This window comes from Myotis myotis, unplaced genomic scaffold, assembly GCF_014108235.1.
Source record: "Myotis myotis isolate mMyoMyo1 unplaced genomic scaffold, mMyoMyo1.p scaffold_m19_p_1, whole genome shotgun sequence".
NCBI lineage: Eukaryota > Metazoa > Chordata > Mammalia > Chiroptera > Vespertilionidae > Myotis > Myotis myotis.
The window spans coordinates 205,387,070-205,456,808 of NW_023416313.1; the positions used below are offsets into that span (position 1 = coordinate 205,387,070).

Sequence of the window (69,739 nt, forward strand, 5' to 3'; positions counted from 1 at the left end):
ACAGTGCCAACACAGTGTCTACCTTTTATAAACACATCTCTATCTGTGTGCCCGCCATGTCCCTCTTTTACTAACTGTGCCTATTTGCATTTAAGAGAGCCCCTTGCCCCCACTGGAGGGTAGTCTTTGAAGGGCAGCTTATGAAGTTGCTTTGCCCTTCTCCAGCCAAAAGGGTGGGCCCAGGACCCAAGCTAAGTCAACCAGACTCTCCTCCGTGGGAACTTGATTCTAGCTTCAGTCTTGTAAGACTAGAAAATGAGCTGGAGCAGATTAATACCAATGTTGATGCCCTGAAACGCTGTGTGAGTTCCCAGAACATTAGTCTCAGTCCAGACTTGAAGATAACAACCGTGACAGGTGAGGAGCCAGGCATCATTAGCATCACCATCCCTGTCGTCATCAAAGTCACTTGTACCCAGCAGCTCTGACGTGCTAGCCCCTGAACTAGGTGCTTAAGTTGCCTAGCTTCCTGTGCATCATTTCTTCACCTGTATGTAAGATGGGAATTGACTTCTCCTAATTTCTTCCAGGGTTCTTGTGAAGACAGGCAATGATCATAAGAGCTCTGAGCCAACAAGGAGTTACCCAAGTATCTGTTAGAGGTGTTGTTCTGGGTATAAGGGTGGGAGAAGCATGGAAGAGTATGATGCAGGACCTAGTATCGGGACTCAGTTCACAAGCTTTGTGACCCCAGGCAAGATACTAGTCTTCTCTGGGTTTTTGGCATACATGAGATTGAGTTAGACACATCCCTTCCCAGTTTCACCTTGTGTGACACTTACCCACTCCCATTTCTATGAAGACGGCTTTCTAGCTTAGACCACGCTAGCCTTGTATGCAACTCATTTCCTCTTTCCCCAGCAAACTACCTGACCAGGGAGTTGCCCTGGGGAAGTACTCCCGTAGCTTCGTGTACTAAGTCTCTGTCAAAGCACTTTATTGGAATCATGTTTAACAATCTCCTCCACTAGCAGACCATAAGCCCTAGTACAGTGATGGTGAACCTATGACACGCGTGTCAGAGGTGACACGTGAACTCATTTTTTTGGTTGATTTTTCTTTGTTAAATGGCATTTAAATATATAAAATAAATATCAAAAATATAAGTCTTTGTTTTACTATGGTTGCAAATATAAAAAAATTCCTATATGTGACACGGCACCAGAGTTAAGTTAGGGTTTTTCAAAATGCTGACACGCCGAACTCAAAAGGTTCGCCATCACTCCTCTAGTAGGACAAAGACCATATCCCTCTTGTTCACCACTGTGTCCCCAGAGCCAGTACAGAGCCAGTGTCTGAAGAAGTTAAGACGTCAGTTCAAATGATTAGTTGTGTGATCTAGGGAGCATCACTCTCTGAGACCCAGTTTCCCCATCTATACAATCAGCATGTTGCAGTCAGTGGTCCCTAGTGATTTTTACACGCTTGGAGTCTTCTTGCCTCAATGAGCTTAAGAGGACGCCCTGCCTTGCCTGCTTGGTGTGGCCCAGGGGTTGAGTGTGGGCCTATGAACCGGGAGGTCACAGTTTGGTTCCTGGTCAGGGCACATGTCCAGGTTGTGGGCTCCACCCCCAGTAGGGGGCGTTCAGAAATTCTCTCTCATATCTGCTTAAGAGATAATGATGTTTCTATCTCTCTCTCCTTCTCCATTCCTAAAATCAATTTTTTAAAAATGTTTTTAAAAGAGGATCCCCCCTCAACTAGGTTTCTTGATGTCCTGTGACCCTTCACTGCTCACCCTGATTTCTGACCCTGGAGGCAGCAAGAGGTTGCTTCTGGAGCTCCCGGGACCTATGAAGTTCGAACACCAGGAACAACTTTAAGAAACAGATGGGGAACCACCGAGGACTCAGATTCTCCAAGGCCTTGCCTGTCCCAGCCCAAGTGTGGAAACTTCTGCTTATCAGAGGAGGGGGTGGTGAGAAATGCCACCACTGCGGACTGAGGAAGCTGAATCTGCCTGTGGGAGCCCAGGAGCCCCAGGAGCCTGTGATACACATTTACTCCTGGTGGGAGAGCAGGGAGGAGTTTGAAAGCAGTCTGGCTGCTTCAATTTAGTGAAGTGCCTGTGCCTTTTCTGAGTTACAGCTGTGAGGAGGGAGTGGGGGCATTGGGTCTCTGCATTCCTGAGCTCAATCAACAAATGGGCGCTACTTCACCTTTTTCTGGGTTCACCCCTAACCCTTCCCATGGGTTGCGGTCCCAGGACCCTAGGGCGCAGTTCGCTTCCTGCGGGGAGGGGGGGGGGGTGGAGTACCCAGAGCCCTGTCGAGGGAGGTGGGCTAAAGGCGAACCCTCGGGCACCACGTTGGGGGGGGGGGGAGGTCTTGGGGTGGAACAGTGACTTTAACCCTTTCGCTTCCCGAGAGTGACCCTCACCCCAGATATCCCCCACCTTTTAGGAACGCGCGCGCCAGTAGGGCTCCGCGCTCGCCCAGTGTGACGATCTCAGCTGACGGAGAAACTGAGGCCGCCAGAGGGGAGTGACCTGTTAGATGTCCCACAGGAAAACAGACGCTGAGTCCGGTCTAGAACCCCGGTCTTCGAGGCCATGCTCTGGCTTCTACACCAGGACTGAGGGTCCCCGCGCAGTGCTCCCCTTAGGAAATTCCCGACCGCGGACCTTCCGAGCCCGGAGTCGCCCGGGAGTGTGCATAGTTTGGCATATTGTAAACTTCCGCAGCTCCGCACCAGCTTCGCGGCGCCGGGAGAGGGGGTACGAGGGGAGCCACGCTCACCCCTGTCCTAGAGGCAACTTGGAGCGGGAGACACAGAACCCGCGGAGACACAGACGCACTGGCCCTTTAAGGGGGGGACAGGGCGCATGCGCGGCGCGGGCCGGAGCCCAGCCGGGTGGGCGGCGGGAGGGTGGGGGATGCGGCGGGCGACCGCTGGGCCCCGGGGCGGTGGGGACCACAGCGGGCCCGGCTTTGCCTTGTTGCTGAGCCGCGACCTGTGCACGCACCCCGCGCTCTGCGGACTGCTCTCCCGGGACTAGCGCAGCTCGCGCCCGCCCAGGCTTGGTCACTCGCGTCCAGCTCCACTCGCCGGCCGGGGCTGCGCGAGCCTGCGGACCTGCCCTCCCCGCCCCGCTGATCCTTTCTCCACCTCCTCAGCCGGGGCCGCAGGAGCCCGAGCGAGCGAACCGCCCCGAAGCATCCTTGGCCCGCCCTGGCCGCGCCACCGCCCATGCTGCAGCCAGTCCGGGGCGGCGACCCAGCAGCCGGAGCCTGCAGCGCGGTGACTTCAGCTTGGCCCCTGCGCGCCGCACGGGGCAAAGCCGCGGAACCCCGGGCCCCGGAGAGGGACCCGCGCCCCGCGATGGCTGGGCTGGCGCCGCGCCGCGCAGGGGGCCGGCTTGCCGCCTGCTGAGACGTGCCCGGCTGCGGATCCGCCGAGCCTCGGCGTGCCCCGCCCCGCCCTTCCCCCTCCTGGGGGCTCGGCTGCAGCGTCCGGGGAGTGAGGGGACAGGGCAGAGACAAAGCCCACTTTGTGCGGGGAGTTGGCTGCGGGCGTGGAATGTGCGCGTCGGCGCGTGCCCCCTCCCCGCACCCCGTCAGCTGCGAGTCTTGGCTCCCGAACTGATCACGGTGAAGAAATCGCGCCCCCCCGCCGCCCCGGGTCGGGGGTTTGGGGGTCCGGGCTCCGAGCTGATGCGGCCTGAAGTCGCCTCGGTACCGCCCAGCCCAGGAGCGCGCGCAGGTGTGAGCGTGCGATGATTTGCGGAGGACTTTGTTCTCTCCAAAACTAGCACCTGGGGGGCCCAGTCAGCGTGGGCATCCGTGCCTTGGCCCTCTCGGCGGCCGCAGGTCTGAACTGCCGGGCCTCAGTTTCCCCGGACTGTTCTCTCTGCAAGCCCAGACTGCTGCCAGTCATTGTTCTCGCTGTCAAATGGGGGTGCTTTCTGAAGGCTGCCAAGTTGGGGTGTTCCCTCTTTACCCCGTTTTTTCAAAGAGCACCAGGCCTCTAAGGATGACCCCGGACCACTAACCCTTCTGCCCCCCACTGCACGTTGAGGCACTGATTTTTTTTAATTTTCTTATTGAGTAGTATTTTATTGTACCGGAGCCACGCCCTGGTTTCTTAAAGGCGCCTGTACTCTGTTTGGCCATGTGTTATCTCTGCAGCTGGTGTGTGGGAGGCCTCCTGTGAGCCACCAGTTTTTCCCTGCCTTCTGAAACGTCCTTCCGGCCCCTGTCAAGGATTTGGGGATGCCAGGAGGGAGGAAGGTGATCGGGGGCGGTGCTGCCCCCGCCACTGCCTCCCCTGGGGCCAGGCGTTTGGAGACCAGCGAAGGGGCATCCGCCCAGAGAGACGATGAGCCAGAGGAGGAAGGGGAAGAGGACCTGCGAGATGGAGGTGTCCCCTTCTATGTCAACCGGGGTGGACTGCCTGTGGACGAGGCCACCTGGGAAAGGATGTGGAAGCACGTGGCCAAGATCCACCCCGATGGAGAAAAGGTGGCCCAGCGGATCCGTGGGGCCATGGACCTGCCCAAGGTGAGGGGTTTGTGTGTGTTGAGGGCAGGGTGGGGGATCCGGGTTTTCATGACCTTGAGGTTGAGAGAGCAAAGCCACACTTTCCTTGGTGGGGCAGGGGGCTGTCATGGTAAGATTAAAAATACAGGCAGGTTGTGCCTTGCAGAAGAACTTTCTCCCGGCTGCAGTTGAGGTGGTTCTGTGAGGCCCACAGCCCCATTTCCTGGAAAGCTCCTCTGTCTTTTTTTAAATGCCCATGCTTTATGGGCAAGGCAGCAGATTAACAAGTACACTAATGTGGACTGACATCTTATTTACTAATCCAGAGAACTGTGGGCAGAGAGAGAATGAATGACTAAGGAGGATACAGGGCTTCACATATTGAAAAAACGATTTCATGTGTTATCTCACTGAATTCCCCAACAGTCTTGTGAAGTAAGTGCAGATTGAGGCCCATTTTCCAGATGGGAAATATGAAAACTCAAGTCAGAACTCAGGGCCCCATAGCCAGTAAGTGGTAGAACTGGGCCTTCGGGTTCTAGGTGATCTACTCTGCTGGGCACTAGATGGGGACAGTTAGTCGTGCCCTGGCTGGTGTGGCTTGGTTGGATGTCGTCCCATGCACCAATAGGTTGCCATTTCGATTCCAAGTCAGGGCATATACTGGGGTCGTGGGCTTGATCCCTGGTGGGGGTTGTAAAGGAGGTGTCCGATTGATGTTTCACTCTCACGTCAATGTTTTTCTCCCTCTCCTTCTTCTCTCTATACAAAGCAATTTTAAAAAAATAAAAAATAAACAAAAAAAAGAACCAGCTGGAGTGGCTCAGTGGTTGAGTGTTGACCTATGAACCAGGAGGTCACAGTTCAATTCCCAGTCAGGGCACATGCCCAGTTGCTGGCTCAATCCCCAGTGGGGGCCAAGCAGGAGGCAGCCAATCAATGATTCTCTCTCATTATTGATGTTTCTATCTCTCTCCCTCTCCCTTCCTCTCTGAAAGCAGTAAAATATATATATACATATGTATATATATATTTTTCTTTTAAAGAGGGCCTATGGAGAGGAGTAAAGTTAAATAGAGTTTCTGTGCACGGCTGGAAGTCCTACATGACGGCTGCCTTCAGTTGTGTCACGCACGAAGGCTGAGGCTGTGTCTCATTCCTCTTTGTCTTTCCAAGGTTTCCTGTGTGCCTGGCACAGACAGGCATTTATGTGTTTGCTCAGTGAAAGGGTGCTTGAGACTTTGCGTGCTGTACAGTGGAAACACATGCCTGATTTTTCTCTCTGACATCTGTGGCCAAGTTAATTAAAGAAGCAGAGGCTTGAAATCCCCAAAGAAAAGCTCTTGGGACAGAGGTCTGAACCCAGAGGTTAGCCCTGATGGTTCAGGTGAGAAGGAAGGGGCTGGGCAGAGTGGCAGGTCAAGTGGATTAGACAGAGACAAGTGTCCTGTTTTGTTTTTACCAAGTTACTGGTAGAGCCGCGAGGAATTGCCTTCTGGGAAAAGGGAATTCAGAGGCCGGAGTTTGAGCAACTGCCTGACGTTTCCTGGGTAAATAAATTGTGGGTTGATTTTGAAGGGCTGCACAGTTGCCCTCTTACTAACTCAAGAGTTTATTTAGCTAATCCACTATGGATAGACATTTTGTCCTATAATATATTCTTAAAATGAACACTGGCAAGCAAACATTTTAAAATGTAAATTCGGGGGTCCATCTCTGGTTATCTCCTTGAGTTAAATTCCTAGACGAGAAAGTATTGAGTCAAAGGATATGACCGTTGGGTCCAGATGGCTCACCTCTCTATCTGACCTTAAGCAGGTCCCTTGGCCCTATCTGAGCCACAGTTTTCTCACCTGTCACCTGGGGTTGATTGTGGTGAAGATTAAATGAGAGGCTGTACTAAAACATCTGCCAAACTGAAGCCTCAAACCAGTACTGGTTATTGGGTGTTCATTTCCTTTTCCATGTCCTTCATCACTCAGAACATATGAGCTAATGAGGCCAGAGCCACCGCTTCTCCCACATGAACAAGTTGGTGTTTAGCAGACAGCTCTCCAGCCATCTTGCTTATGTCTAAGCCATGTTATAAAGAATGTGAATGGTTCTGGAGACTAAAAATAGAAGAAGAAAATCCATGAGTTTATCAGGGACTGGTCTTTAATGTCACCCTCAACCTGCATGTATCGGAAAGATACCAATGAGGGACTGAAGCTGTTGTCGGTGGAGGAGTGTGTGTCATGACCAATAGGAATATGGTAGTGTCGCGGGAATTTTGTGAGAAGATTGGGAAAATCCAAAACTTCCCCTCCTCAAACCACAGGAAAAAGTGTTGCAGGTAGAAAACCCACCCAAGTCTGTGTGGGGTTCCTCCTTGGCCTTGGCCCAGAGTAGAAAGCAGCCCCGGAGTCTGGGAGGCATCAGTGGTTGGATCCCGCAGTGCCAGCAGCCGAGTGGGCTGACCATTGGACTGTCCCCTCCTGACTGGTCATGTCCTTGGAGCTGGCATTCTCTGCAGAGGTCACGCCATGGTGGGCCCAAGGGATGTTTTGTTGGGACAGCACAATGTTTTAGAAGACCCTTGAGCTAAAATTTAAAATTGGGAGATTTCACATGAAGATCCAGATTTCGGGCATCATTTCAGAAGATCTGGGCACAGAGACTCTGCAGTCACAATGGCAGTGGCAGCTGGAGCTGAGGAGTGGTTTCCCCTCCCCCCATTGGCCACAGTCTACGCCACTCACTCCCAGCCTGCCTGCCCCATTTGTTACCCGCGTGGTCCCTGCGGGTTGTTGAGTCTGGGATTCCTGCCATCCCTGCCGTGTAGTGTGACCGAGAGAGAGAGCTCTCCCAGAGGCACCAGGTTAAAATCCTGGCTCTCCCACGATGCCTTCTGTGAGGAAGGTCTGCAGGCTCCTTGTGCCTCCGTTTTCCTAGCTATAAAATGGGGATAATAGAAATATCCATTTCCGAGGATGTCGGGAGGAGCTGATGAAGTAAAAGCATGTGAAACAGGTGAACACATCACTCATACCCAGCAAATGGAGCAAGGACTGAGGGTGCAGCCACCCTACAGGCGCTGCAGAGAAACATCCTTTACAAGGATGGTACCGGTATGTTAAAAGGCAGCGGTTTCTAAAAGGATCCCAGGTCCAGGGACAGTTTGTGCTCCTTCATAAGACTCTCACCTTGATGTTCTAGGCTGCCACCGCCTCTGAAAGCTCAGGGGCCACTCCTCCCCGAGCCAGCTGCTGGAGGCCTGCTGATGTGGCTCTGGCCACGGGGCTCCTACAGAATACAAGTTTGGACGTCAAGCCAGCATGTGCTGACCAGTGGTTGGCACACGCTGGAGTGACGGTGACCGTCAGCAGGAACTGAGCTTTGCTGTGTGCCTGAGCCTGTTCTAAGGCCTTGACATGAGCATCCCAATTTGGCGTCATGGTTCTATTATGGTGCCCATGGTTCTATTATGGTGCCCATGGTTCTATTATGGTGTCCATGGTTCTATTATGGTGCCCATGGTTCTATTATGGTGCCCATGGTTCTATTATGGTGCCCATGGTTCTATTATGGTGCCCCTTTCACAAAAGAGGCATCTGAGGCACAGACTCATTAGGGAGCTTGATGCCAGACAGTGAATGGCAGGGCTGGGATTAGACAGTGACAGTCCGGTTCTGGAACCACTCTGTCAACCTCTAGGCTTCTCCTGCTTCTGGCCCACACACTCAGCTGTCCTCCTCCCCGAGCCTCCCTATTACAGTGAGAAGCATTTCCTGGCTCCTGATTTGGGGGGGGGGGGGGGGGGGGGTATGGGGCAGATCCAGGCTACCAGTCCCAAAGTGGGCCTGGTCGATTGGACATACAGAAACGTGCTCACTTGCTTCTGAGCGGGTGAGTGTATGCTGGTGTGACCATTCGGAAGAAAGGTGTGGTGCTGTCTGCAGTGGTTGCCTGAGTCAGCCTGGGTCACGGAGCTGGCTGCAGCGAGCCTCAGTGGTGTGGCCTCCGAGGCCCTGCTGGGAGTCCAGGTCCTTTGCTCGTTCAGAGTCATTTCCTTCTCCCGGAGCAGCCAGTGCCTGGCGCTCTGTCTGGATGGCCCGGATGTCTTCCTGGGTGCTGCCACTCCTGGCCCAGGCCTGGGTGAGCCTGAGCACAGGACCCTGGGGCTGCAGCTCCCTCCTTGGTTGGAGTGTCTCAGGGGGGTGCACTTACAGTCTGCAGCCACAGCTCCTGGAAATCACGGGGTGCCCTCATTTGAGACGTGCCAGTGGCCTCTCAGGGACCTTCCACCTGAGGAGGCTGGGGTGCTATGCTGCATAGTAAAGTGCGAAGTGATTCCTCTCCCACCCGCACCCCATTTCCTGACCCAGGGGAGCATTGGCACAGGATGGTCAGGCAGGAAGAGAGAACCCCCCCCCACCCCACCCCGGCAACTGTAAGTGGTGGCGCAGGTTCAGGCAGCTGTGTGATGTGAAAGGGGGAACAGCTTCTTCCAGACAGAGGTGTCAGCCTGGGGGCTGCCCAGCCTGGGAGGAGGGGCCCAGGAGCTGGGGAGAGGAAGTTCATGCAGGGCTGTCACCGCCGGCCTTCCCTCCTGCATCCGGGCCCTTTGGAGTGAGCAGGTGTCCACCACAGGCTGTCCTGGGACCCCTGGCCATCTGGGGTGCAGTGACCATTGTGTGTCACTTCCCTATTTAAAAGGCTGTGCCCTGTGGGCTCAGCACCTCACTACAGGGAGAGCCTCCCCCACCCCAGCCCTGCCTCACCCCTCCCCTTCACACACCCCTGCCCGCCAGACTGACTCCCAACAGCCCAGCCCGCTGGCTCTATGAAGAGAAGCTGGTGGGGACCTGGGCCATGAGGGTGGGGCCACTCTATGTGAGGAAGCCGCAGGCCACCCCACACCTGGCAGTAGCCAAGGGGGAGCCCAGAGGAGTGGGACTTGCTCCTAGAAACCTGGTTCTTCTGCCCAAAGAAGTCTGTTCTGAGGCCTCAGAGGACCCAGCTGGGGCTCCTCAGCCTCCTCGGCCTCGGCCTCGGCCTCGCTGACTTGTTGCAGCCAAACTGCCAGGATTTGGGATCCAAGGATCCACACCCGTATGGTGGCCCCTTTCCCTGGAGACCACCTGGTTGCTGAGGGGACGGCCTCGGGGATCTGCAGCTCTGGCCTACCTCCTCGCAGCCCCAGCCTTGCAGTATCCAGCCATGAGGAGGCGCCTGCCAACGCCCCTGTCTCTCCCCTTCTGGGCTACGCACTGGAGAGTCCCTCCTGGTGGGAGGACTGCCTGGTGGCCTGGTCACCGTGCTGCTGCCAGGTGTGGAGCTGGCAGGAAGGGAGGTTTTGAAGGGGAACCAGGGCTCCTGTGCCTCCATGAAATTCCTCCAAAGTGGCTAGACCGTGGCAAGAAGAGCCACAGCAAGCCCCGTCGCCCCGTGTCCCTCCGCCTGCCACCACGGACTCAGTCCAGTCGCGGTAGCAGCTGGAGGCCTGGTCCATGTGCCGTGACAGGGGTGGGTAGCACCTTCTGCTGGTGCTTGGGGGTGTTCATCCCTTGCTGGAGGGTTCCCCCAGCCCAGGGCAGGCCCTGAGGGGATGGGACACCAGGTAAATCGGCTCTGATCCAGCACTTGAACCAGAACGAGCCCCACATCCAAATGAACTTCACCGCAATATTGACATTCTTGTTAAGCCTTAGAGTCGATGACTTTTTAAAATCCAAAACAGTCAGTCAGTCAACCTGTGTTTTTCTAAATTTATTAAAGAAAACAAAATCGGAGCATCAACAGAAGCTCCACATGAGGAATGCTAGTAAGTGCCGGAGGGAGAGGAACAGCCACGGGGGAGGTCTGGCCGGAGCCTCCATGAAGGGTTGCCAAGGAGAGAGGCTCGGGGTAGGAAGGAGGCGGGAGGCCCCCTCGGCATTGGCTTCTCCGGGGGACAGTCTGGGTTTCCGGGAGCTGGAAGCTTTGGGGAGCCTGCCTCTGTGACCAGGGCTCTTTCTCTGTCCCCAGATTCCCATACCGACTGTGCCTACGTTCCCGCCCTCCACGCCGGTCCCTGAGCGCCTGGAAGCCGTGCAGCGCTACATCAGGGAGCTGCAGTATCCTCCCAGTGCAGGGGCGACCGCCGTCCCGCTGGCCTGCTGGTCCAGAGGCTGAGCGGGGCTTGTTTGCAGACTGGGCTGGAGAGGTATCCGCAGAGCAGCGTCAGGCCATAGCCCAGGCCGCAGCTCACAGGGCATCTCAAGCCCCTGGAGTTGGGCAAGCCCAGCCCGTGTAAGCAAGCCCGGGGACTGTGGTGCGAGCCAGACCCACTCTGGCCACCCGCTTCCTTCTCTGTGTGATGGGGCAAATGTCTCCTGCACTACCTGCTGGCCGTGGCCCCGTCTAGGTCCACTAGCCCAGACCTCCCTCTGCTGTCCATCCAGCCCAGCAGAAGGAGGGAGGGGAACTTTAAAGACTAGTAGTTTTAATGGCAGTGGATCAGGGGTGGGGGGACAGGCAGAAGAGGAACAGGATTTTATGCTCCAGGAGGTGACATCCACATCTTGGCATGTTCTCCCAGTTCTTTGCCTCTTTCTTCCCTGGCAGGGGGCCAGTTGCCCAGCAATGAAGCGCTGGACCCCGAGCCCAGACCCCATGGGTTCCCTGCTCTGGGCCCCTCTTGCTCTCTGTCCTGTATGCCCTGGGTTCTCTCCCCCAGCGCCTCTGGCTGCAGGGAAGGCAGAAATGGAAGGGCCGGGCCCTAAGCAGGAGAAAGCCAGGCTGGTTACTGAGAATCGGATCCAGCTCTTCCTTTGTCAGTGGGGCTATTCCGGCCTTGAAACAGGAGGATGGCCCAGGAGCAGCACCCAGCAATGTAGCCACGCTGCCCCCCCCCGCCCCCCCCCCCCCGCCCCCACACACACACACCAGCTTTTTCCCGTAGGTTCATGCTGCTTCCCGGCTGTCTAAGCCCAGCCACTTTCCCAGCCCTGGCTGGCCTGGCTGCCTGCTCCACGGCTCCCTTCCCAGGAGGAGAGGCCGCGGGAGAGCAAGGTGGAAACCACAGAGGAGAGAGGACAGAGAGGGACCGTGTGGGGAAGGAGGGGCACATGTGCTGTGTCCTTCTCTCCCCTCCAGATGATCAACGCCCCCCCCCCCAGGTTCCTCTCAAGAAATACTTTATGGGGTCCTGACCCAGCCTGCACCCCTGGAAATGCTGGGCCCCAGGGTCTGACGGATGGGTGGGGAGGTGGGACATGCTTCTGCCAGACCAAGCTGGGAAGCCCTTAACCAGCGCCGCAGGTACAATCACACAGGGACCCAGTTCTTTGAAATCAAGAAGAGCAGACCCCTCACAGGGTAAGTGTGGGCGCGCGGACAGTGCTCCTCGGTGGGTTGCAGCGCCTCGGGGCCTTGGGTGGAAGCTTGTGAGGCAGGCAGGGCCTCTCCCAGGGAGCAGGCTCAGGGGTGTGTCCCCCTGCACCGCCCCATCTCCTTCACCGCACACCGCAAGGGTCCCAGGATGCCACGAAGAGGAACTGGGGCCGAGATGAACACCGGCTCCCATGCTGAGCTGGGGGTGATGGGCAGCCCCTCTGCTTGCCTTGGGAATGACAGAGGGTGGCCCCAGGTAGAAGCCTGTGTATAAGCCTTAATGTTTTCTTTTTAATGAGGTGAGCCTAGCAGGAGAGAGCTCCCCCCATTGCAGGGAACCTGTGGTCACCCCATTTGCCTCATTGGACTCTTCTGGTCATTTAGTACAAGGCCCCGTGTCTGAGCAGCAGGGACCCCTCCTCATCTCTCACTTCCTAACCCACCACCCAGCGTGTAGACCCCTGGCTGGCTTGGCCCTGTGGAAGCAAGCCCCAGGACAGAGGAGAGAGGAATGAGTGCCACTTCCTCACTGGGCCTGGGGGGCCTGGGAGCTCCACCCAAAGCTGTCCATGGGCTTAAAACCCTGTGTTTTAAAAATTAATGTGGATTTTACATCTTGTTCCACCCACAGCCTGTCCATGTTCGCTTTCCAGTGAAGAATGCTTTAAGTGGCTTATTAGCTAAATTCCTTAATGACCCCCTGGTGGAATCCAGCCTCCCTCACCCTAAAAGCTTTGCTCTTGTCCTGTGACTGCAGAGTGACGGGCCTAGCTCCAGCCTCAGTGGGTGGAGGAGTCCAGCACCGTCCTGGGTGAAAAGGCCAGCGGCCAGGCTGCATTTTTAGACCTGGAGGCAGCATTCAGGGCGGAAGGAGGAGCCAGGCCTCAGGAACAGGCTGTCTTAAATGGCCTGAATTCCAAGTTCAGGACAGGCTGGGGAGTCACCAGGCTACCCGCCTGAGATGCATGTCCAGGACCCGGGCAGCTGGCCAGCCGTGGGGGAGCAGTTGCCATCAATTACAAGCTCTTTGGAGACACCAGGGTTGGGTCCGGAGCGTCCACTGTGCTCCAGAAGGGACAGGATCAATGCCAAGGTTCCCAGCATCCATGGCACGCTTTCCCACCGGCCCCACACCCCACTGCAGAAAGCCTCCCCCACCCCCACCCCCACCCTCCAGTGGCTGTCAAAGAGCTGCCTGTGACTGCGTGCTCCATTCATGCTCCCGCCCCCAGAGGTCAGGAGCCTGGGGTGGGAGGAGGAAGTGAAAGGAGGGAAGGGAAGGGACCTCCTTCCTTATCTTAGTTGGCTGCCTCTTCTTATACCCTCTCTGGCTCAGGGTAGACCTGGGGGAGGGAAGGGAGGTTCTGGGCCTGAGCTGAGGCAGCTTGGATGGGAGAAGGTCTCTGTTCTAGCACTTCTGGTCCACCTGCCCCCTCCTGACACTCCCCCACGGGAAGGGCTAGAGGCTCTGTCCTCATGGCTCTGCCTCCCTGCCCCCAGGCTGATGGACCTGGCCAAGGAAATGACCAAAGAGGCTCTACCAATCAAATGCCTGGAAGCCGTGATCCTGGGAATGTATCCTTCCTCAGCCCTGGGAGGGGGCGGGCACACTCTGGAAGGGGAGGGCTGCATGGGCTCCAGACCCTCCCCGCTCGCTCGCCCAGCTGAACTGGGCTCCAAAGTGAAGGGCTTGAGGGGTCTCGGCCCCCCAGGCCTCAGCGGCTCACTTCCCAGGCTTCCTGGGAAGCTCTCTTTTGAGTCACGTGGGTACTGTGACCCTGTCCTCTGACCCCTAGATCAGGGCACATTGTCTCGCAGAGGCTACTGTGCCATTTCCAAGGACCAAACAGCCTGGGAAAGCAGGCTGAATGCCAGCATGCTGGCATTTCCAGGGTATGGTGATTTGTGAGGTTGACGGGTGGGATCTTTGGAACGGAGCTTCCTTCCTTTAAAAAGCAAAGCAAATAGGGGTTCTCAGTCATTCCTCCCAAAGGGCAGAGCTGGGACCTATGGCTGGGCCCCAAGGTGGGCAGATAAGCCTCCAGTTAGGGCAGGGTGGGGAGGCAGGTGCATATGGCCAGTTCTCTGACCTGATTGGTTCATGCAGGAACCTTGCCCCTTTTTTGTCGTTTTCTTTTATTATAGAAAAATTTAAGCTGGTGTGAACATAGAACAATATAATAAATCCCATGTGCCCAGACTCATTAGAGAACCCTGAGGTTTGGAGTGAAGGACTCGCTATTAGCTGTTATTCTTTGAAGGGTGCTTGACATCATAGCAGCAGCCACTAGTCACTGAGAGCCCTGCCCCTTAGAGATTCAGTTTAGTGAGCACCTACTGTATGCCAGGCGCAAGGCTGGACAACAGGATATGGTGGTGAGCAAGGCATGGTGTCAGGAAGGGGCTGGGGGGAGACTCACCCAGACCGCCCCTGGGGTGGAGGGCGTGCAGCCCCAGTCCTGCCCCCACGTGTTGGCCCTGCGCCTCACCGGGCCGGTTCCTTAGCTGAGCTGACATGGCCAGTTACCTCACCAACAGCATGCCCACCCTGGAACGCTTCCCCATCAGCTTCAAGAGCTACTTCTCAGGGAACTACTTCCGCCACATTGTGCTGGGGGTGAACTTCGGGGGCCGCTACGGGGCCCTGGGCATGAGTCGGCGCGAGGACCTGATGTACAAGCCCCCCGCCTTCCGCACGCTCAGCGACCTCGTGCTGGACTACGAGGCCGCCTACGGCCGCTGCTGGCACGTGCTGAAGAAGGTGAAGCTGGGCCAGTGCGTGTCCCACGACCCGCACAGCGTGGAGCAGATTGAGTGGAAGCACTCGGTGCTGGACGTGGACAGGCTGGGCCGCGAGGACTTGCGCAAGGAGCTGGAGCGGCACGCCCGCGACATGCGGCTCAAGGTCAGTGTGGCGCCGCCCTGCCCGCGCGCAAAAGGCCCTCTCCCCGGGGTGGAGATATAGGGGCCGCCTCTGCCTAGAGCAGTGGTTCCCAAACTTATTGGGCCTACCGCCCCCCTTCCAGAAAAAATATTACTCAGCGCCCCCTGGAAATTAATTTTTTAAAAATTTTAATAGCAATTAAACAAAGATATATGTATTCATGTTTCTACCTTTTTCGTAAAATATAGTAAAGAAAGGTGTAAATTAGAAACATTGAAGTTTGAAATTATGAAACTATTTATTGAACTCAGAATAGAAAGGTAATACAAAAAAAGTTAAAACAAATGCACCTGTGGCCCCCCAATCGCTGCAGCGCCCACCAGGGGGCGGTAGCGCCCACTTTGGGAATCACTGGCCTAGAGGGACACTCCTCCAAGGAATGCCATCACCCCTCACCCGCCCTGCTGCCACCCCAGCGGAGGTGGGAGGGGCTGGTGGGTGGGAAGTTTCAACAGTGTCTTCGCTCAGCTCAGAGGTCACTATTGTTGAGACAGGCCCTCAGGCGGGCAGGCCGGGGAAGGCTCCAGGAGGCAGGGGCAGTGAGCTGGGTTTGGGGAGAGGGCAGGCCTTGACACTTGGGGGGTGTGGGGTGCACTCCAGGAGGAGGATAAAGATCTCTGAGTAAAGATCCACTGGTGGGAAGTCAGGGCCTGTCTGGAGCGACTGGTGGGTTGGGTACAAGTGGCACCATCACCCCTGTGCATCCTCTTTTTTTTTCCTCCCCTACATTTTAAAAAATATATTTTTTTATTGATTTCAGAGAGGAATGGAGAGGGAGAGAGAAGTATCAATGATGAGAGAGAATCATTGATTAGCTGCCTCCTGCATGCTCCCTACTGGGGATTGAGCCCTCAACCCGGGCATGTGCCCTGACCGGGAATAGAACCGTGGCCTCCTGGTTCATAGGTCGACACTCAACCACCGAGCCATCCTGACTCTTGACCCCTCGCACACACCCGCCCTCCAGAAAAGGACTAGGAGGAAGTCAGAAAAAGAAGGAAGTCAGACCATGGGAAGATAATGAGATAGTAGTTCCTTCTGCTCTCCCAGCAGTGAGCAGGAGTGGGAGGGGCTGCTGCCCCCTGAGCAGGGGGGCTGAGCTGCTGCGGAGTTTGCCCCCAAGCTTGACAGTGGACAGAATCGTGGCCTCTCCCTCGGTCCCCCTGGACTGAGGGTGCCTTGCCTGGGGCCTGCCAGGCCCTTCCTGGGGTTCAGCCCCTCCCCATTGCTCAGTCACTGCTGTGCTGTGATCTGCCCCTCCCCGCAGCCTGGTGCCAAAACCATGACCTCAGTGCTTTCACATCCACAGATGCTCCCCACAGCCTGCCCTGCCAGCCCGAGGCCATGACCTTATGGGTGACAGACCTTCCCCCAGGGCAGGAGCAGGCGGCAGCCAGCCTGCGGCTTCCGCTGCCCTGAGCTGCCTCCCTCTGTAGCGCTGGTTGCCCAGTTCCCTGGCTCCTGCTGCTGGAGGTCTTCACACCTTCAAGGGAGCAGTAGAATCCCAGCCCAAAGCTCAGACATGGGCTGCTTCCCCAGCTGGCACGTCTGCCTGGCATGGGTAAATGGCCCTTTTCTCAGGGGTCTCTTACCACAAAAGCTCAGTGACATCCCCCCACATCCACACTATCTTAGGGGTAACTGGGATTGAGCAGCCTGCTGAGGACCCCCTGCCCTGGCAGCTTTAGTGCCCAGAGAACAGGTTTGGGGAGACTGGGCAGAGTGGTGGTTTGAGCTTCCTGGGTCCACCCAGTGCAGCCTCGGGGCATGTGGCTCCACAGAGCAGGCCAGGCCAGGCTCTGCGGCAGCCCTGGAACAAGTGTTGCTTCCTCCCCCCCAAGATCGGCAAAGGGACCGGCCCTCCCTCCCCGACCAAGGACCGGAAGAAGGACGTGTCGTCCCCACAGCGGGGCCAGTCCAGCCCCCTCCGCAGGAACAGCCGCAGTGAAAGGCGGTGAGTGACGGGGGCCGGGAAAAGGCTCTCTCCTTCCCTCTCATCTTCCGGATCCCACTTCTTTTCACCCCGCTTTTCTCATTCCCACTGTTCTCTTTGCCCCCGCTGAAGAGAGATGATTTGGGGTGGTGGGTGGGTGTGTTTATGTGTTGACACCTCCCAGCAGCGATGCATTCCCATTTCCCCAGAGAAAGCAGCACTCACTGGCCCACTGGTCACCCTGGCCCCTGGTGAGAGGTCTGAGGCCAGCGTCTGTGGGAGGGAGAAGAGGAGGGATGGGCCCTGCCAGACAGAGGTTCTCCCAGAATATTGCTGGGAAAGGTGTGAACACCAGACAGCAGCGGCTTTGGACGTAACCTTTGCCCCTGCGAGCCTGTGGTTTTTACCTCTCTCTAGATCAGTGATGGCGAACCTATGACACGCGTGTCAGAGGTGACACACGAACTTATTTTTTTTGGTTGATTTTTCCTTGTTAAATGGCATTTAAATATATAAAATAAATATCAAAAATATAAGCCTTTGTTTTCCTATGGTTGCAAATATCAAAAAATTTCTATATGTGACACGGCACCAGAGTTAAGTTAGGGTTTTTCAAAATGCTGACACGCCGAGCTCAAAAGATTCACCATCACTGCTCTAGATGGCAGAAATATCCCAGTAAAATGCCAGGCCACCACCTCTGATTTGTCTCCTACCTGTCAGACTGGTTCTTGCTTTCACTACCCTTGTCATTCAGGAGCCACCTGTCTGGTAGGATTTAGGGGCACCAAGCAGGCTTTTGATATCCAGCATCTTTCATTTCCATCTAAAGAACTGGGTCCCCTCACAGAGGTTTACACATGAAGCTTTTACAGCCAACTGTGGCCGGATTAGCTGACCTCCAGCAAAGGGCAGCCGCCTGTAAGGGATCTCAGGGACCACACTCTGGACAGCACCGGCCGCCCGGGATTCCAGAAGCAACTCCCACACGGACTCTGCTGCTGCATTCGGGCACCGTGAAGAATGGAGCAGGGAGGTCCCAGGGGCAGCCTCCACTTGCTCCCTCCTCCCCCACATCCCTGAGGGACCACTCACCCTTCTCCTTCTTCTGCTCTCTCCTCCCTGCAGGCCTTCGGGTGAGAAGAAGCCTTCTGAGCCCAAAGCCATGCCAGACCTCAATGGGTACCAGATCCGGGTGTGAAGTGGGTGGCAGCACCGGCCTTGTGCACTCCAGGGGACCAGGATCGCCTGCCAGAACCAGCCTGGCTCCTGGGGAAGGCAGGGCTGGTGATGGGGCAGGTGAGCAGCGGCAGGACGAGTGTGTTCCAGCTCAGCCACCCAGGCTGCTGCCCCTCCCACGGGGCCACGCTCCTAACTTTGGGCGAGAGGCAGTGTTCTATTTGGAGTTTTTAACTTGACAACTACAGCTTACGGTATTTGGGAAAAACTAAAAATGTGACGGACCTGCCACTGGCTGGCAGGCCTGTGCTTGGGAGAACTAACTGCCATGCGCCTGAGGGAGGGGGGTGGGGGTAGGGGTGCTGGCTCTGCTGGTTCCCCTGCCCCTGGCGACTCTGGGATGTGGGTCCATCCCACGTATGGGAAATCTCCAGCCCACAAGGCCTGTGGCAGGATGGCAGAGGGTGGAGGTGTTTCTCCACATCCGCCTGCCCTGGCAGCATCTTGACACAGGGAAAAGGAAGCAGGGTAGGAAGCATCCTGGGAGAGGTCTGTGGCCCATCTCAGGAGCTTGACACAGGTGACATCTCCCCAAGGGCGCGAGTCCACGGCCCAGGAGAGCCTTGGTGACCTTGCAGCCTAGACAGATGGTGCTCTGAGGACTGACACCACTGGCACGCCCCCTGCTGGGGGGCTGAGGGAGAGCCCAGGAGAGAACCACTGGGGGAAGAGTTCCCGAGCCCCTTCTTGCTCAGCCCAGATCTGCCTCTTGCTGAAGCTGGGCTCCCTGCAGAGGGCTGGGCTGTGCCAAGGGCCCAGATTTGCACTGGGCTCAGAGTGACTGTGGGGACTGAACAGAGCTGGCAGGCCCAGGAGCTGTGGCTGGGGACAGGGTGGTACACTCAGGCCTGGGTCTGTCCCTTTTCCTCCCCACTTCCATTACCTCAGCCCTTGTTGGGGAAATGAAGACCTGGTCAGAATGCTTGTGCCCAGGTCCACCTCCCCTCATCTAGCAGCCTGTTTAGGGTTGGGGGTCCCAGTGATGATCAGGCCTGTTGTCAGGGAAGAACCTGAACAGCCGATTTGCACAGCCCTCCCATCTGGCATGAGAGAACTGGCAGGCAGGTGAGAGGTAGTAGAAAGAGGCTGGTAGGGTTGGGGGAAGGTTCTAGAGTTTTAAGCAACCAGGAGGTGGAAGGCAAGGGTGCATTGTGGCCTGAGGAGGGGCAGAGTCTGAGAATTGGGCGGTGTAAGTGAGAAAAGGATTTGGGGAGAATTTAGAGTCAGGCTGCCTTGGGGAGCAGTGAGTTCGCTATTGCTGGAGGGATTTAGGCAATAACTAGATGGCTACTTGTCTGAAAGCGGTTGAGAGGATTCAGGTTATGGAAGGGTAGCTGGATGGGAGGACCATTAAGGTTACTTTTAACTGAGAGGCTCTGATTCAGCTGGAGGCAGCTATCATAAGGCTGCAGCGGGGCTGGGAGCCTGGAAAAGGGAGGACCAGAACTAGAGTTGTAAACTCAGATAACCTCACAGGGCCAGGCAGGTGATGAAAAGGAGGACTGCAGGGCTGGGTGGGGACTGTAGCAAACTAAAGAGGGCATAGGCCCCATTAAAGCAGCCACTGCTGCTCAGTTGTTCTCAGAGTGCAGGCCCTGCATTGCCAGATTTTCTGAGATTTTCAGAGGCCAGAACTCTGAATTTTCATGTGAAATATCCTGATTTTTAAATGTTGGCAATCAGTTCGGGGAATTTTAAAAACCAACATGAAAGAGAATGCCTAGTTGTAATCTCTGAAGTGGAGAGCTTGTGCTGGGAAGGAGTGCACGGACGTGCTTTGAGGAGGGAAATGTGAAAGTCCTAGGCTTCCCAGGACTGGCCAGGCCAGGGCAGGGGCCTCGCTGCTACGGCTCCGGAGTGGGCAGCGTCCCATGTTCCTCACTCTCCCTGCAGACCAGACAGACACTCACCAGAGACTCCATGGCTGCTGTGTCACCAGAGGGGGTGGAGGGGAGTAGCGGGAGTGCAGTTCTCAACCTGCTCCAGAAGCAAAGAAAGAAGAAGGGAGGGAGACAGGTCTTCTTTGCTAATGGGAGCGTCCATCAGGAGTGGCACCAGGGGCTGGCAGCTTTTCAAACCAGCAGCTCTTAGCCCAGAGCCAGGCCCAGCAGGGAGGCCAACTGGTCAGTCCCTGGGGTTCCACGTGGATCACTGGTCCCTGGCAAGGTACTTAACCTGCCCCCTGGTTACACCTCAGCCAGAGCAAGTCAAGGGCCACTGTGACCCCTGGCTCACTGTCCCATCCCAACTCTCAGGGAGTGGGGTGGTGGTCCTAATGTCGCCACGTTCACCTGAGACGGAGATGGCTCACTTGGGAGGCATGAGGCTGAAAACGAGGCCATTTCCGGGTCTGGGTGTGAGTGCCTCGTGCAGGCCGCTCAGCAGAGAAGTGGCCCCACCTGCCCCAGTGGACCACAGGGCTTGAGACACACGAGAGGGAGCTGGGAGCTGGAAGCTTGGGTCAGGAAAACAGGGAAGCTGCTTCCAGCACAGAAGCCTAGAAGGATGCTCCAACCCACAGGTTCCACCACAGAGCCCTCTGGGAAGAAGGAAGCAGAATGAAATCCCTACCCAACTGCTGTCTGATCATTCTAGCTGACAATCCCCAGCACTCCCCCTCCTGGCTGAGGCCTGGGGCCTGTGGAGACCACCAGGGATACAGGGGATGTGGATACAGTGGTGCTTTTAATTTATTTTTAACTTTCTCATATGTAGCAACCCCTCTGGGCATGTTTACACAGGCTCTGCTTCCTGGGGCTGGCCTGGCTGCAGTTTCTGGCTGCAGAGGCAGGGACTTTGAGGCCTTAGTCACCATCCTCAGTATCACCTCATCTCACTTCCTTGTGAGGACCAGCAGCCTGGCTCCCCCTGACTCAGGACTGCCTTCCAGCTCTCAGTGTGGGCTCCTCTGCCCCTGGGGTGTGGGCTGCTGGCTGAGGGGTCAAGGTGAGGTCAGAAAGAGCTGCTGGATGAAGGTGGGTCAGGTGGGGTGGGGGGTGATTGCTCCCCAAGCCTGGCTCCTTGTGTTTGGTGCCAGGAAACTGGGTTTAGAGAAGCCTGACCACCCCCCTAACTGCCAGTCCTCTCCCTCCCATGGCCTCAACACATAGTCACCCTCACCCATCACACCAGCCACCCCATCCTTCCCAGGCCTGGCTAAGTGGGGAGCGCAGTAGCCCCAGCCCCGGTACAGTGGTGAAGCCTAGGGCCAGGGGGCTGAGGAGCCGAGCCCAGAGGAGCCGTGTCTGCTTTCGGCCCTGTCATCTCACACCCCACCCCTCCCCGCTGGGACTGACTTCCTGGCTAGGGGATGGGTCTCATTCAGGTCAGTAGCCGTCCCAGAGGCCTGTGCGCGCCGGGGCCTCTCGTCTGGGTGGTTTTCTGGCTTGGCCCCAGAGCACAGGGAGGTGAGAGCCGGGCCGGCCTATTGATTGCGGGTCAGCTCCGTGTGTTCACAGCCCCACTTCCCTGGCTCCCAGTGAGAAACGGGGAGGTCCTCCGAGGCGTGTGGGCAGGAGGGTGGGCCTGGGGCGGGGAGGGCTGCCCAGGCCGGCCGGCCCCCGTGGTGCTAGCTGCAGGCCCGTCAGTATTGACCCTCTCGCCCGTCTCGGTGCTCCAGTGCCCCAGGCGCACTCTTCCATCAGACCTGACGAGAGGAAACCGGGTGTGCGTGGCCCGGGCCCGGAGATGGCGGCCGACCTTTTCCCTGGAGTTTGTGTTGCGCTGCGTGTTGTACTAGTTTTGTCCTTCCTCTTCTCATATCAGTATTGCGCCTCCCCGTCCACTTTTACGCTTTGTCTCATTCCTGTTCTCACCCTCCCACCGAATGAATAAAGTCTCCCCAGCTCCGGCTGCATGGGCTGGGCGGAACCGGGACCTGCAAGCCTTGTCTCCTTTCCTCTGGGAGCCGGGGCTGGAGCCACCCGCCACCACTGTCGGCCTCGGCGTCTCCGGGAAGAACCTGACCAGAGGTGAGGGGCGCCCCACAGCCCCTGCAGCCAGGATGATACTTCAGAGTTCCTAGTCTGCCCCCTCAGCCTGCTGAAGCCACAGAGCTCTTGTCAATCCTAACTGGGGAGACCTTTCCTGCTGGCTGTAAGTGAACCCCTTCTCCTTGGCACAGCCAGCCTGGTCCCCGCAGGGAGGATACGCTCCATTCGAGCCCTGCTCTTCCTCTCCTCGTCCCCAGCAGTCAGTCCCTCCAGAACAGAGGAAGGGTGAATGTCCTCCTGGGAGATGAGGTTATTTCAGGAAACCATAGCAACAGGGGCCTGAAGTCCTTCTCATCACAGTTACCAGTGCAGACTCTGGCAGTTACAGCCACAGCTTTGGAACACACGCCTGGGTCCCTCCGTCACCCTGCCGCTGCATCATCCCTCGGCTCTGGGCCTCGTCCCACGCTTTCAGATAAGCCCTAACAGTTGCAAGCAGCTTGCGCAGAAATATCTTTCAGACCCGGAAGCATTTTTACCGTTAACGCTTCCTGCTCTCCTTTCATTTAGCTTGAGAGTAAAACCTAGACTTATAAGAGGTGGAATGCAGCGTGTGCTGGTGAGGCATGGCAGCTGGGAAGAGGAGAGGCCGTCCTTTGGAACCCACAAACGTCTCAGACACCACAGCATTAAATAGGCGCAGTTGTGTTACTTACAGGCTCAGATAAATCAGGTTAATACCAAAAAGCACCTTTCAATAAAGGTAACAGAACTTGGGACTAACGAGGACCATATGCCTTTACCCAAAGGCAATGTCATTTACACATTCAATCCAGTAAAATACCTTTGAGTAAGGGCCTCGTGGGTGGGCTCCAGCGAGATGGACTCACAGCGGGCCCTGGGCTGCTCTCTTGCAAATGAAAGCTGGGTCGGGGCTGGGGGAGCATGTCGAGTCGAGGCTCGTGCTGGAGACGCTTGGCTGCTTAGAGCTGCTGCAGAGGTAAATGCCGTGGCTCCAGGAGGGTCAGAACCCAGCCTGCTGGGGGCTCCGCATTGCCTGCCGCCCTGCTGCTGTCAGGCTCCCAGCAGGTGCCTGCCGACTTTCGGCACATGATTTGGGGTGGGCCTTTGGATGGAGGTAGCACTTCTCAGAGCCCTGAACGTGAGGAGGTTGAAGTTCTGCCACCCTATCTGCCAGGACCTGACATCTCGACCAATGTTTCGAGGGCAGGGATGATGATAGGCAGTGGTAGTCAGACCAGAGTGGTCAGGTGCAGGCTGCCTGGCAATCCTTAGTGTTTGCCAAGGGGGTGAGGGGACGTGCTGCTGGGGCCTGGCAGGTGGTAGAGATGGGCCACCTCAGGTCAGCGGAAGGGACAGCTCTCTGAGGCCAGCCCACTTGGGAACGTGTCCTCTCAAACCTGCAGCCAGAAAGGACTTAGTTGTAGGAAAGACAAAACCTCCAAGAATTTAAGAATAGAGGCTCCTTCCTCTCCACCGCTGGGTGAGGCCTCAGGCCTGAGGAGCACAGAAACTGGTTAGGGTTGGGGCAGAGGCAGAGTTCCCTTCAAAACACTAAGTTTACATTCTCCTAACCCAGGCGAGAGCGGCACCCCAAGCTCTCATCAGGCTGACCTTGTGCACATTTGCGCAGGAGGTGCACCAGGATGAGCCTAGAAGTGCAGGGCTATAGGTCGGCTCTCTGCCCTGGCTCTCTCCTACACCAGGAAGGAGAGAAGCCACACTTTGCCTTATGTAGCCAATCAGAAAAACAATCCGTTAGTAGCTACACCGGGGCAAGAACTGGAGAGAAAAACAAAACTGAGTTTAAACATAAAAGCACACCAGATGCAGCCTGGTGGGTGGTTTCCCTTCTCCCCCACCAGCGGGTCTGCTCTGAAAGATAGCCTCTCCCCTACTCCTGGAAAGGCTGTGTGCTGAGGAGCATGGGGTGGCAAGAAATAAAGCAAAGGAGACTCGCAATTTACCTCTTTGGGATTTCTGTTTCCTCGGGTGTAAAGGTAATACCTGAACACCTGAACTGCCCGTCACAGTGCTGTGATCTACGCGTGGCGGGCATGAGTACTGGCTGACAAAGTGCGATAGGGAACCCTCTAGGCCAGGAAAGGGGTTTCTGGGGATACACCCCAAAGCTGAGGAGGTATGAAACAATCCCAGCCCATGGGCCAATCGTCCAGCCTGGCTGGGGAGAACTACCCACCCGCACCTCCCACCAATACTCGGGAATCCTCAGCAGCCCTTGCTTGTCAACGCCCAAACAATGCAATTTCAGATCTGAAAATTCCTCACAAGTGGAAAAGATTATTGCTTTAATTTTCATTTCACCAAGACATGTGACTGAAACACAAGCGTTAACTTACCCACAGTCACCAGGCCAAGATGACCAGTGGTGTTCCTAATCCCTCGTGCCCTCTCCACGGACTCCCAACCCAGGTGGTGCAACAGAAGCACCCTGGTAGCTTTAAGTAACTCGGATTCTCAGCGGCTGACTCACAGGTGTGGGGTCTGGGAATCTGGTCAGGTAAGGCAGAAAACCACCCCCGTTTCAGAGCTTCCCACGCGCATGCGGGCTTGGTGGGCTTGCGGCTTAAGCAGGCTGGAGACAAAAGCAGCAGCAGAGTGAGGCCCAGGAAGAGAAACCTTTCCAGCAACAGATGGCCCACAGCTCAGCTCTGGCTGCAGAACGCCAAAGAGATTATCAGAAATAGCAGCTCAGCAAGAGGCATCCGCCGCACACACCAGGCCTCATGCAGCTGCCATAGGAAACATTTCTCGTCCCACTTTCCACACAGACCCTCTTGAAATGCAGTCTGGACGGGTGGGGGGCGGGGAGCAGCAGATGGAACAGAACAACAGTGGCTGAGAGAGCTCTTCTCTCTGGCTGGGCAAGGGTGGAGAAGGGCGCTGCCCAAGAAAAGTCCCGGCAGAGGCTTCGCCCACACCGTTCCCCCACGGCCTCAGTGATCAGAGGGAGATTCCCTCACTTTTCTCCCGTGTAGATTTAGGACTTGAGACCCCACCACAAAGCCAGTCTCCTCCTCTTGGCCCACCTCGTTCTCCAGGCCTTCTCTCCCCCGTGCCCTGCAAGATCCTAATAAAATGACCAACCGGAGGGGGGAAAAGTAAACCTTTATTTGGAAAAGAGAATTTAAAGCCCCATTTTGTTTCCAAAACAGAAACAAATAAGAAAACAAAACAAAAATGATTATCAGGCTACCTGCCCTCTGCCATCTTCAGCCATTTTTAAACTGCATTTCCTGGCAGAGAACAGGGAAGGGCAATCGTCTTAGAAAACAACAGGGCACTGTTATCTCCGGAGGTGCCCAGAGAGAGACAAACAGAGTGTACGGTGGGGATGGACAGGCAGACCTGGGGCTCAGACAGGCACATGCCCACTACCCAGGAAACACTGTTTAAGAATACACGCATATTTAAATTTCCGAGAACCTAGGTGTGGAAAGTTTATAACCACGAGCACAGCAGCAGAATTCAAGCTGGGTCTTTGGCTTTCAGAAGAAGGAGAGATCATTAAATTCACCTCTGGCTAACCGCCCGTCTCCGGCTTCTCGCCATCCCTTCAGTCCTGTGCTGGAGGGCAAGTGGGCAACAGCAAGTCAAATCCACCAGGGCCAGCAGCCGTCTGAGTTAAGGGATATGAGGAACAGCTGACCTAGAACCCCCGGAGCCACCCCCAGCAACAGAAGATTAAGGCAGGCAGGTGACGCGTGTGGGCACGGAAGCCCCCTGGATGGGCCAGGCACCCAGCGCGAGGAGGGACAGCAGAGGCAATGAGTGCAAGGCCTTGCTGGCCTGAACAACTCCTCAAGCACTTGTGCCCAAGGCCACCTTTTCACTGAGAAGGTTTGGCCTGAGCTAAATAGCAGGCTTTTCTAGGGAGAAAACGGAAGGGGATGAGGGAGGCAGCAAACAGGAAAAGTGGTGGAGGGAAGAGAATAGGTCCCTGAGGTCCTGAGTCCCAGCTGAGGCAGCTGCAGAGCCCGCCTGCTCTCTCCCTACGGGACACGCCCACTTCGCCCTAGCTCTGTGGGCTACAGCAGCGGTCGCCAACCCGTGGTCCGTGAGGTCCGAAAGGTTGGCGACCGCTGGGCTACGGAGTCCAGTGCGCCCACTGTTTCTTGAAGGTTCTTTCTCCTCACCCTTAAGGAGTTTTAAATCTCAAGTCACTATCCCAGCCCACAGACCCCACACAAACTTGCACCCTCCTCGGGGACAAGCCTAGGGAAAGCACACCAGGCCCTGGGGAGCTCGGGGGTGGAGGCCCAGAGGCCTCTGGGGCAGGTACTGCGTCCCCCATTGTGCTGCTCTAGGCTGGGACCCTTTCATTCCCAGAGCTCAGTGATGAGTATGCCCTGGCTGGCATGATGAACACCTAATGAAACAGAGGATAAGAGGAGAAAGGCCCGTGCCCCTGCTGCCTGGCAGCACACAGGCACCAGGTGGTGCTCTCAACCTGCCCCTAGGCCGGCAGCCCCAGTGTGGACAGCAGGCTGATCGAGGCAGGTATGGCCACACAGAGCAGTCCCACCTTGAGAGGATGCACACACACTATACACATTTCACACGTGTGTGCCTGGCAAGAGGGCTGGGCACAGAGGTTGTGAGGACGGGGAGGAGGTCGGATCAGAAAGTACCACCAAGAAACGGCCTGAAAGCAAATAACAAATGAGATCAATAGCTCCCACAACCCTGGTAATTAAAAATCAAGAGGAGCGCTGGATACATGGGAGGAAGGGGGAAGCCCCCCTTCCGCCTCTCCCAGGGCCACCAAGCATGTGGCACAAGAGGATTAGGAAGAGGTTGGGGCAGGGAAGGGACCACAGGCAGAGAGCCTGGACAGGCCCACAGAAAATCTAACCATGGGAAAAGGGAACAGGAGGGGAGGGGAGGGGCTGTAAGTTCCTTGGATCTAAGTTTCCAGAAGCATGGGATATTTCCAGTCTCTGACCCAGTGGGCTCTTCTAGAAGAGCGGCTCTCTTCCCTTGGGAGCCCATCATGGGGCGGTCACTTCCATCCCGAAGCTGGCCAGCAGGCAGAGGTGGTCTGAAGAGCAGAAGGGGTTGGGTAAGCCATTGGCAGCCCAGAGAATCTCTTCAGAGAGGAGGGAGAGACGGCCCAGGAGCTTGAGCGTTCCATCTTGATATAGCCTGTGATCTGGGGCACAAAGCGAAAGCCAGAGGGCAGAGGGTACGAGAGTCAGTCACACTGCATGCAGAGGGTGGGGCCTATGGAAGCTATGCCTTACGGAGGCTCCATCCCCTTGGCTGCCCACCCTCCTTCACCTCCTGCTGCCTCTAGGAGAGGCCTCGTTTTTCTCAGATACTCCATGATATATCAAATGAGCAGGGTGGGTTCCAGGGAACTGTGGCAAAATGGAGAGCGTATGCCCAGGCCCAACATTACAAGATCTTGTTTTCCAAGAGAAACTGGAAATCCAGATTTTCTATACAAAAATCTGATTTTTAAACATAGGCAATCAATTTAAACATTTTAAAAGACATGCTTTAAACAAACTGACCCGGGGCTTATAGACTGCTACACTGTGACCACCAGTGTGGGTGAGGAGATAGGACACAGGGCCTCTAACCCGACAAGTTCCTCACTAACCAGACCCACTGAACAGATGCAGTAATCTCGTGCATCTGTTCTCCAAACCAGGGAGGGACAGTGCTTGTTCTGCCCACCTCTCTCTAATGCTACAAGGATCAAAAGAGAAGTCAGACAAGTGGCCGAAGAGAAGGATGATGAGGATGAGCAGTGCTAGGTAGGCATGAAATCTACTCTTTTGCTGGTCAAGTCCCAGCAGCCCCAGCCATGCCACCAAATGCCTGACCTACCATCAGCTGTCTCAGGGACTCATGTGGATGGCTCCTAGGAACCCAGGACCCACCAGGCTTACCAGTCCTGTTCCCATTCTCGCAGGACTCAGCTGAGAAGAAGATGTAATCCACTGTTGCTCCAATACCCAAGGGCATTGTGGTGACCTCTGGGCGGCAATGCTGGGGCAGGAAGTGAGTATATACCGAGGTCAGGTGGAGGCAGTGCTGGATGGTGCCTATGGTCCTACAGGGATGGAGAGGACAATTTCAGTCAACAAACATTATTGAGCTTTTCTCAAGGTTACTTCCTCTGTGGGTTTTAAGAAGTATTTTTAATGAATGATCCCAAATAACAGTCTCAACAAAAATTCCTCCCCATGCTAATAAGAGGCTGACAGTCTTAGCTAAAATTAGCCTAGAAACAGCACATGCATTCTCATGCCCCCTGACGTTCCTCACCCCCACCCCGCCCTTGCCCCCTGACGAAGCATACCCTGTCCATGCGTCGGCAAGCTCTTCTGGGAGGCCTCCCTCCATTGAGGAAAAGTGTGTGGGCTTTTCCTCTGCAGGCACCTGGGTGGGTCACCTCTGGCCTCCGTTCACTTGTATGCCCTTCCATAAGCTTAGCAGGTATTGGGGGGAAGGAGAGCTCAATAAAAAATGCTCCCCCAAATTAGCCTTAGGAAGGCCAACAGGAATCTCTCTCCTATACTGGAATGCAAGCTGAAGGGCACTAGCAGGAGGATTACCTGGGAGAGACGGGCTCGGGCTCGGGCTCGGGCTCAGACATGTCTTCCTCAAGAACGGACTCGGCCCAGCCAGCAGGCCGCTCTGTAGAAGTCAGGAGAGAAAGATGTTTTGTCATTCGCAGACAGTGAACAGGGTCAGAACCTTGCACCCTGAAATCCTTCTCAGATCCATGATGGGACTGCTCCAAAAGGGAAAAAGGAAAAATAGTGAAGGGTGGGAAAAACAATGGACCGAAGTCAGGAACCGCAGAAAGGCAGACAGAGGCCTCTAGCATAGCCATTTATCGTCCTTGACTCAGCAACTGTTCTTAAAATTTAAATTTATTTCTAAAAGGTGATATAGTCAGCTCAGGCTGGTGTTGCTCAATGGTTAGAGTGTTGGCCCACACACCAAAGGGTCTTGGGTTCGATTCCCAGTCAAGGGCATGCACCTCACTGCAGGTTCCATTCCCAGCCCATTGGAGTAGGTGGGGGAAGCAACCGGCAATGTGTCTCTCTCACATTGATGTCTCTCTCTCTCTTTTCCCCTCACCCCCTCTACTCTCTCTAAAAAAATCAATGGAAAAAATATCCTCAAATGAGGATTAACAACAACAAAAAGTTTTAAGAAGGTAATATAGTCACATGGTAAAAATACCCCAAAATGTTGGGGGGAAAAAATCAGTGAAAAGTCTCCCTCCCATTTTAGGTCCCTTGCCACACAATTCTCTCCAGAGGCAACGAATGGTACCAACTTTCTGGTATATTCCTCCAGAGATTTTCTATCACACACCATCTAGTGTGTGTGTGTGTGTGTGTGTGTGTGTGTGTGTGTGTACACATATATGTGCATATACACATGTACACATATACATGCTTTTTTACACACGTTTATATACACAGACACACAAAGAAAAAGGCACATTATCAATATCAGGAAAGAAAGGGGATATTATTACAGATCCTACTGACATTAATGGGTGTTATGGACTGAATGTTTGTGTCACTCCAAAATATGTTGAAATCCTAAGACCTCAGTGGGATGGCATTGGGAGCTGGGGCCTTTGGGAGTAATTAGGTCATGAGGGTGGAGACCTTATGAATGGAATTAATGTCCTGTGAAGGGATCCCAGAGAGCAAATATCATACTTCATAGTGAAAACAATAACTAAGTTACAGGTCTTACAGTTCTCTATTTCAAACTTATACAGAGTTAAGATAATCAAGACAGTGTGTACTGGCCTAAAGATAGACATATAGGTGAATGGAATATAATTTAGAGTCCAAAAACCCCTATGTCCATGGTCAATTGATTTTTCCTGAGAGGGGTGAATGGAAAGTGACTGCTAATGGATATAGGGTTCCTTTTGGGGGTGAAGATTTTGGTGTTGATTACACAACTCTGAATATACTAAAAGTCACTGAATTGTATACTTTAAGTGGGTGGATTTTATGGTATGTGTATTTAATCTCAATAAAGGTCTTTTAAAAAAAAGGATAAGGAAATGTTATAATTTCATACCAATAAATTTGATCATTTAGATGAAATATATCTTACATTTCCATGTTAATTTGTTTTTTATTTTTGTTGCTATTATAAAGAGTTTTTTCATTATACCTCTTTTGTTGTTGTTAATCCTCACCTGAAAATGTTTTTTCCATTGATTTTTAGAGAGAGTAAAAGGAGAAAAGAGAGGGAGAGAGGGAGAGAGAGAGAGAGAAACATTGATGTGAGAGACACACATTTCCTGGTTGCCTCCTATACATGCCCCAACTAGGCCCGGGGATCGAACCTGCAACCCAGGTGCATGCCCTTGACTAGGAATCAAACCTCGACCCTTTGGTGGATGAGCCAGTACTCTGACCACTAAGCAACACCAGCCAGGGCTTCATTATATTTCTTAACAAATATGTCATTATTTTTATATATGACTACTATGGCTTTCTGTATATTAATATTGTACCCAGCTACTTTCCAGAATTATCTCAATGCTTATGACAGTTGTTAGTTGATTCTCTTAGGTCATCAGTTATATAAGATATTAACAGCAAGTAATAATTTACCCCCTCCTTTCCATTTTTCACTTCTATTTTCTTACCTGTATTTCTATTTCCTACTTCTAATTATGGTATCTCTGAACTCAGCTGAATAATAGCGATCATACTTGTCTTGTTCCTGACTTTGCTACTAGAGTGTTTTCTTTAAGCAAGATCCTGATTTTTGGAGCTGAGATAAACTTCTTTTTCAGGCCCATGGCAAATCTATGCCCTCCTCCCACTCCTCACAGCCTCAGAGCTAGGTCCTCACTGCCACATGTTCCGACTAAAATAAATGTATTTGAATGGTGTAAGGATTATCTACTTTTTCCTTCATTTAAGAGGGCTCTTTTTACAAGAATACAGAATAGATGCTGAATTTTAACAAGATGTCTCTGACATCTATAGGATGCTTTTCTTTTCTTTTTGAAAATATATTTTTATTGATTTCAGAAAGGAAGGGAGAGGGAGAGAGAGAAACGACGATGAGAGAGAATCATTGATTGGCTGCCTCCTGCACGCCCTCTACTGGGGATGGAGCCTGCAACCCGGGCATGTGTCCTGACGGAATGGATCCGTGCTGGTTTATATGTTGACACTCAACCACTGAGCCGCACCAGCTGACTAGGATGACATAGATAGATAGATAGATAGATAGATAGATAGATAGATAGATAGATAGATAGATGATAGATAGATGATAGATAGATAGATAGATAGATAGATTGCTAGATAGATGATAGATAGATAGATAGATAGATAGATGGATGGATAGATAGATAGATGATAGATAGATAGATAGATAGATGATAGATAGATAGATAGATAGATAGATGGATAGATAGATAGATAGATAGATGATAGATAGATAGAAAGATAGATAGATAGATAGAAAGATAGAAAGATAGATAGATAGATAGATAGATAGATAGAAAGATAGATAGATAGATAGATAGATAGATAGATGATAGATAAATTATATTAAGAGACTTTGAATATCAAACTAACTTTATATTTCTGGTCGACTCCATTTGGTCATGATCTATTGCTCTTTAAATATGCTGCTAGATTCTGTTTCCTGATCTTCTATTTAAATTTTTTTGTATCAATATTCATAAGGGAGAATATTAGTCTGTAGTTTTCCTTTTTTGTGTAATTGTCAGGTGTTGGTGTCAAAATACTTGCTTCATAAAATAAGTTGGCCCCATTCTTCCTCTGTATTCTGTAACAATTTAAGTAGTAGTAGAATTATAAGTTCTTTAAAAGGTTTGATGACATTCTCCTATCAATCTGAGTCTGTTTTTCTGGGTCTGCAACTCAGAAAACTTCTTAAACTTTTTTCCTTCTGTGGTAATTTATTTAGATTATCACTCTCCTGCAATCTCTTTTTAGTAAATCACTTTCTAAAATTAGTATTTGCAGCTAAGTTTTCAATTTGTTTGCACTTAGTTGAGCAAAGAACCCCCTTATAATCCTACTAGAGGTCCCTTGGCCTGGCCTGAGGGATCAGGCCAAAAACCAGCTCTCCGACATCTCCCGAGGGGCCCCAGATTGCGAGAGGGTGCAGGCCAGGTCGAGGGACCCAACCAGTGCGTGATTGGGTCCGGGGAAGGACGCTGGAGGTTGGCCAGCTGGGGAGGGACAGTGGGAGGGCTCCAGGGTGTGTCCAGCCCGTCTCACTCTGTCCCTATTGGCCAGACCCCAGCAGCAAGCTAATCTACTGGTCAGAGCGTCTTCCCCCTGGTGGTCAGTGCACGTCATAGCGAGCAGTTGAGCGGCCTTAGCATGTCATTAGCATATTATGCTTTGATTGGTTGAATGATGAACACTGGACACTTAGCATATTAGACTTTTATTATATCGGATTAATTCCTGTGCACCTGGACACTTTTGCCTACTCCTTAAATAGGTCAGCAAGTGGGTTTATCTAATTGACAGCTGTTTTTCACCCAAACCATCAACTCTTAGCGTTTACTAGTTCTATTTTTCTGTTTTCTAAATTATTTTCATTTTACCTTCTTTCCTTCTGCTTTCATTCAGTTTGTTCTTTTTTCTAACTTCTTAAGTTGGATGCTTAATGTACTTACTTCCATCTTTTTTATTAATATAATTCTGTGATTCTAAATATTCTATATTCATCTGTTTTTTTTCATTGAATGGTTCCAGCTATAATACTAAAAATATATGGTATTTTCATTATTATTTTTAGATATTCTGCAGTTTCAGTTTAAATTTTACCTTTGACTTAAAAGTTTTTTTAAATTTTTTAAATGTTCAAGCAGTAGTATTTTTTTTTTCATTTCTATTTTTATTGCATGTGTGATCAGAGAAAGTTGACAATACTATTTTACTGTTTAAAATTGATTAAGTTTTTTAGGTGGTCTAATACAGCGGTCGCCAACCTTTCGGACCTCATGGACCACCAGTGGTCCACAGACCACCAGTTGGCGACCGCTGGTCTAATATATGGTTAACTCTTAAGAATCTCCTATGGATACTCAAAAAGATGTCTTTGTTCTGCTTTCAGTGTTCAGAGTTTGATATGTACCAATCAGATTTACCTTATAACATGTTTATAAGTCTTCTATATTTTTAGTTATCTTTTATCTACTTCATCTGTTACAGAGTAAGAAAGATGAGTTAAAATCTTTTCCATTAGGACGTTATCATTGAAATGCCAGAATGGGAGAAACTAAGATGGCGGCATAGGTAAACACCGGGAAATTGTCGCCTCACACAACAATTGAGGATTGCCGCAAAGGACTGAGCAAACATCATCCAGAACAACAGAAAGGCTGGCTGAGTGTAAATTCTACAACTAGAAGGAAAGAGGAGCACGCTGAGAGCCAGAGGCGCTGCGGGGGTGAAGTGCAGAGGTACGGCGGCTTGCGCGCGGGAGGAAGGGGGGTGGCACCTGAGGACGCGGCTGTCTTTTTGAATCACAAGCTCCCGACTGCTCTGAGCTCCGGTTCCGGGAAGTCTCTGGGGACCCAGGACTCATACGGGGAGAAGCTGGTCTGTCCGGCAGCGGGCGAACTTGAAGGCGGCTTTCCCTCAGAGGTGCTTGCAGCAATTGGCGGGTCACTGAGACCCGCGAAATCAGCCATAGCTCCTTGATCCGCCCTTTGATTCCCTGAGACCCCGCCCCACCCAGGCTGCGGCAGAGGCTTTTGCATGTGAATGTACCTAACTGCAGCCGAGCCAGGCAGACCCGGAACTTCCAAGAGAAGGCCCAAGGCCCCAGGCCCCGCAGTGGCTTGCATTGCTTCACAGCTGAGCCTCTTCGTGGCTCCTGCTGTGTGGCCTCAGGCAGAGGCTGAATTAGCACCTCCTTAGATCCAGGAGCCACTGTACCCAGTGGTCAGAGGGGGACCATCCAGACTGCAACTCCTCAGATCCATAAGGGACACACTCAGGGAGCAGACTCAGTGAGCACCAAAGCCCCACTGAAGCAAGTCTTGCCCCAGAAGGGTGTCTTCAGCACAGAAGTTCTCCCACTTTAGACACAGCTGATTCTCACAGCCAATTGGCCTGGAGGTCAATTCCTCCCAGTGATTCTACAACAACCAAGGCACCAAGAGTGCACCAAGAGTGTCCACCCCAGGTAACCGGGGAGGCTGAGCTACTGGGCCCTACAGGACACCTGGCGCGCAGGGCCACTCTATCAACACAGGGAAGCTGCCAAAATGTGGAGACAAAGAAACAGGTCACAAATGGCAGAAATGGAGGAAAGCAAACGATTGGATATAGAGTTCAAGGCCACGTTTATAAGGTTTTTCAAGAATTTTATGGAAACCGCCGATAAATTTAATGAATCCCTCAATAAGTATAGTGAGACCATGGAGGACATGAAAAAGGACCAACTAGAAATTAAGCATACACTGACTGAAATAAAGAATAATTTACAGAGATCCAGCAGCAGACAAGAGGATCCCAAGAATCAAGTCAAAGATTTGAAATACAAAGAAACAAAAAATACCCAACCGAAAAAGAAAAAAGAAAAGAGATTCCAAAAATATGAAGATAGTGTAAGGAACCTCTGGGACAACTTCAAGCGTACCAACATCAGAATTATAGGGGTACCAGAAGGAGAGAGAGGGCAAGATATTGAAAACCTTTTTGAAGAAATAATGACAGAAAATTTCCCCTACCTGGTGAAAGAAATGGACTTACAAGTCCAGGAAGCGCAGAGAACCCCAAACAAAAGGAATCCAAAGAGGACCACACCAAGACACATCATAATTAAAATGCCAAGAGCAAAAGATAAAGAGAGAATCTTAAAAGCAGCAAGAGAAAGACAGTCAGTTACCTACAAGGGAGTACCCATACGACTGTCAGCTGATTTCTCAACAGAAACCATGCAGGCCAGAAGAGAGTGGCAAGAAATATTCAAAGTGATGAATAGCAAGAACCTGCAACCAAGATTACTTTATCCAGCAAAGCTATCATTCAGAATAGAAGGTCAGATAAAGAGCTTCACGGATAAGAAAAAGCTAAAGGAGTTCATCACCACCAAACCAGCATTATATGAAATGCTGAAAGGTATTCTTTAAGAAGAGGAAGAAGAAAAAGGAACTCTTACCATTTGCCACAGCATGGATGGAACTGGAGAGCGGATAAATACCACATGATCTCACTCATTTGTGGAATATAATGAACAACATAAGCTGATGAACAAGGACTGATCCAGAGACGGAGAGGCATTGATTGGACTGTCGGGACTTGGAGGGAAGGTAGGGGAGGGTGGGGGTAAGGGGGAAAGATCAACCAAAGGACTTATATGCAAGCATATGGGCCTAATCAATGGACATGGACAACGGGGGGGGTGAGGGCATGAGTGGGGGGAGGGGGTAGAGGGTAACGTGGGGACAAGGACACATATGTAATATCTTAATCAATAAAAAATATATTAAAAAAAAATCTTTTCCATTAGTTATCTTCTGACTATTATTCCTTGTTAAATCCTGAAGTTTCACGTTGTGATTGTGGATGTAATGTTCTTTGGAGCATAAATATTCACAACACTAATAGCTTCATTTTGAGTCACATCCTTTATCATTATGATATGCCAGAAAAATCACTGAACAGCAGGACATTGAAAATGGTTTCCCTCAACCCCAGGCTCTGTCCATGCAGCACTGTGTACAGACAGCACTGTGCACAGGCAGCACTAGCACATGGGCCCGCCTCTACCTGTGCTGCAACATCTTCTGGGCCCATTCAGCACCAAGTAAGCAAGTGGAAGCCAAGCAAGTAAGTTCTTCTGCAAGTACCACGGAAGGGGATAATAAATTGTGCCATGCCTGGGCTAGAGGAGAAGCTGGATTCAGAACTTTCCTGGTTCGAAACTGATCAGACAGCTTTTGCTCTATGGCCCTCTGGTCAGTTTGTAAATAGTGGTTTATGAATATCACCTATTAACAATTGTTTTTTTTCATATAATGCACTTAATTGGGCACATAGTTTGTGGTTAAGTGATAAAAGACCTGAAGAGTTCAATGTAAGTTCAAAGCTCCAGAGTTAATTTAATGCAGGCACTCATTAGAAAGAAAACATAGTAACCCCTTTCAGTGTCTTTATGAACCACATTGGGAAGATAAATAATAATTCAAAAAATAAATAAGAGGGGAACTTAAAGTTTAGATTCCCTTCTTATTAATTACTCCCTCACAAAGGGAATCACGGTGTTTTTTTGTTTTAAATATGTTTTTATTTATCTTAGAGAGAGAGGAAGAGAGAAACATTGATGTGAGAAATATGAATCAGCTGCCTCCTGCATGCACCCTGACCAGGGATGAAGCCTGCAACCCAGGCATGTGCCCTGACCGGAAATTGAACCCTTCAGGGCACAGGTTGACGTTCAATCAACCAAGCCACTTAGGGAAAGGCCACAATGTTTATTACACAACTTGGGTGATGTAGAACGCTCCAGTGCGACGCAATGGCAACTTGTGGGTAAGTTACAGCATCACTACCTAGCACTGCAGTTCCTTTTGCAACTCAGATGCTTCTCATTAAAGTCAGTGTCAGAGTCAAGTTGACAGGTTTTGATGTGCACAGTGGGTTGGATGACTCGTATTGGACTGGAAACATTATTCAGTAGGATATTTAAACCAGTGGTCACCAACCTTTTGGGCCTCACGAACCACCAGTTGGCGACCGCTGATTTAAACATATCCTCTAAAAAAAAGATCACACACTATGATCTCATTGTACTGCACGTCAGTCTTTCTATTCATGGTCTAAAAATGGTGGTAGCTTTTCAGATTTGGAGTCTTTAAAAGAGATTCAGGAGAAGCCTGTTCAGCCCTAGGTGGGGCATGTTCACAGTAAGTGGTGAATGGGTGTGTTTACCCAAATTTGATCTCAACTTTTTTAAATCCTCACCTGAGGATATTTTTCCATTTAGACTAAATTTTAGAGAGAGTGAAAGGGAGGGAGAGGGGGGAGAGAAAAACATCAATGTGAGAGAGATACATCAATTAGTTGCCTCCTGCACATGCCCAACCAGAAGTGGGGAGGGAATCACAACCCAGGTACCTGTCCTTGACTGGGAATCAAACCCACAACCCCTCAGTGTGCAGACCCATGTTCTAACCCAGCCGTGGGCAAACTACGGCCCGTTTGAAATGAATAAAACTATTGAAAAAAAAGACCGTACCCTTTTATGTAATGATGTTTACTTTGGATTTATATTAGTTCACACAAACACTCCATCCATGCTTTTGTTCCGGCCCTCCGGTCCAGTTTAAGAACCCACTGTGGCCCTCGAGTCAAAAAGTTTGCCCACCCCTGTTCTAACCACTGAACACACCAGCCAGGGCTAATCTCAATTTTGAAAATAAATACTGTTATTATTTTGCATTGTTTAGTGAACTGGGTATTTCCCCCCTATATAATGATTCTACTTACGAAGTGATTGTCAGTATGAATTTTAAAAGATTCTTGGTTTTAATTTTGTTAAAACTGAAGTATTTATTTTATGCTTCAAGTATAGCATGAATTTTTTTTTTTTAAATAATAGCCTATCCTTAACATAAAATTGCCTATGTGGGATCCTACTACTGTTTAACCTTAGGATTTTATAATCTTAAAACACTGAGCCCCTGCTTCCCTGCCTGAGCTCAACTGATACAAGCCCTATCCCAGTTCCAACACACGCCATCATCATTATTATTATATGTTGCTACAGTTGTAATAATACATTTACCTTTGCAATTAAAATAACTGAGCCATTGAAATGTTTGCTGCTCTGTGCAAAATGCCAATTTAAATTAAATCCCAACAAGAAAAACATAAATTCATTGCTTATCACCAGTCCTTTTACTACCGTTTTTTTCCAGTCGCTGCTTGGTTGTCTTAAGTTAGTCTTCTGGCATCTCTTCAAGAAAGGCTTTCGGGGGAGTATAAAATTCATGAGCCATACCTTCTTTCCTTGAAGCTTTGCTCCCATCTTCTAGAGGTGAATGTTAATGTTAAGAAATCAGACGCCAACCTCATTATTTTTATTCTTAAAAGTAGCCCGATCTTTTTGGTTCAACTGTCCAAAGGATTCTTTTTTCTTTGACTTGTGGTAACTTCACTAGGAAGTTAGTGTTGCTTCTCCTATATCATTTTTTTTTTTTTTTTTACTGAGACATGGCATATCCTCTCAATCTAAAGATTCAGATCTTTTCATCTTTGGAAAATCTTCCCTGAATCACACCTTTAAATATTCCTTTTGTGCCATTATATTGGTTTTCTTCTTTGTTAACTCCAATTATATGTTGCCTTGCCTTATCTTTCACTACTGCCATTTCTCTCTAGTCCTTTTTATCCTTTTACTTTCTTGTTATTTTGCTCCCTCCCCCCCCACTCCTCTTTGCCTGTCTCATCTTGTTTTCAGCAATATCTATTCTTTCTTATGCTGCATCCAATTTTGTCTTCATTTTATGTGATTTTTAAATCTTTTATTCCATTTCTTTCCTCAGCTCTGCAGCTTACATTTCATCTTCTGATGTCTTGCCATGTGCCTGAACTTATGTCTAAAAGGCAATGGTTTTATTTTTGTGCTCTTATTTTATAAAGGCAATTGCTTCATATTTTTATTCATGGAAAAATAATTATAATTTTCATATGCTCCATGCAAGAATTTTTATCTTTGAAGTCAGGATTCTTTATCTGCCTTTCATTTTTCCTGTTCCTTCCACCTTTTTTTCTTTTAGTATTTTAGTGCAGATCTCATGTTGGTTTCTTCTGGGCAGCCCAGCTTTGAATTAGTTGAGGTTTCGCTACCAGTTATTTAGACAAAGTTTATATAAGAGAATTAAATATGCATCCCAAGTAAAAGAATTTTCCTTATGACACGGTGTGTATGAGTCCTTTTAATCTTTGCTTCTCCCTAGGCAAAAGATATGTAGCCCTGAGTACGCCCCTGCCATTTAGACTGCTCGATGCAAATATGCTTGATTCCTTAATCAGTCTTCCATCCACTGCCTCTTAGGACTAAAACAGGTTGAGATAATGTCCTATCACCGCCTGGGCATCCTTTCCTTATTGACGAAACAAGGATTTTGGTCTGGTGCCTCAGGTACACTCCTCGCCTTGGAGGAAGGCACTGTGCTGGTTCTTTTTGGAATCCATACGCCTCACAGATAAGTCTCTCCACACTTCCTCCAATACCCCTGCATGATCTCTAGTGCTCTCACAGCCATTCCACTGTGTGTGGTTTATGGTTTCAGATACCTTAGATCTTGTGTTCTTAAAGATGGAGTTTACCTTTCTTTATTCCATTTTCCTTGTTGCTTCAAAGTGGTTTCAGAGTCGAGAAGAGTAGAATGTCAAGTATGCTCTGCTACGTTCAGTCTGGAAGTTCCCAGTAAGACTAACTTTTTATTACAGCCAAGGCTACTGTCACCTTTTGATTCTCAAAGCCCTGGCGTGTGAATCTTCTCTCCCATATATGCTGTCTACGTGCTAGTTAGTAGCAACTTTAGCCTAAAAAGGGTAATGGCTTCCTTAAGGTCTCAGAGCTGGTTAGAACCCAGGTCTTGATTCCTGGTCCATGTTCTCATGATACTGCACATCAATGCATGTGTCTGGCCACTAAACTCCACTGACCTTCCTGCTAAGCCTGCTTATAACCAGAAGCTGACCTCTAAGAATTATGCCGAGGAAAGACTGAGAAATCATATAATTGACAAATATCAGGGGTAAGTAAAGAGGTTTTAAAAATAAAACAACTTAAGTTCCCATTACCTGGCTTGGTATCTGTCACTCCCTCCATAAGAACCAGTCCTACTGGTCGCTGACAGGCAATACTGCAGAAGCGGAAACGTAGCAGGAAGTCTCGGCTATATTTACGTCTCTCTGTAAACCAGGAAAAGCCACACGGTAAAAGAAAAGAAGAGGAGCCACATGCTGAGCCCTCCTTAATATCAAGAAGCTCCTAGCAACGGGACAGGGGCAATCTGGCTCAGAAGACGGAGATGTTCCAACAGCTACGACCTGAAGTTGTAGAATCATTGGGTGACCATGAGGACAGTGAGGAAAACAAAGACCTTGCTAAGGGAACTGAGGGGATTAGGCTTTCTCGTCATGGAGGTGCCAGCTCTCTCTCAAAACGGGCATGAAGGCACAGCCACCAAGAACATGGCCCATGCTCACCTGATCTCTTGGGATGACAGGAGGTGACATACTGACAGCCATCAGTGATGCCCAGGGCACTGGGCCACAGTGGGGCCTGCAGCTTCCTCTGGTAAAGCTGATGGGAGAAGTCTTCCTGTCCAGACACCTGCAAGGAAAGAGCAGGTGGGAATGAGGAAACCAAGATGGAAAAAGGAACAGCCCATTTGGGGGACATGCAGACATACACACACACACACACACACACACACACACACACACACACACACATTCATATGCTACATACACAATATAAGCAAAACATAGTCTTAGGGGAAGGTTAAAACTAAGGAGCTAATTAAAACCTTTTTTTTTTTTTTTTTTTTTTTTTACTAGAAACACTGAAATGTCCATGAGACAGGAATGAGAGCTAAGAGAATGAGGTGTGTGAGTGAAAGAGAACAGAACTGTATGAACATGTGATCCCCTAACTTTTACCTCAGGAAAATCTTCACAATTCTCCACAGAGAATATCAACTTTCGGCGGCTTTATTGTGCAAGGGGAAAAGGTTTATCCTGATCTTTGGCTCTTCTGGATCAAGGTCTAGCATCGTAAGCCTATTATTGGGAAACCACAGGGTTGAGCCAAGTGATACATGCACCAAAGCGCTTTACTTACGTCACCATCCTCAGTCAAAGCCTGGGGACGGGCAGAAGGTAGTAGGGGAAACACTCGGCAACATCAGCCATTTGCATGTCTCCAACGGGTGTAGCAAAATTCCCTTTATTTCATTTAACAACAAATATGTGAATGCCAACTATGTGCAGGACACGAGCTAAGTGCTAATAGGAAAGCAGTGACAGGCACAATTTCTTTGCCCTTCAAGGACAATAATTTCCGATATGCCACCTGAAGTAAAACAGGCCTGGAATTTAATGTCTGTGTGACTTTGGTCAAGTTAGCCAACTCTCTTGGGTTCAATATCCTGTACTATAAAATGGGATAATGATACCACATGTAATTAAGGGTTGATAATAATAATCACTACAACAGTATGGCTGCTTCCTATGAAGTAGGCACTGGAAAACACTTCGTGTGCATTATTTTATTTAACCCATCAAACAAACAAACACCTCTGGAGAAGGTCCCATTATATCCCCAATGTCTGGATCAGGCAAATGGGGCTTTCGGAAGTTAAGAAACTTGACCAAGGTGGGAGAGCGGGGATTCAAAATGAGTGCTCTGAATCACCACACCTAACCATGTCACACAAGGAGGCACTTAGTAAATTCTTCGCCTGTTTCCTGAGCTCCTTGATCACCGCAACCTTCTGGCAGGATAATGCCTTTCACACATGGCAACCAAGACACTGCTGGCACCTGAGTAACCTCATTAAAATAAAAACCCAAAATGCTCAATAATAATTCAGTCATTTTGTGTCCTTTCTCCACTGTGCCTTGCCAGAAGCTAAGCAATAAGTTGGATGGACCAGTCGAAGCAAAACAGAGGAACAGGGAGATGAAGTGACATTAAAAATTAGCTAAAAAATTAGCACAAGCTGAATGCCCATGAGCACAGCTAAATAAACTATGATAAACTATGAGATATCTGTGCTATCAACATTCAGCCATTAAGAGGAATAAGACAGATCCATATATACATTAAGTGGGGGGAAAAAGCTACAAAATAAAATATACAGTAATATATCATGTTTATAAACACACACGATTGATTATATGCCAGCTGTTAGAAGCAATCACAGATAGTGCTGGAGGGTGAGAGCTCTGGGGCCAAACCACCCAGCTACAAATCCTGGCTCCGCCACGAATGACCTGCACAATCTAGAGTAAGCAAATTAGTAATTTCTCTGTGCCTTAAGTTTCCTTATTTATAAAATGGAGGCAATGATAGAAGTTATGAAAATTAATGCATACATATAAAGTGCTTAAAATAGCACCTGGCACATAGTAATTGCTTAATAAATGTAAATTAGGACTATATTATCACGGGAACATCGGTATCACTATAAATGCATAAAAACGATCTGGAAAAATGCCACCAAACTTCAGCTATTATTTGACTCTAAGGGGAGAGGCAGGGATTGTAGGTAATAAAGGGGGCGTTGGCCTGATTTTATGACATTTGAATTCTTTCAAGGATGTACTTATGTATTATTTATAGACTCAAAATAAATTAATGATAAAAACTGAAAAGATTCTAATATGCCAAAGGCACTCGAGAGTTCCTAACTTCCAGGCTTTGGGTACAAGAAAGCAGGAGGGAGCCAGAACCGGGGCAACTGAAGTCCCTACCACAGAAGCAGCCTCTCCCTAGGCCGTGTTCCCACCCGCAGTGGTCTGCCCCTTTCACCTTCCAGGCCGGCATCCCATCGTATTGCAGCTCTCCGTCCCTGATGAAGTTGTAGAGAGGTGAATCAGGGACAGAATTCAGGTCCCCACACAAGATGATGGGGCAGTGGCTGCCATCTGACAACCTAGCCACCTTGTCCACTTCAGCCAAGAGAATGGCCATCTGGGCCAACTTGACATCACCCCGGCGTGGGTTGTACAGGATGTGGGTATTAGCCACACATAATGGGGCCACCGAGACTTGCCCCAGGCCTTCTGGGACCAGTGGCTGCAGCAGCAGGACTAAGCCCACGTTATCCCGATTGAGGAGCTCCAAGCCAGGCCGGAAGTACTCCACAGGGCTGGCGCAGAGCAGACGGAATCTCGTGGGCTTGTAGCAGACAGCACAGCCGTCCGTCTTACACCCGGTCCTCCTCTTGTAGAAACAGGTGAAGCCTGCAGGAACACCCCACCAAGGAGATGGATCAGAGTCCTTGAACCCTGAGTCCCTCCAACCAGTGGCAGTAACGCCGGTGGGTGTGCACAGGCATTGCTCCTGCGGCTCTATAACGGGAGTCCTTGCCCTTGCCAATCCCCTGGCCCTGCAGAGGTTCCCTGACAGTTTTAACCAGACGAGAGAGGCTCTAACGGGAAAGGAGGAGAGAAGGGTTGAAGCAATATAAGTCAACGTGGACAGCATGGAATCTAAAGTCAGACAAGTTGGCCCTGGCCAGTGTGACTCAGTGGAGAGTGTTGGCCTGTGCACCAAAGGGTCTTGGGTTCCATTCCCAGTCAAGGGCACATACCTGGATTGCAGGCTTAATCCCCAGGGTATGTGTGGGAGGCAACCAATTGATGTGTCTCTCTCACATTGATGTTTCTCTCTCTCACTCACTCTTTCTCTCTTTCTTCCTCTCTAACTCACTTTCCCTCCCTCCTTCTTTCTTCCTTTCTTTCTTTCTTTCTTTCTTTCTTTCTTTCTTTCTTTCTTTTCTTTCTTTCTTTCTTTTCTTTTCTCTCTCTCTCTCTCTCTCTCTCTCTCTCTCTCTCTCTCTCTCTCTCTTTCTCTCTCTTTCTCTCTTTCTCTTTTTTCTTCCTATCTCTATCTCTATCTCTATCTCTATCTCTATCTCTATCTCTATCTCTATCTCTATCTCTATCTCCCTATCCCACTCCTCCCTCCCTTCCACTCTCTAAAAATCAATGGAGCCCTAGCTGGTTTGGCTCAGTGGATAGAGCATCGGCCTATGGACTGAAGGGTCCCAGGTTCGATCCCGGTCAAGGGCCCATGCCCAGGTTGTGGGCTTGGTCCCCAGTAGGGGGAGTGCAGGAGGCAGCCAATTAATGATTCTCTCTCATCATTGATGTTTTTATCTCTCTCTCCCTCTCCCTTCCTCTCTGAAATCAATAAAAAAAATACATATTTTTTTAAAAAAAGAATGAAAACATGTTAAAAACTAAAACTAAATGGAAAAAAATATCCTTGGGTGAGGATTAACAAATAATAATAATAATAAAATAAATAAAGTCACACAAGCTGGAGTTCTGGCTCCACAACCTACTAGCTTTGTAGTTTTGTGACCCTAAGCAAGTCACAGAAACTTTGAGAAACTCAGTTTCCTCGTTGTAAACTGGGGATAATACTCGGCCTCATAGGTGGTTACTTCAAGAATTAAAGGGCAACATGTCACAGTTACTTTAAAACTTCGAACTCTACTTTCTTTTTCACCCACATAAAGGAGGAGCTAGCTCACAGGTGAGACTGAAGGTTTCCTGAGACAAAGGAAACCATGGTGTCTTCGGAGAGAGCAGACAGGGCTGCAGGAACAAAGACTGGCACACATGCCAGGGAGCTACATTACCCATCATTCGCAGCGAGGGCTCCAGCTGCTCCCAGTAATGATCTTCCTGGACTTCCTGAAGACACAGGATCTGGGAAATGTACAAGGAAACCAATCACTCCAGAATGCCCAGAGTGCTGAATGGACTCCCACCCCAGGAGCAGGCAGTGGCCAGGTGGGAAGCTCCTGAGGGTCTCAGGACTGCACCTTCCCACAGGACTGACAGCCAGCCCCGGCAAGAACAGGCCAGAGTGACGCTGAGGAGACCAGACACATACGCCGGATTTTCCCTCAAGTCTCCCTCCCTGCACAAAGGTGCCAGAAAGTGCACCCAGGGAAAGTCTTCTCAGCATCTGCCAAAACTCACTGACTTCAGGCAGGCAAGCTCCAGCCCCAGGAAGGACTCCAATCATGTGAACAATGGGAATGAACTCATTTTCTAAGAGCATTGGGAAACAGCCCAGGCCCCAAACAAATGCAAGATGCACTGCCCTCCCCGCTCTTCACTCACATCAGGGTCCCAGTGCTGGAATTCCTGCATGAGATTTGCAAAGCGATAGTTCCAGTTGAGGATGTCCGGGTGGCAATGCAGATAGAGCTCGGAGCTCTGCTGCATCAGGTCCTGGGCCAGGATGTTATAGGACATCAGCGTGAACTGGAACTGCGGGCCATCCCCTGCCTCCAGGCCCTGCGCATCCAGCTGAGTGGAGAAATCCTCCCATTCTCGCCACAGGATTTCTGCAAAGGGGTTGGGAAGAAGAGGTCATGACAAGTACATGTTACCCGCAGGCCCCACATCTCCACCCCTGACTCAGTGATACTGTGTCTCAAATTTTCTCACCTTCCATGTCACCCATCCCCCTGTGCCCATCTGAGCAGAACTCTAAGGACATTCTCACATTAGACAGTAAGCTCCATAAAGCCAGAGACAACCTGGGGCTGTTCACTACTGTATTCCCAGGACCTGGCATAATGCCTGGCACCTAGTGCATGCTCAATAAATACAGGCTCACACTCTTGACCAGGGGTCCTCAAACTACGGCCCGCGGGCCACATGCAAATACATATATTGTATTTGTTCCCGTTTGGTTTTTTTACTTCAAAATAAGATATGTGCAGTGTGCATAGGAATGTGTTCATAGTTTTTTTTTTAAACTATAGTCCGGCCCTCCAACGGTCTGAGGGACAGTGAACTGGCCCCCTGTTTAAAAAGTTTGAGGACCCCTGCTCTTGACAAATCCAATGGTCTCTGGGGAATCACTCAGATGAATGTGCTTAATGGTCACCCAATGTTAAAGACTCTTCTCAGCCTTGGTTGTTTTCTAACCTCTAAATCTGGAAAAGTTTGTAGGGCTAGAAACTGCTTGTCCCCCATCTCCCTTAAAGCATGGAGCTGCGGAGTGGGTTTCAAACCTATCTGAGCCACAGAACTCAGTCTTCACATTTTAATGGAAGCCCAATATGTGCCAAAGATAAAACTGGTGTCGTTCTGTTGAGGCACAGAGTGGAGGCCCAGAGGGCTCTCCGCCTCCTCCCAGGAAGCCCTTGGATCACCTCCAGAGAAACAGTCGCAGGGAGAATTAGAACTAGGATCTGCTGTGTTCTACCATCACCGAGCTATGTAACTCTGGGCATGTCCCGCTACCTCTCTGCACCGGCGTTATATCCTCTGAGAGACCAGGGGGCTACGTGAGATGATTTCTAAGGCCCACCTAGATCTGACATTCCAAGAGTCTTAGAAAAAAGAATGCAGCGGCAGTTGACAGAGCTCCCCACCGAGAATCTTCTTTAGCAACGGCCCACACCCACGACAACCTGGCAACCTGCTACCCTGGCTCTCTCAGCCAGCTGTCAGACTCACCATGATAAGGAATTTCTACGGGTGGAGGCTGCAACTGCCCCAGGCCCTCAAAGGACCAGATGGGAGCCTCTTCCTGGGGCATGGGCTCAGGCGCTAGGCTCCAGGCGACCACTGCGGGGTCCTCTTCCCACTCCTCTGCAGCCAGTGCACCCATTGGGAGGATGGTGCAGTCTGCATACTGAGGGCCTGCCTGCATGGGGACAGCTGCCCACATTGGGCCCTCGCCCTCTGGCAGTGACTCCTCTCCTAGGACCTCGGGGGAAGGCTCCTCTAGGTTCTCTGCTGCCTGCAGGTCACTCAGCTGCCTGCTGCACCACTTGTCCTCGGAAGCAGCATCCTGTTCTCCAGGATAATCCATCAGGAGTGCCAAGCTGCTCTGGGCTAGTCCCTTATCTACTAGGGGACCCTCGCTCACGGCCGAGAACACCTGGCTCGACCCTTCTTCTCGCCACTGCTGCAGCAGGCCCTCACACTCTTCCTGGTCCAGGCCCTGAGGGGCCATGGCAAAGTCACCCTCTACCTGGGGGGACGAGCTCTTCGCCAGGAGAGCATTTTTTCGACACGTGAAGAAAGCATCTAAGGAGAAAGCCAAAATACCGTTATAAGATGACAGCATCACCCCACCCACACTCTTTTCCCAACTAGAATGTGAATCCCATACAAGTAAGAATCATATTCACGGAGACCCTTCCCCCGCCACCCCGAAGTGGGAGTCCGTTCTGGGGTACTCTTTCCCCCTCCCCACGTGGGAGTCTGTACTTGTTCTTTAATAAATTTCCACCTTTGCTATAAAAAAAAAAAAAGCCCTAAATGGTTTGGCTTTTGGATAGAGTATCGGCCTGCGAACTCAAGGGTCCCAGGTTCGATTCCAGTCAAGGGCATGTACCTTGGTTGCAAGCACATGCCCAGTGGGGAGTATGCAGGAGGCAGCTGATCGATGTTTCTCTCTCATCGATGTTTCTAACTCTCTATCCCTTTCCCTTCCTCTCTGTAAAAAATCAATAAAATATATATTAAAAAAAGAATCATATTCACTTTGCTCATCATTGTTCCATCACTGAGCCTACCCATCTTAGTGCCTGGAACTTCATCATCATCAGAGCAAAATGCTTACCATGTGCCAGGCACTATTCTAAGTGCTTTGCAAGTACTGACTAATCTATATGGTAGGGATCTGATAAATATTCAGTGTGGGAATAAATGAAGTGGTTCTCAACCTTCCTAATGCCATGACCCTTTAATAAAGTTCCTCATGTTGTGGTGACCCCCAACCACAAAATTATTTTCGTTGCTACTTCATAACTGTAATTTTGCTACTGTTATGAATTGCAATGGAAATATCTGATATGCAGGCATATCTGATATGTAGGATGTATTTTCAGAGGTCGCGACCCACAGGTTGAGAACCGCTGGAATAAAGAATGGTTGACCCACATAATCTAGGACAGAGATGGTCACATATAAACACACCTCTTTATCTCGAGATTGAGACGCCTATGAAACATCAACTCTCTAGTTCTAAGAGCCACTTAATCTATACAATTTACTTCTTTTTTACTGTTGTGAATCCTCACCGGAGGACATTTTTTCCATTGTTTTTAGAGCGAGTGGGAGGGAGGGAGGGGAAGAGGAAGGGAAGAGGAAAGAAACTTCGATATGAGAGACACATCGATTGGTTGCCTCCCGCACATGCCCCACTCAGAACCTGAAACCCAGGTAGTGCCCTTGACCAGGAATTGAATCCGAGACCCTTCGGTACATGGGCCAACACCCTAACCACTGAGCAACACCAGGAGGGCTAAAATTTACTTAATTAAAGACCCTTGGTCTCTTGTCAAAGTTAGTTATTCTACTCACAAATTTTCACAAACTTCATTAGCTTTCCCATTCCATAAGACAACAGAGGCTGTAAATCAGGTGCCAACAAGTGACAGCAAGAGACAGCTGTCACCTTTCTGCTACAGCAGCCACAAATGACGGCCAACAGGCAAGAAAGCAAGTGGGAAAAACTCTAAAATTAGGGCTCCCAAACTCCAGGCTCAGTACTTTGGTCCAAACAAACCCTCCTTACACACTAAGTCCCTTATTTGTGGCACAGGACAAGTGAAATGCATGATGCTGACCCTCAATCACTAGATTCGTTTTATCAGCTGTGCTGTTGTTTTTTTTAAGGCAAGAAAAACATCAGAGTGGTTCAAACATTGACGCTATCTTATGGCCCATGTGAATATAACAGTGGTTTTCAACCAGTGATGGTTTTGCTCTTGGGGGACTTTTGGCCTTGTCTGGAGACACTGTGGTTGTCACAGCTGTGAGGATGCTACTGGCATCTAGTGGTTAGAGACAAAGGATACTGCTGAACATAATGCAGCACAAAGGACAGCCCTACAGCAAATGGTCCAGGCCCAAATGGCAAGAGTGCTGAGACTGGAAAACGCTGCTTCAAACCCATGGGCTGAGTTGCTGGCTTTAGTCTCAGGGACTTGATCGTTCCCCGTCTCTTGAAACATCCCCCATGCATAACAGATGGCGGGGGTTCTTTGATTTACTGTGTGCTATTACTAGTTTCCAAATTTAGCAGGTTTTTGTTGATGGTGGTGGTTTGTGTTTCAGCAGCAGAATCCTTTTATTTAAAAACTTAAAAACATATGTAGAAACCATATAACAAAGTTAAACCCATTGGGATTACTTTAGTGGGGGTGGGAGGGGTGGACCCTCCCCTGAGATCCCTTCAAACGTCTGTCTAGACCAATGGTTCTCAACCTTGGCTGCACATTAGAATCACCTGGGAATCTTTTTAAAATCCTGATTTCTGGGCCTCATCCTCCGGAAATTCTGTTTCTTTGTGATGGGGCGGGGCCACAACATTAGTAACAAAGAAACAGAATTTCTGGAGGATGAGGCCCAGAAATCAGGATTTTAAAAAGATTCCCAGGTGATTCTAATGTGCAGCCAAGGTTGAGAGCCACTGGTCTAGAATAGAGCATGGCTGAAGGAATATTCTCTGGCTCCCTGAAAACAATTACTTCTGTGGAGAGTCTCATTCCTCAGAAGTGCCTACACCTGGGCCATCCCTAAATTGCGTGCCCACTACACTGAGTGGCCAGATGATTATGACCACCCTGTCGGTACAGTGGGGCCTTGACTTACGAGTTTAATTCGTTCCGTGATGGAGCTCCTAACTCAAATTACTCGTAAGTCAAATCAACAGTGAACGAGTGAGACACGTGATGCTGGGCTGATGCTGTGGCGTTCACTGTGACGTTCGCTGCGCCAACTAGCGGTGGGGTATCTGAAGCTGGCTCGTAACCCGAATTTTAGTTCGCAACTCAAAGCAAAAAAGCCAGTGGAGAGACCGCTCGTATCTCGAAAAACTCGTAAGTCAAGTGGGACACTCGTAAGTCAAGGCCCCACTGTACTTCATTGACACTTCCAAAAATACTGAATACTGAAAACGTCCTAAGCAAATACTCTCAAGGTTTTAATATTATTATTGTTTGCATAACTAACTCACTTCATTATACTGATGGGGTGGTCATGATAATCTGGCCACTCAGTGTATATGCTGAGGCGTGCAGGAGGCACTAGGGACACAGCTAGCAAACCAGGTGTGAGCCCACCCTCCCTCCTGGTGCTTGCATTCTAAAAGCAGACAGAAACAAACATCTCAGACGAAATACACATAATGTTACGTAATATAAATCTCACACACACACACACACTGCGGAAGGTTCCAGAAAGGGGAGGCACAGAATGCACAGTCCGACCCTTATCTCTAAGAACATGCTTGCTAGCCTGTCCCGCCCCCCAACTGGCAGAGACATCTTCGGGAATTTAAAGACCAGGAATGAAAAGGGGCGGCGGGTCGTGGAAAGTGAGAGACTCCCTCCTGAGTGTCAGCGGGACACTCAGAGCTCGGGTGCACATGCAGCTCTGGGTTCCGAGCACGTCTTTCACCCGGAGCCTCCACGGGGAGCAGAGCTGAGAGGAGCTGGGGAAAGTGAGTGCGGCCGGAACCTGGGACCACAGGTGCGTCCAGGTCTCCAGCCGCTGACCGAGGCCGACAGGCTCCCACCCAGAGAACTCGGGCAGTCGCCCAGGCCCGGAGCTGCCAACCCTTTCCGACCCCCCAGAGCAGTGATCGGCGGGCCCCGGAACCTCCTGCACCCCGCCGCCTGGGAGGGGCGGTTCTGCCCTGCCCCGGCCCGCCTCCGGGTGAACTGCGGCCCAACGCAACAGCGTGAGTAGCGGCCGCCCGCGAGGGTCGCCGGCCCGGCCTGGCCGCCTGGAGTCCGGGACTGGCTCCGGGGGGAGGGCCGCCCGCACACCTGGCCACTGCCTGGGAAGGTGGCCGTGAGGCCCGACTCGCCGCAAGCCCCTCGGCCCGCGGCGCCTGCCCGGCCCGGCTCCCGCCTGCAAGGACGCGGGGCCAGTACCTGAGAGGGCGCGGGAGAGGGCGCGGCAGAGGCGCGCGGCCGGCAGCAGCAGGTAGCACAGGCACGACGCTATCATGGCCGGCCGCCCCGCGGCGTCCGCCTCCCTCCTCCTGCAGCCGCCGGTCGCCTCAGCTCGGCCCCGCCCCCGCCTCGCCCCGCCTCGCCCCGCCTCAGGCTCCGCCCCCAGCTCCGCCCCCGGGCGGCTCACGTGGTCCCGCTGAGCTTCAACAACAACTTTATTGGGGCTGTGGAACACGCGGAGGCGGGGCGGGGGCGGGGCCTGTACCCATGGCAATGGACGCGACCTGGCTCCGGGGAGCCGGCGAAGCGCTGGAGTTTCAGATGAGCGCCACGCTGGAGGCTCCCTAGTATTACCCAGAGGACACGATTTTATTCCCACTCCCGCCGCCTAACTTGGGGTCCACCCTGTAACCTCTCCGCCCTTCAGTTTTCTCATCTGTAAACGGAGGGGCTGGGCTTCCCGAAGGCCGTACCCAGCCCTGGCTTCTGTAATCTCACCCTTCTCAGCCCAGAGAGAGGAAAGAGCGATTCTCCATGTTTCTCTTTTTCCTGACCCTACCGTCTTCTCCAGCTCAGATTCTAGGTCACAAGCCAATTCAAAACCTTATCTCCTTCCTCATCCTGTTTCAAATGGATCCTCTTTATACCTGATCTAGATAAAAGGGGGCGTCCCATTGGTAAGGGAGTCAAGAAAGGGGGAGAGGGGCTTCCGCAAGGGCAGGCAGGGACCAAGTCTGGTTGGTTGGTTGGCTGGTTTTCATTGAGGTATTTCTCTACTGTGTGCAACAGTGTCAGGCACATAGTAGGGCTAAATACATCTTTGTTAACTGAACAAAGCACTTATCATGAAAGGAAGGCCAGGTCCCCTAGCAAGTCTATGCTACCCAAAGACCTCTGTGCGTCTCTCTTCCCCATTCTGCAACCGCAGCCTTCTGCCCCAACCCACTGAAGAAGGAAGGACTGTATGTACTACCAATTTCAGTACCCAGTGTCTGAGCTGTGCAGTTTCCAATTTGTGGCTGCAGCCTCGGTTGTTCTGGGAAGCCCTCTGGGGAGTCACCAGATCCAGGACCAGCTGGATACATCATAACACTGAAAGGCTAGAAGGAGGAAGCAGGAAAGAGTCAGTATTGTGGCTTTCTGGCTGTTTTCCCTTAGCTCCCGAGAAGTGTGTGTCTTCAGGCAACAGCACGCCTGCCTTGGCCTCCCATGAAGCAGAAGCCCCAGGAGCAATCTGAAGGTTTAGAAACTAGTACACAAATGTTACCTAAGAGCCCCCCAAAGTCAGGCCCACGCCTTTGAGTGGCTTAAATAGCCCTTCCTTGTACCTTCCTGCCATTTTGCCCAATAGTTACCCAGAAATCCAAGTTCCAAACCAGGCCCTAAATCAAAGTATTTATCTAGAGACTATTTTTATCATTTTGTGAAATTAGGGTTTCCTTATCCACTTGGAAAATGTCTTAAAAATAAAAACTCCTAGGTCCTACTCAGGTCTGAGGTGGAGCTCTTAAAAACTGACCGAGTTATTCTGGTTACATTTTGGGAACCTCTGCAGAAGGACCTAGCCTCAGCTGGACTATTCATTGCAGGTGTGGGTAAAGGGTGTCAGGCTAATTGATGCCATGTTCTTTCAAAGGCTTTTCCTGAGGCCAATGGAGAACGGCTGGCCTCCTTTTGTTTCCTGATCCATAATCCGATCTGTTGGGAAGAGTAGGATGATGTAAGGATCACAAGCTTTGGAGTTGGACCATCTGCGCCCAGACCCTGGCTCTGCCGCTTTCTACCCTTGGAACTTCTCAGGTTACCCTAACCTCTTGGAGCCTTAGTTACCTCACTGAGCTCAGCCCAGGGTAAGCTCTCAATGTTTACTATTATATTTTTTAAATTTAAGCCAAGGACACCTCTGGCTACTGATAATGGAGGGTCATCTTCTACAATCCCTGGCAGAAATAAGGGCCCTTCAGACTGCAATATGGCATTGCTAAGCAAGCCATGACTACAGATTCCAAGGAGACTTGGCCTAGACACAGGCTTCCCCAACAAAGGAAAATTACAGGTATAACCTACACCATCTGCAGCCTCATGATGTCAGAAATATTCTGAGAGAGACCGATGAGCCCCTCGGTCCACGCCCCCCCCCCCTGCCCCCCCCCTCCCCCCCGTGATAACAGTGGAAGCAATGATAAGCATCTGTGTCCACCACTAAGTGGTTTCAAGGGTGCAGACCTATCTAATGGGGCAAGTGGAAGGTTTTGCAATACTTTGAGGAATTAAAAATGTTCTTTCAGAGGCAAATTTCCTGTATATAAGAAATTTAACCTTTGAGCTTTCAAATTTTACTCTGCCAACAGGTACGTGTGGAAATTATGATATGAGAGCTGCCTTTATTAATCCATTGGTTGACTACACAAGGTGGCATAATGCTTCCCTTGGGATTTCAGAGGCTACTGACCAAGGTCTAGAATAGTGTTGTCCAAGAGAAATATAATGTGAAGCACATATGTAATTTAAAATTTTCTAGTAGCCTCACATAAAAAGAAAAAAGTAGGTGACATTAATTTTAATATATGTAACCCCATATATCCAAAAAATTTAACATTAAGCTCATGTCATCAGCATTTTTAAATGAGATATTTTATGCTCTGAAAATATTTTTTTGGCACAACTGGTGTGGCTCAGTGGTTGAGAGTCAACCTATGAACCAGGAGGTCACATTTCAATTCTCAGTCAGGACACATGCCCAGGTTGCAGGCTTGATCCCCAGTGGGGAGGCGTGCAGGAGACAGGCAATCAATGGTTCTCTCCCATCACTGATGTTTCTCTCTCTCTCTCTCTCTCTCTCTCTCTCTCTCTCTCTCCCTTCCTCTCTCTGAAATCAATCCTATATAATAAAACCCTAATATGCAAATCGACTGAACAGCAGAACGACCCATCGCTATGATGCACACTGACCACCAGGGGGCAGACGCTCAATGCAGGAGCTGCCCCCTGGTGGTCAGTGCGCTCCCACAGGGGGAGCACCGCTCAGCCAGAAGCCAGGCTCATGGCTGGCGAGCCCAGTGGTGGCAGCAGGAGTCTCTCCTGCCTCCGTGGCAGTGCTAAGGATGTCCAACTGCCAGTGGGGAGTGGGCCTAAGCTGTCAGTTGGACATCCCCGAGGGCAAGGGCTCCCAGACTGCAAGAGGGAGCAGGCTGGGCTGAGAGACTCCTCCCCCACCTCCCCAGAACCTCCCCACAAGTGCACAACTTTCATGCACCGGGCCTCTAGTAGAAACATATTAAAAGTAGTTTATAAAAAATTTTTTGTGCTAAGTTTTTGAAATCCAACATGGGTTTCAGGTGAACAGCACATCTTAATTCAGACTAGCCATATTTCAAGTAGCTACACTAAGTGACTATCATATTGAACCTGTGCAGGTCTAGAGGCCTCAAACAGCCTCTTAAATAGGATAGGTAGAAAAGAATTGTCTATGTTTAACTCTTATGATAACTTGAGACCCATACACTCCCAGTAACTTGCCTTCTCTGAGCCCAGTGTTTCCTCTGGCATCTCAGAATGTATGTCTAGATATTCCCAGAATATACCAGATCCGTCTGAGTTGATGCATTCATTCACTCCCTTACTCACTGATTCATGTATCATGTGTTCGTTAGAGATTTCTCAAGTACTCATCAATGCTTACCTCACCCTTGTCTTTCCTTGACCTCATTCCTCCTCTCTCATTAGACACTACTACTAGACCAGTGCTGGCGAACCTTTTGAGCTCGGCGTGTCAGCATTTTGAAAAACCCTAACTTAACTCTGGTGCCGTGTCACATATAGAAATTTTTTGATATTTGCAACCATAGTAAAACAATGACTTATATTTTTGATATTTATTTTATATATTTAAATGCCACTTAACAAAGAAAAATCAACCAAAAAAATGAGTTCGCGTGTCACCTCTGACACGCATGTCATAGGTTCGCCATCACTGTACTAGACTCACAGTATTCCCTGCCTCCAGTCCTCCCTCCATTACTAATGTGGATGAGCCATCTCAAATCCTAGAAGCTCAATGTCACCACCTCCTCACTGACCTCATTCCCACTGTACTTTAGACACCCATGATGTGTCATTACTGGGTACTGCTCCACTTCTGAAATCATAAATTCACAAACCCCCTCTGATGGGTCACCCCTTGGCTTTCTGCCTTTCCCAGTTTCACTTCTGCACACTGTTCTTTAACTCCATCAAACCCTTGAGTTCTCCGTTCTGCCCTCAAGCTTCCCCTTAGTCACCTTTCAATCCCCCTCAGGCATCCTTTAAAACGCTCTCGTCCCAATATCAATTTTCTTGCCCACCATTCCTTGATTACACCTGCCCAGGTTCAGTAAAGCCCTTCTTCTCCTTGGCTCTTACACCTGGGCTGCTGAGCACTGGTGTGTAAAATTACCAACAGATGGGAGCGCTTAGTGGGCTGGTCTCCAACCTCACTTCAGCCCTCAACCCTCCCCAGCAACCCTGTGTTCTTAATTCGTGTTCTCTCCCATTTCCACAGACTTGCTGTCGTATTGCCTCCCTTCTTGCTCTCTGGAGATCATCTCCCTACCAACTTTAGAGAAAAAGTAGACCCACCAAGTGAAGTCCCTCTACTCCCGGTTGCCACACCAACACACTGACTAGCAGGCACAGCCAACTTTTCTTCCTTCCCTCCCAGCACAGTGGCTGAAACCCCCACCAGGCTTGGAGTCCCCTGCTTCCTGCCTTCTCAGAGGTTGCGCTCCTTCTGTTTACCCCTTTTCTGTTCTTCCCTGACTTCTTTCCATCAACATTTAAACTTGTTCAAATTGCTCCGATATTATGAAACCCTCCTTCAGCCCCTGTCGCCCTCCAGCCACCCCTCCATCTCCTCACTTCTCCTCCACAGCCAAGCTTCTTCAAAGAGTTTTCTGTTCCTGCTGTCTATACTTCCTCACCTCTCATTCACCTTCATTCCATTAAATACAGCTTCCACTCTCATCACTCCGCTAAAACGTCCCAATGCCTTCCTTGTTGCTAAATGCTATGGACATTCTCCAGGCTTTATTATTTCTTGACTATTCTGTAATTTTGCATTTCTCCCCCCGCCCCCTCCCCGCCCCCGCCTCCTTTTTGTAAGATTCTCTTCCCTTCGCTTCTGTGACATTGTTTTCCTTCTAATTCTCTGGACATTTTGTCCTAGTGTCTTTTATTTCTGTTCCTCTGACCCCAGCCCTCCTCCTTTCAATGATGGTGTTCCTAGGATTTTATCCGTGGCCCCTCTCCTCTTCTTACTTTAAAGTTCTTCCTGGAGAAATTTTCACCACTCCAATGGCTTCAAGTACCAGCCGCATACTGACAACTCACACATCCACATTTTTAACCTTTTCCTAAGCTACTGACACATGAATCCTCTTGCCTATGGATCTCCCATAGGACTTCCCAGGGACACATCAAAGATTCAACACACCCAAAGTAGTACTCATGACCTTCCCCCACGACCCCCCAAAAAACCGCTGCCTTGGCTCCTCTGTCCTTTTCTTAAGGAATGGCACAGTCATCCATCTGGCCCCCTGCGTTTACATCTCCCCTTTCACTTTCATATCTGATCTGCCACCAAGTCCAAGTAGTTTGGCCTTTATATTCATTCAGTCCACTTCATCCCTGCAGCCACTCCTAACTGATGTTGCTCCTCTTCCTGTCTTCAATCCACTCTTGACCCTGCAGTCAGAGCAGTCTCCCTGCTATGCGAGTCATGTCAGGTCACACTGCTGCGTAAAGCCTCCCCCCCGCTCCCCAATTCTCAAATACAGGCCAGACTCTTCAGCATAGCATTAAAGGCCCTTCATTATTGGCCTCTGTTCACCTCCCATCTCATCTCTTTTTTTCTTTCCCACCACCACTTCCCCCCATGAGAATGACACTCCAGCCTCATTAAACAACTTGAGACTCCCTCAACATGCCATAGGGACTTTGTATATATTTCTCTCACCCTCAAATACCTTTCCTCCCCCAGTGAGCCTACCCCATCTCTCTGCCTTCACCTGGTTACTGCCTGATGGATCTTCAGGTCTCAGCCTAGAGTCCTTCCTCAAGGTTAACAGTAGCCTAATGCTAGGTTACCATGCCTATGTCATTCACCTCACTTCATCTAATGTAGGCATTGTATCATCTCACATCATCATGAGAAGGTAAGTACAGTACAAGAAGACATTTTGAGAGAGAGACCACATTCACATAAGTTTTACTATAGTATATTGTTATAATTGTTCTATTATTAGTTACTAGAGGCCTGGTGCATGACATTCGTGCACTGGGGAAGGGGGAATCCCTCAGCCCAGCCTGTGCCCTCTGGCAGTCCAGGACCCAGAGAGTGGGCATAAGCCGGCAGGCAGACATCCCCTGAGGGGTCCTTAGCACTGCTGCGGAGTTGGAAGAGGCTCCCGCCACCTCTGCTGCGCTTGCCAGCCGTGAACCCAGCTTCTGGCTGAGTGGCACTCCCCCTGTGGGAGCGCACTGACCACCAGGCGGCAGCTCCTGCATTGAGCATCTGCCCCCTGGTGGTCAGTGTGTGTCATAGCAACCGGTCGTTCTGCCATTCAGTCGATTTGCTTATTAGCCTTTTATTACATAGGATTGTTGTTAATCCCTTACTGTACCTAATTTATAAATTAAATGTCATCATAGATATGTATGTATGTATGTATGTATATGTGGGAGAAAACAGTATGTAGGGTTCGGTACCATCCACAATTTCAGGCATCCACTGGGGATCTTGAACTAAGCCCTTGTGGATAAGAGGAACCATGGTACAATATTTTGATAGATAATGCATCACATTGCTGGTTATATGGTTTCTGAAGTGCTAGCCCCACAAAAAACTGAAAGAATGCCTATAGTCAACTGATTTTTAACAGTGGTGAAAAAAACAATTCAATGGAGAAAGGACAGTCTTTTCAACAAATGGTGCTGGAGCACTTGAATATCCACATGCAAAATGAATCTCAACCTAAGCCTCATACCTTATACAAAAAGTAACTCAAAATGGACCATAGGAAATGTTCTGGAAATGGGTAGTGGTGATGGTTGTACAACATTGTGCATATACTTAATGCCACTGAATTGTACACTTTAATAGGGTCAAATTGCAGATTTTATGTTAGTACCCTGATTAAAAAAAAAATTTAATGGATCATAGACCTAATATAAAAGTCTTTCCCTCAGACTCTTCTTGTCCAAAAGCCTTTCCCCCAAACTATCCTTGTCCAGAGCCCATGAATGCTCCCCAGCATAAAGAAGCCTCACCCTCCTTGAACTCCTGGAGAATATCCCCTTTATCAATTCCCAGTACTGCTCTTAGGCCCAGGCAAGCAGTGCCTGTGCCCAGTGGCTATTTGGAATGCCTTCCTCCAAATTTTCTAATGTCCCTTTTGTACCTAAGACCTGTCCAGAGGTTAGACTAAGACCTACATACTCTCGAGTCCCAATTTCTCTCCTTCCAGGACAATTTCTTATCCTTTCCATCAATGTGGGGTTGACCAGATGATCCGAGGGTCTCCATGACTGGTGTCTACCACAGTATGCCAAGAGTTGATCACTCCTTTGGCCTGTTTGATCTATCTTTCAAGAAACCACATGAGATTGGACCGCTAGAATGGTATTACCATGCTTATTTAAGGTGACTCGAGTTGTTTATATGAACAGGAGCTCTGCCCGAAATATTTGCCCAGAATCCTCACACTCTAGAGGTGGCCCTGTCAATTTCTCTCTTGTTATATAATATACCCTGAAAGCTCCATGTTAATCATGTCTGCATCCCCTCCCCACAATGGTGCTTATCTTAGTGCCTTGCTCTATATTTTTCAGACTGAATGCCTCTTGAAGAAATGACTAACATCACATATTTACATATTTCTTTTGATCCAAGGATCTATGTTTTCCCCACACAAATTCCTAGATCTTTATCATTCTTCTGAGTGGCAAAGAGGCATTTTCATGTCCCCGAGCCCTGTAGTCACTGACCTGAACGTTGACGTGCTGAAAGCTTATCAAGAAGGAACAAACATGCCTCCAGAGTCTCTTGACAGTAAATGGCAAGTGAACTTCAACTTCAACGAACGTGAAAACAGCCACGCGTGGGAATGATGGTTGAGTGGTTTCAAGTTAGGCAGCCCAGTAGTTTGGATTGAACAAAGGTTTGGCTGCAACAAATTGTAGTGATAGAACATATGTTTGTTGTGCTTTGCTTTAGATCTTCTGCTTCAAGATTGAGGATACTCTCCCAAGGGGAAAAAGAACAAAGGAAGGAGAACTGGGTAGAAGAAAACAGACTTCACCCATCACTGAAATATTTCGTACCTGAAGCACAACCACCTTGAGAGAAGAACATGGTGGCAGCTCTTCACAGTCACCTGATTGAAGGGCTTGGGTTTGGTCCTGACTCAGAGGGAAATACACCACCACTGAGAGGCACGCCCACAGCACCTTCGTAATCACAGCCAAGCCTTAGCTTGGTCCCAGCAGACATATGAAAAAAGATGACTGTCAGAGCCACCAAGAGGGTGGCAGACTTGCTGTTACCAGGTCCACTCACATGGATCACAATGTCTGCATGAGGTCATGGAATGTTGCCGATGAAATGAAAGTGGCTCCTAAGTCATAAAGTTGCAGGCAGATGGACATCCTTTTGACAGGGCTCCTAGGAACTGAGCTGTGCCACTCTCCCTGATGATTCTGGGAAGTACATATCTCTTCCAGAGTTGGGATCAAATCCATACATGCCCAATTCCCACCAAAGCCCACTCTCCCCAGGGCTTGCAGGGATAGAAAGATAACCACACGCCTCCAGATTTGTCTATGTGAGAGCAGAGAGCACAAAGTTTGAGACCGAGGTGAATGGACAGGTGTGCTTCTTAGGGAAGCAGCAGAAAGGTGACAAGAAGCTGGCAGCAGCCCCCAAGAGGCCCCTGGCACCATGGACAATGATGAACCTCTTGAGCCTGAGACAACAGGTGAAAAGGCATCCCATCTCTCACCACTCCAGCCCTTCCAGGCCGCCTCAGTGCAATACCCAGTGATCACATGGACCCAGAAACCTAGTGCCCTTCTTACCTGGGACCCTCTAGATTTGGGATGATGTATTACATTGACTTGGCTTTGGGACTTGCCAAACAGGGAGTGAGAGCGTTGAATGCATGTTGTGCTAGAATTGGCTCCTACCAGTTCTAGCCGACTTTGAATTTCATTTTTTGAGCTGCTCTACATCATGTTGGCAGTTTGAAATCACCCATGTCGGGAACATTTATACCACTGGAATTGGCCATTACTACACATCAGAATTTTTTTTCTGGAGAGCCGGTTAGACATTTACCAGCGTTCCACAGATTGGATGGAATTCTAAAATTGTTTGACTACTGAGGAAATTAAGGCTCAGAAAGTCATCACTTCTTGATAGCTAAATTTTCTGGCTAATCTGCTGCATGTCTTCTAACTACCAGGCCACTAGCTACTCCCACCCCTTATTACATAGACCTTACCTTACAGGCTGGGAAATAAATGTTGGGGCTTGGGTCTATAGACAAGGACTAAGAAAGACACAGACCTGTGTGGACTCATTAGGAACTCCCTTAGAACAGGGTGTTCAAAACTTAGGACCCCTGCCACCAATGCTCAGTCCACCTGGCAGTGCAGCCTGGCTTCCCCAAACCACTGCTTCCCGCTGATACAGGACGAGCTCTGGACACCTGTGTGTAGCTGTCAGGAACCCTCAGCTGGTCCCCGATCACTGGCCCAGGGGCAGAAAATCCATGTCTAGCAAGCGAGGGAAGCTCAGGACACGTGTATTTAATTATAGCAATGAATTTAACCCCAGGGGGATTTTGCAAGCCCTGCCTTCTTCGTGGTCATAAAATAGATGTAGGGTTGGAAGGAGGAGAAGCTAGGTCAAATTCTTAGGAATCCAGTTATCCCTCTCGATTCCTGAGACGCTCCTGTTCCGGTTTATTTTACCTTTGACCGAGTCGCCTGCCCTGCCCGTGGCCTTCACCATCATTCAGAGTAAAGCAACTCTGAACCCCACCCAAACCAGTAAGAAAGAGAAGAGGGAGCAAGAAGCCAATGTCCAAGTGAGGCCCAAAGCGGGGAATAGATCAGCAAGTCTCCAGAGAACACGAGGAGGGGTAGCAACCCCACAGATGCTGGGGGCGGGAGGCAACAGTGCTGGGGAGGAATGGAGTCTGGAGCCACATGCAGCTGGGGGACAAAGGCTGCAGCCCGGACCGGGAGACAGAGGAGGAAACCGAGGTGGAGGGAAGTGGAAGTGGCTCCACCTGAAAGGCTGGCGGGTTTCATTTCCAACATCACAGAGATGCATTTTTCTTCTAGAGGAGGCTGGAACCCAGGCAACACCACATAGCAGTGATGAAACGCTCTACTGTGAGGCTGAAACCGCCCCGGCCTCGGATAAAGGGAAACCCACCCGGGAGAGTTCAGAAACAGACCTCGAGATCGAAGGTGAAAGTGGGCTTTCGGAGGGGTGGGGGGACAGACCTGGCTTCCCCAGTTGGCCATGGCTCTGCCCCAGGCGTGGGGCCTGGCGGGTGAGCCGCGTGGGCACATCAGCTTGTTGAATGCTGGACCAGTCAGTGAGCGGGGATTTCTGGTGTCCCAAATGTTTCCACACGTGGCATCCTGTGTCACCTTCGCCACAGCCCCAGGAGGGAGGCATTATATTACCTGCCTTGACCGAGGAGGAAACTGAGGCTTAAAGAGATTGTGTGAATTGCCCAAGGCCACCGAGAGCTTACCAAGGCTTACTGATGCCAAGTTCACCCCACCCTGCCAATCTGCCTCCAGCATTCCATATCCCAGGGACCACTGGCATGTTTGTGACCCGACCTGCATCCTGGTGACGTTCCTCTCCTCACACTGGAGTTTGTGTTCCCCTGCGTGAGAGCCCCTGACAAATCCAAGTGCATGGCCCTGGGGGGTGAGGGTGGGGGACTGTCTCAGCTGCAGCAAAGACTCTGTTACTGAAAACAGCCCCTCCACCTTCCTCTTCCTCTTCCTCCCAGTCTCCCCAACAAGGGAAATGCCACAAAGAGCATATGTGAAGCAAGGCGAGAACAATGCCAGCCCCTCCTGCTGGGCCAGCCTCACACCTCCCAGCTGAGGCCGGCCCAGGGGCCCTTGCTCTCCTGTGTCCTGACGGCTGGGTGGTGGGCGGTGATCAGAGGCGGTAGAAACACAGGCGAGGCTGTTCTGCCAAATTCAACCGTCAAATTCCTCTATACAGTCAGTTCCTAACCCCCGCCAAGGTCAACATACCATTCACCCCGCACACAGACCTGCTCCCTGCCCCCCTGGGCACCTTGTGGCTCTGTTTTCTTCTCTCTCTCCCTCTCTCTCTCTCTCTCTCTCTCTCTCTCTCTCTCTCTCTCTTTCTCTCTTTCTCTCCTTCTTTCCTTCTTTCTTTCTTTCTTTCTTCCTTTATTCTTTTTTCCTTTTCTTTCTTTTTTTAAATTTATGTATAGGTTGTTGCTCTTTTTTCTACTTTTCCACTTCAAGTCCGTTGTGAATGTTGCTTTCAACACTGAATGTTTCACGGTTGGAAGATGTGGAACCCCTGCTTCTACTCATTCCTCTCCTCACCCCCTCCCCCTGCAAGTGGTAATAGGGTTGCAAGCTGCCCCTACAATACAACCACAGTGAATATAGCTGGAAGGGGTCAGCAGAATCAGACAGAGCAGAATCAGTGCCAGGGACACAGCTGGGAGTTCCCTATGCTGCTTTGGCAATGGAGAACCCCTAATGATTACATTTGGTGCCAGCTCTGTGCTGAGAGTGGCTTCACTCCTGGTGCCCCTGCAGCTGGGGCTGAGAAGCTGGGACCGGGGCAGGGAGGGCTTCCCGGGACGGCCTGAGACAGGAGCCCGTGGGAATATAAGCTGGTGTGAGGCAGCAAAAGAGGGAGAGAAGGGAGCAGAAGTTGCTCAGCCACCTCATGCTGTTTCTCCTATGCAGCGAGCATGGTTCTCCCTCAGAGGTGACTTTGCACCCCAGGGAATACTTGGCAAACTGGGCTGGGGGATGCTACTGGCCAGGGATTCTGCTATATCTCCTGCACTGCACACGACAGCCTCCTCACAGCGGGGAACGCCCAACACTGAGTGTCGGTCGGTCGGTCAGTAGTGCCCAGGTTGAGAAACCCTGCTCTATAACCATCACAGAGGGAAGGCCAGTGTGAAGCTGTGCCTGCAAAAGTACCTTCCTTGTCAAGCTGTTGTCTGATCACCAACAAAGCTCTCTCTGTCCGCCTTAGAAACGTTTGGGGTGGCTTGGCCAAAGGCCCTGGGATCTGAAGAAAAAACAGACACAGGCTTAGACCCCAGCTGGCCTGGGACATCTTGCCAGTGGGACATCGGCATCCAGGCAGGCCCACTGCCCACTGCCCGCTGCCCACGGGCCAGGCTGTCTAAAGCCTACAGACGAAGGCTCCAGGAGGTTGGAATGGAGATGTGAAGGCCTCGTCTGTCAGCTGGCTTCAGCACTGTGTGTAATCTGGGCTAGCTTTGTCATTGGGAAAGTAGGGATCACAGGTCTTTTTAGAGAAAAACATGACATGCAAGTCTACGAAAGAGGAAAGCCGGCTCACATGCAAGTTTCCTTGTTTCTGGATGGTTTGGGGGTCTCTCCATCTTGCCTTGATTTGCCCCTGTGGGAAGCCTACTGGGCCCTACGTGGGGTTTTTAAGTTGGTATTTCTCTAAGTCATCAGTAATGCTGGTTATGGCTCACATCTTAGCAGTGGTAGCAAAACTAAAAGGGAAATGGAGACTCCTTCAACTATCACAGATCGCCAGCTTCTCACCTGGCTTTTCAGAGCTGCCCCAAGGGGAGACTAGGCCTTCATACACCCCGGGTGATCAGTTCCTGGACACGGCCAAGCCAGGAAGCCTGTGTGGGGCTCCTTCTTCTAGGGGAGCCTGGGGCCTAACCCCAGGGGCTTGTGTCATCCCAAAGGGAGATGCCCATTTGAGGCTTTCTGGACATGAGTCTCCCTCCCACTGCTGGCTGACTTCCCAATTGGAGCTGCCCTCTTAACTGACACCCAAGGGACAGATCAGAAGGGAACATGGCCTGGTGTCAGAGGAGATAAGGCAAAGACAGAAGAGAATTCACATCTTTTTCTGCAGATACTGAGAAATATTTCACCACCGGGCAAAAGGAGCTGTACATGGAGGCCTGCAAACTGGTGGGCGTAGTGCCTGTCTCCTACTTCATCCGGAACATGGAGGAGTCCTACATGAACCTCAACCACCACGGGCTGGGCCCCCACGGTACTAAGGCCATTGCGATCGCCCTGGTGGTGAGCATGCCCGTGGAGGCACATGAAGCCTGGCAGAGGTGGGGGGGGGGGGGGCGGCGTTGACAGGGTGATGGGACCCTAAATTGCATCTGGGATGCCCACCCTGCCATAGGCTCGGCTGGACTGCCCATTTTCCCAACAGTCAGGGACTCCCCAATAGGTCCTGGGAAGGAGGTTGCTAGAGACCTGGGCCTTGGAAGTTTGTGCTCTTTCCTCTTTGGGAAACAAAGGCACCAGCCTGGAAAAGTGGCCGGCCTGGGTGCTAATTCGAGAGCATGGTACACAAGGTCAGCCTGGGTCTCAATCCCAGAGCTCACCTTTGCTATAAGTGGGTTCACTCCTGAGCCATTCCATTCAGGGTCTGCCTTTCGCAACGTTATCATCCTTAAGGCTCACACCGTAGAGTGGGTCAGGTTTTCCCATAGGAATAATGTCCTCCCTGGGCTTGGCATGGGCGAACAAGCGCTTGCCCTTGAATTCATCATAGCTCTCTATAATCCTAACTGATTATGTACGGAGCTGATTCCTGTCCCAGGAAATCAGAGAATGTAACAGCCGTACGTGAGCGCTACACTGTTTGTTCACTTAGGACAGTAAAGGGCAAGTTCGATTAATAAAAGAAAAAGCACTTGCTCGTCTTTGGAAATGCAAGAGCATTTGCATTTAGCTCATGCCCACTAAGAAGTTACATAAAATGTGAGGTTGTGCTGCTTTCTGGAGAGGGGGCGGAAAGGAAGGGAAGAGCAGAGAGAGAACAAAGCCATCTTGAAATTTATTGAGCATTAAAAGACTGATTCATGTCGTGTTAGGAATGCACCATAACCTCCTGAGCTTCATGGTGGGGGTGGGGGGGCAGAGGATAATAATGAAATCCTCTCGGGACTCGGGCCATGTGTTTCTCAGAGACAGTAGTTCCTGTTTGGGGGGAGTTTTGTCTTCCTTGATTCTCTGTATCACTCACTTGACAATTACTGTGACATTCTGGTGGACTCAAGTTTTATTTATCTTTTGTGCTGTTTAACTTTTCGCATGTTGGATTTGCCTGGTGTAGATCAAAGGCATCCCGCTAGGAAGGGTCCTATTTCATGCTGCTTCACTTCTATTCCCCAACCGCCTGGCCCTGTGCCCTTGCACTCGGTGCCCTGGAGAGCAGCGATGTTCTCTGCTCGTCTTGTTCCCCCAACACTCAGCACAGAGGGTGGGATGACTGTGGATGGACTTGGGATCCGGCTGCCGGCTGTAGCACACGCTGTGCTAGCCCCAGGGTGACTCCGGAAGCGGTCCTTTAACCCGTTTCTGGATACTGCTAGATGATACCTAGACTGGGAAGCCACCTGAGCCATCTCCCTTGACCTTGAGCACGAAGGAATTCTTCCCCTCCCAGAGAGCTGGGACCACAGACATCACAGGAAGGCCCTGTGTGGACTGTCCCTCCTTGTAGCAATGTGCTAGACCGTCCCTCACTCCAGCACCTTCTCCCTTTGGCTGAAGCTAGAGCTCCTTGCCGCCTGCTGCTTCTCTCACTGCCTGGCCTGCTTTGAACACGCTCACGTCCAGAGATGTGTCTGCTCTCTGTGCTTTTCTGCACCGGGCACACGAGGGGAGGGAGGAATACAGTGCCGGTCAGCGCCAACCCCATCCCTCAGGCTTCAATGCCAGTCATTGCCTCTATGTGGGGATGCAGACTAGCTTGGATCTAGATATTTATTTAAGTCCAACTCCTTCCAAATAGCCCGAGGCAGGGTCCTAACTACAAGAGGGTACCAGCTGTGCCCGGAGCCTACCCCGCGAGAAAGGCTTCTCAAGGCAGCAGGCACTGCAATGCTTCCTGCTTCAGGCCTTGTGCTAAAATATTCGTATTATATGTATCAAGTTCTCCTTCATCTTGGAGTAGGCCACCGGCCTCTCTCCTTGAAGCTAAGTAAATAATTAAAATGGGTTCTGCTCATCCTTGGACCTCTTACTTTCCAGGGCTTTGTTTTCATGTTCCTCTTACAAATTCCCCCGTAGAGCCCCTTTGGGTCAAGGGGCCCAGGATAAGCATATTGCCCTAGAAAATATGCATCTAAAATGTAAATATAAAATATCAGCATGCAGGGGTGGACAAAAGTAGGTTGACAGTTGTAATAGAAATAAATGAGCCAATCGTTAATAAATAACAAGAACAAACTGTTTCGAGTGCTCACAACTGTAAACCCACTTTGCCCACCTGCACCGTCCTAGCCTCGGTGGGATGGCTCATCTCCTGCCCCATTCTCCGGTTCCTGCCTACTCCTCCAAAACTGCTGGCCTGCATCTCCATACCCTTTGGCATGGCTGGGAGGTTCTGGGCAAAGTCAGGGACCTGCCTCGGTCACCAACCACCTCTGTCTTCCCCCCCCGCCCCCTCGTGGCTGAAGTCCAACACGACTCTGATCACCCTGGAGCTGGCAGACAACAGTATCATGGAGGACGGCATCCTGAGCCTGGTGGAGATGCTACAAGAGAACTACTACCTCCAGGAGCTGGTACTGTGCCTGCTCTGATGGCTCCCACCACCACACCCTGGGTCCCAGAGCCCCCTGGAGACAAGCCGAGGCCCCTGCCCTAGCCCAGGCCAGCCTCCAGGCTTCCTGCAATGGGTTTAGGGGCCCCTCTCCTGTAGAAGTGACTTCTCAGAGGAGGGTCACACCTCAGAGGCTGGCCAGGGGAACCTGTGCTCCTGGTGGCTGTAGGAAACCCTAAGAAACCATTTCTATTTGTACCTCATAAACCCCTAAATAGACGAACTCACTTCTGTGTAGTTGCCTTAGAGTAAAATTTTTTTTAAAAAAAGACATGAAATAATTTCATAAAATACAATGTGCCTGGAGATAGATGATGGTGATGGTCACACAACAATATGAATATACTAAAGACCACTGACTGTACACTGAAAAATGGTTATGATGCCGCACATGGTGTTATATCTATTTTACCACAATAAAAAGATGCAAAAATTAAGATAATAATGGCTAATATATATGAAATCCCTCCCACTAGCATGAGAGGACTATGACCATATTTTGTTTAAATTTTTATTGACTTCAGAGAGGAATGGAGAGGGAGAGTTAGATAGAAACATCAATGATGAGAGAGAATCATTGATCAGCTGCCTCCTGCACACCCCCTGCTGAGGATCAAGCCCGCAACCCATGCATGTGCCCTTGACCGGAATCAAACCCTCGACCTTCTGGTCCACAGGCCGATGCTCTACCCTTTAGCCAAACCAGCTAGGGCAAGGACTATATCCATTTATCTCCCCACCTCTTCCCAGTACAGCGATTCATGCTTCATGAATCAGTGAATGAATTGGCAAGTGATTATTTACTCTAATCTCATTGTTTTTCCCAATTATTTTATGCCAAACTCTTCAAACATAGCTGACTTGGGTTTTAAAAAAGTTGCCATGTGCTATGTAAAGTACTAGAGCTCAGCTGGGGAGGTGGGGCATCACTGAAGCTAAGTTCAGAAGCTAAGACCAGCTCGGGGGCCTCACAGGGAGGCAACAGAAAAGCCGGCCTCCTGTTGTTCTTCTCTCCTCGGGACCACACCGATCCTTCCCATCCTTTCACCCCAGTCCCCTCTCCCCACCGAGATCCTACTCCCTTAGCGTAGTCTCCGGTCAGCCCCACTCGGACATCATTTGTTAATGAGGGCCCTTCATTGGGGTTTGTACATACACAGCTGTTTTCTTGTGTTTTAGAATATTTCCAACAATGCTCTTGGTTTTGAGGGGGCCAAAGTCATCGCAGAGTTTCTCCAGAAAAATTCCTCTTCACTCCTGAGCCTTCAGCTATCAGGTGTGCCCAGGGAAAAGGAAGGGGGGAGAAGGGGAGGACATTGGGGAAGGAAAGGAGAAAGGAAGAAGGTGAAAGGCAGAGGGAATCAAAGTTGAGCTGAACTGGGCCTGGCCCTTCTGATTGTAGAGACCAGAACCCTGTATCTACACCCTGCCAAACCCCTCCAGCCACCCTTGCCCGCTATCCATGGCCACACTGGCTTCCTGGCTTTCCTGGACCATATACCTCTGATTCACTTTGCAACATTCCTGCCTCTGCTTTAAAGTCTCTTCCCCCAGACATCTCTCCATGACTCGCGCTCTCTCGCTCAGATGTCATCTCCTTGGGGGATGACGCTGATGCCTTGCCTCAAAGCAGCCCCTCTCCCTTCCCATGACTTTCTATCCATTTCCCTGCTTGGTTTTCCTTAATGGCATTTGTTACTACCTGACCCCCTGTTTTTAATTAGTTTAGCATCTGTCTCACAGAAAACAAAAAGCCAATTGAGAATTCTAGGATTTACAGAACTGTCCTCAGATTTGTGGTTTGAATTTATACCACTTGCAGGGTCCTGGAATCCCTAAGGCAAGAAATTAACATACAAAGTGATCCTCTGCTGGTGATACCCTGAAGCATGCAACAGAAACAAACATAAAACCTCTTTGGAAGAGCAACCTCTTGGCCCATACTCCTTGCCGCCTGGTATTCCCACAGATAAAGCTTTCCCAAAGATGCGTTCACAGTCCCAAATTGCAAAACAAGAAACAAAACACCATGAGAGTTATCAAGTGGCAGCATCGGACTCTCAAGAACTTGAGAAATATAATTATCAGATATACACTATACATTGAGTTACCATATGATTTATCCACTAAAATAATAGCAGCATTATTAATTAAGTGAAACTGCAAGCAGATATCTTGCACCCAAATATAAACTATCCTATCTAATAAAAGAGTAATATACAAATTAACCATCACTCCGCCACAAAGATGGCGGTGCCCATAGTGGCTGGGGCAGGACGCTGGCAGCGTCACCCTGGCAACGCAAGCCCAACATCTGCGCCTCAGCCACGCAGAGGGAGGGGAGGAGCCTCACGCCAGAGGCCAGGGCGAGGGAAGCTGCTGTCATTGCAGGCTGGGCTGAAGCTGCTCCCCTCACCCCTCCCCACCCCCGTGCAAGAATTTTGTGCACTGGGCCTCTAGTGTTTATTATGATTAAGAAAACCCCAAAAATGCAAGAACAAATCACTGTTTTTTAAAAAAATATATATTTTATTGATTTTTTACAGAGAGGACGGGAGAGAGATAGAGAGTTAGAAACATCAATGAGAAACATCAATAAGCTGCCTCCTGCATACCCCCTACTGGGGATGTGCCCACAGCCAAGGTACATGCCCCTGACTGGAATCAAACCTGGGACCCTTCAGTCCGCAGGCTGATGCTCTATCCACTGAGCCAAACCGGCTAGGGCTCACCGTTTGTTTTTTTAAAGATCTCCCCCAAAATAGAACTTCTAGAAATAAGAGTTATTGAGCCCTAACCGGTTTGGCTCAGTGGATAGAGCATCAGCCTGCGGACTGAAGGGTCCCAAGTTTGATTCCAGTCAAGGGCATGTACCTTGGTTGCAAGCACATCCCCAGTGGGAGGTGTGCAGGAGGCAGCTGATCGATGTTTCTCTCTCATAGATGTTTCTAACTCTCTATCCCTCTCCCTTCCTTTCTGTAAAAACTCAATAAAATATATTTTTTAAAAAGAGTTATTGAAATTAAAGACTCAATGGATAAATATAGTTATTGAAATTAAAGACTCAGTGCATAAATTCAAAAGCAAAGTAGCTATGGGTGAATAAAATTAGTGACCTGGAAGACAGATAAAAGGATATTTTACCTATCATTTCAGTATAGAAGATAAAGAGATAGATAATATGAAAGATAAAAGAATATAAAAGGAAGAAT

General features: G+C 50.4%; 3 protein-coding genes across 8 annotated transcripts in view; 2 read left to right on the forward strand and 1 right to left on the reverse strand.

Moving 5' to 3' along the window:
• The first annotated feature begins 2,883 nt into the window (after window positions 1–2,883).
• Window positions 2,884–33,273, forward strand: VASH1 (vasohibin 1). Of its 3 annotated transcripts, none has more exons than XR_004968317.1 (8): window positions 2,884–4,499; window positions 10,488–10,576; window positions 11,763–11,819; window positions 13,335–13,409; window positions 14,358–14,739; window positions 16,620–16,732; window positions 17,840–18,010; window positions 33,166–33,273. XR_004968317.1 is itself a non-coding variant. In XM_036313963.1 (8 exons), exons 2-8 carry the CDS (start codon window positions 4,212–4,214, stop codon window positions 17,910–17,912), a joined length of 1,077 nt encoding a protein of 358 aa, XP_036169856.1. In that variant the 5' UTR covers window positions 2,884–3,702; window positions 4,128–4,211; the 3' UTR covers window positions 17,913–21,822. The 3 variants fall into 3 exon arrangements, 1 of the variants encoding a protein (XP_036169856.1); XR_004968316.1 differs by having other exon boundaries at window positions 33,132–33,262; XM_036313963.1 differs by lacking the exon at window positions 33,166–33,273 and having other exon boundaries at window positions 2,884–3,702; window positions 4,128–4,499; window positions 17,840–21,822.
• On the reverse strand, window positions 25,016–51,705 carry ANGEL1 (angel homolog 1). Of its 2 annotated transcripts, none has more exons than XM_036313944.1 (10): window positions 51,603–51,705; window positions 46,161–46,736; window positions 44,811–45,037; window positions 44,321–44,390; window positions 42,481–42,914; window positions 40,152–40,278; window positions 39,744–39,854; window positions 28,491–28,572; window positions 27,822–27,985; window positions 25,016–27,076 (listed from the first exon to the last, which is right to left on the reverse strand). In XM_036313944.1, exons 1-10 carry the CDS (start codon window positions 51,703–51,705, stop codon window positions 26,916–26,918), a joined length of 2,055 nt encoding a protein of 684 aa, XP_036169837.1. In that variant the 3' UTR covers window positions 25,016–26,915. The 2 variants fall into 2 exon arrangements, with proteins under 2 accessions (XP_036169837.1, XP_036169828.1); XM_036313935.1 differs by lacking the exon at window positions 51,603–51,705 and adding an exon at window positions 50,597–50,733.
• A 13,181-nt stretch (window positions 51,706–64,886) lies between these two features.
• Window positions 64,887–69,739, forward strand: part of LRRC74A (leucine rich repeat containing 74A) — a 19,582-nt gene continuing 14,729 nt past the window's right edge. For 2 of the 3 annotated variants that reach the window (XM_036313985.1, XM_036313975.1), the window contains exons 1-2: window positions 64,887–66,489; window positions 67,707–67,803. In XM_036313985.1, the coding sequence (XP_036169878.1) occupies window positions 66,295–66,489; window positions 67,707–67,803 (292 nt within the window). In that variant the 5' untranslated portion in view covers window positions 64,887–66,294. Of the gene's footprint in view, window positions 66,490–67,705; window positions 67,804–68,349; window positions 68,485–69,739 lie in introns of those variants that run through there. The other variant, XM_036313991.1, reaches the window with a different exon arrangement.

Coding starts and splice junctions, on each gene's coding strand:
- VASH1 (XM_036313963.1), top strand. CDS start 4,212: ATGCCAGGAGGGAGGAAGGTGATCGGGGGCGGTGCTGCCCCCGCCACT. Junction 11,820..13,334: donor AAGAGCAGACCCCTCACAGG/GTAAGTGTGGGC, acceptor CCCTGCCCCCAG/GCTGATGGACCTGGCCAAGG. Junction 13,410..14,357: donor GAAGCCGTGATCCTGGGAAT/GTATCCTTCCTC, acceptor TGACATGGCCAG/TTACCTCACCAACAGCATGC.
- ANGEL1 (XM_036313944.1), bottom strand. CDS start 51,705: ATGATGTATCCAGCTGGTCCTGGATCTGGTGACTCCCCAGAGGGCTTC. Junction 44,391..44,810: donor TCCAGCACTGGGACCCTGAT/GTGAGTGAAGAG, acceptor TACATTTCCCAG/ATCCTGTGTCTTCAGGAAGT. Junction 42,915..44,320: donor GCCCTCGCTGCGAATGATGG/GTAATGTAGCTC, acceptor GTGTTCCTGCAG/GCTTCACCTGTTTCTACAAG.